This window comes from Ranitomeya imitator, chromosome 9, assembly GCF_032444005.1.
Source record: "Ranitomeya imitator isolate aRanImi1 chromosome 9, aRanImi1.pri, whole genome shotgun sequence".
Classification (NCBI taxonomy): domain Eukaryota; kingdom Metazoa; phylum Chordata; class Amphibia; order Anura; family Dendrobatidae; genus Ranitomeya; species Ranitomeya imitator.
In genome coordinates this window covers 10372092-10444180 of record NC_091290.1, presented here as the reverse complement: position 1 = coordinate 10444180, position 72089 = coordinate 10372092, and the positions used below count along the sequence as shown (strand labels likewise).

At 44.9% G+C, this 72089-nt stretch overlaps 1 protein-coding gene and 2 long non-coding RNA genes across 3 annotated transcripts; all 3 read right to left on the bottom strand.

Annotated features, from left to right (window-relative positions):
* Positions 1-4743: 4743 nt before the first annotated feature.
* On the bottom strand, positions 4744-5256 carry LOC138649517 (pre-mRNA-splicing factor 38B-like). Its single transcript, XM_069739989.1, has one exon. It carries the CDS (start codon positions 5254-5256, stop codon positions 4744-4746), a length of 513 nt encoding a protein of 170 aa, XP_069596090.1.
* A 14356-nt stretch (positions 5257-19612) lies between these two features.
* LOC138649541 (uncharacterized) lies at positions 19613-56260 on the bottom strand. Its single transcript, XR_011315321.1, has 3 exons — positions 55991-56260; positions 53670-53775; positions 19613-19929 (listed from the first exon to the last, which is right to left on the bottom strand). It is a non-coding gene; the product is annotated as an uncharacterized lncRNA (long non-coding RNA).
* A 5677-nt stretch (positions 56261-61937) lies between these two features.
* Positions 61938-71778, bottom strand: LOC138649766 (uncharacterized). Its single transcript, XR_011315360.1, has 2 exons — positions 71726-71778; positions 61938-63782 (listed from the first exon to the last, which is right to left on the bottom strand). It is a non-coding gene; the product is annotated as an uncharacterized lncRNA (long non-coding RNA).
* Between the last annotated feature and the right edge of the window lie 311 nt (positions 71779-72089).

Here is a 72089-nt window from a genome sequence, read left to right as displayed (position 1 = left end):
TTGTGGGAATTCTCTAGTTTTCCTCCCGAGGAAACGACGAGATTCTTCTCATTCCTCCACAGAACTTTCCACATTGCTACAATATTTGATTCACAGTTCATCGTACGTGTTCATCAGGAGGAGGACGGCGGAGAGGAGGCCTCTGCACCCAACCATGGCCTTATTACATGGTCCTCTCAGGGAGGGTCAGCCGGGTTCTTTGCCAGGTTGCTGTTCTGGGAGAAGATCAAAGAGAATCCTGTGGTTTGTCCTGTAATCTTTATTTAGGAGCCGATTATCAAGGTCTTTTCTTCATTGTGCTCCATTCTGTGCCTTGTTGGCCTCCATGGTTTCCGCGGGTTTTGTTCGTCTTGTTCCTTATTTGCAGGGGGGTTGTTGCTTCTGCTTTTAGGTCTTCTCTGGTGCCAGCTGCTTCGTACATGTGCAGTCATGAAGGTCATTCTGGGAGATCACTGCACATTCACAACTTTCACTTTTTTGAAACTTTCTGATCTTGGTCTTGGGAATTTTATTTCAGATCCCTGCCAGGAATTTCCCTCATTATCTTTTTAGGATGTCACTAGTGTCCCTGCGGCCAGAACCGTTCACGGCAGCCTGCAAGAAGCTTGTACTAAAAGTTTATATATAGATACAAAGGGAAGAATACAAGATGTCTGCAAACACTGAATGTCTGGGAATTAGACGGCATCACCGCTATATACTTATCACATGAAGGCACTTAGCACACAAATTGGAGCCCACCGGCCACGACAAGGCGGTCGCTCTCTGTCCATAGGTTTCATTCCTTCTCTCTTTCTTTTGCGCTATTTCTTTCATTCCTTTTTCTTTCTTCATTTTATTGATCATAATTTACTTTCTTCATTATTTCTCTTGCTTTTCTATTCTTTTTCTTTTTTTCCTTCCTTCTTTCTTTTTATTTTCTCTCTGTTTCCTTCTTTCTCCCTTTTCTTCTTTTTCTTTCTTTCTTTTTTCTTTCTTCTTTCTCTTCCTTTCTTTCTCTCTCATTTCTTCTTTCCATTCTTTCTTTCTCTCTATTTTTTATTTTTCTCTTTATTTTCTTTCTCTCTCTCTTTCCTTGTTCTTTCGCTTTTCTTCTTTCTTTCCTTCTGTTTTTCCTTCTTTCTTTCCTTCTTTCTTTCCTTCTGTTTTTCTTTTTCTTTCTTCATTCATTTCTTTCTTTTTTTCCCTTTCTTTCTTTAACTCATCTTCTTTCTTGTTTTCTTTATCTTTCTTTTTTCTTTCCTTCTTTTTGTTCCTTTCTGTCTTTCCCTTTTTGTTTTTTTTTCTCTTTTTCTGTATCTTTATTCACTCATCTTCTTTCTTGTGTGCTTTGTTTCGTTTTAAACAATCTATCTACTATCTATCTATTATCTATATATCTATCTATTATCTATCCACCCATTCATCCGTCTGTCTGCCTAGTTTACAATAAAATAACTTCTGTCCAATTATGCGGCCATTATTGCTGCTGTTCACAGCTCCTGTGCAGATTTATGTGTCTCCGTGGTTACCGACTGCAGAGTCTGTGTGTCGATTCCTGCAGTAAGTAACATTTGCCGCCAGGATCAGACTACACACAGGGTTTGTTTGTAGTCTGTAACCATGGAGACCAATAAATCTGCATAGAAGCTGCACCCACAACAGTAGGAGATTTTTATTGAAGACAATTTAATTGTTTTTCTCTTCTTGATACAATTATGTCCTGCGCGCGTGCGTATCCTTCATAAACGGTGGACGGCGTGGTGGTCCGATAATTCTTTGTCAATGACAGTTTCAATGTCCTGCAGACTTACAGCTTATCTCACTCAGATGACTTGGCCCGGCAGTGAACAGGCATGAGAGCTGTATACGCAAAACGAGAGGAGATTTTTAACAAAGACTATTTGCAAAGTTATTTTTTTTTTTATGTAAACGAGCAACATAAAAAGGCATTGCAAAAGTCTACACGCCCTTTAATACACTGATGACAATGGTTGTGTTACAGTAGAATAGGAAGATTCTACAGTAGAAGCGGAAATTGCAGATTTTGATAAAGCAAGTGGCCATTTTTATGGTAGAAAAATGTCTTCCTGCAATCTGGTTTCCTGATAGGATGCAGCTGACAAAAGCAGGAACCCCTGAGAGTGCGGGGGACCCTCGGGGGCCGCTCCCAGCGTTCCCCATCACAGGGCAGGCAGATTTGGGGTGACCTCTGACCCAACAGGTCCTTACAGTAAAGCGAAAATAAAAAGGGAAGCCGCTTCAGAGGACATGAGAACAATGATGGTTTGGGCAGCTGTCCTTGGTGCTGTAATGGATGGGGCGTCACATCTCATGTAGTTCTATGGAGAAGGAAGCCTGGGAGGAACCGAGAAAGTGCAAACTGGCCCGAAAGCAGAAAATAAAGGACATCGGAGGCTGCAACATAAAAAACCCCAAAGGAGTCATACAGGATGGGGTCCTCGCAAATATGGGGGTAACATGTGCAAAAAGCCGAGAAAGGATCCAAAAAAAAGTAAGAAAGTGTCAGCGCCGAGCTGGGGTCAAGTAAGGTAAAAAATGACTCGGTGACGCGATTCTGTCGGTTGTAGCGAGACCAAACGTATAAGGATTCGTTAAGATTTTAGCTGTTCCAAAAATTCTAAACTTTGTTACAAAGAGTTTGTGTCGCCATTTCTTCGTTACTTTGTTATTTTTGTCGTTAGATCTGTGTTGAGGCTCGTTTTTTTTTTTTTTTCATGTCGAGATATAGTTTTTATCCATACTATTTTGGGGTAGATTTGACATTTAGATAACTTTATATTGCATTTAAGTGAAGGGAGCAGAGTGACCAAAAACTCAGACGCCGGATAAGATTCCTATATTGATTCAAACTCCAGACAAAGACCCCTATAAATACTTTACATCAAGGCTTCTAAATAAAGTCAGACTGCACAAGATTCAGTCATCTTCCCCCCAAATCTTTTCAGAACTCAAACCTGCCCCAATTTGCTCGCCGCCCATTGCTGTGGCCCATACCGGAGGCCCATTAGTAGGATAACCCCTTCTGTGATATCCTAATAAGATGATCCCTTTAATTGGAAAATATGATAGAACGGTGGTTACTTTCCTGGCGAATCTCTTATTTGTAGGAAAGTTCCATAAAGTTTACTGGAGAGAGATAACTTCTGGGTGAGTCACTGGTGCCGCCATCGCCCATAACAATGGCACAAAGTGAAATAGTTTACATATTACCGGGCAGCTGCTCCTACCTGAGCCAACCTGCCCCGCTGTGATAGAGCACAAGTCACACATGAAACATCCTGGAGAAGATTTCCAGGTCCAGATTTCCTCAAATAGTTTGTAATTAATTGGGTCAATCTGTAACTAGTGGGGTTTTCCAAACATTCCTAGATACAAAAATGTCCATCCTGCCCTGCGGCATAGAGAAAAAGTAGCGGAATGAATGTTTGCATAGAACACTGCGTGTAAGTGATGGAGAATATCTGCAGAATGGATACATTGTATCTGCAGAGTGTTCTGTATCCAGTAAGGCTGTAATAATGGAGAATATCTGCAGACTAGATACATTGTATCTGCAGGTGAGAACTGAAATCTTTGTATTTTATAGGCTTCACTGCACCTTTAATTCCCGGACTGCCCCTTTAAGTTATACAGTAGCAGAATATAACAGTAACGAGTGAAATGAGTCAGTCACTGGGTATCACCCCCTGAGGACCGGGCTGATGAGGAATGTGCTGTGAATGCCAATTAATATAAAACGTCTTATCTCATTGTCATGTGTTAGTCAGCAGAGGACAAAGCAGCCGATCTGCCTGCAGAGTTCCTCCCCTCCGATCCGGGAAACAAGGGACCAAGGTCCAATGTGTGAATGGAGCGGTAGTGAGTGTGTGTGACCACCTCCTATAGACAGTGAATGGAGCGATAGTGAGCATGTGCGACCACCTCCTATAGACAGTGAATGGAGTGGTAGTGAGTGTGTGCGACCACCTCCTATAGACAGTGAATGGAGTGGTAGTGAGTGTGTGTGACCACCTCCTATAGACAGTGAATGGAGCGGTAGTGAGCGTGTGTGACCACCTCCTATAGACAGTGAACAGAGCGGTAGTGAGCGTGTGCGACCTCCTATAGACGGTGAATGGAGGGTAGTGAACGTGTGCGACCACCTCCTATAGATGGTGAATGGAGCGGTAGTGAGCGTGTGCGACCACCTCCTATAGACGGTGACTGGAGCAGTAGTGAGTGTGTGCAACCACCTCCTATAGACAGTGAATAGAGCGGTAGTGAGTGTGTGCAACCACCTCTTATAGACGGTGACTGGAGCAGTAGTGAGCGTGTGCGTCCACCTCCTATAGACAGTGAATGGAGCGGTAGTGAGTGTGTGCAACCACCTCTTATAGACGGTGACTGGAGCAGTAGTGAGCGTGTGCGACCACCTCCTATAGACGGTGAATGGAGCGTTAGTGAGCGTGTGCGACCACCTCTTATAGACAGTGACTGGAGCAGTAGTGAGCGTGTGCGACCACCTCCTATAGACAGTGAATGGAGCAGTAGTGAGTGTGTGCAACCACCACTACTATGGCTCAATACAGAAAACGCTGCTCCAGAACAGATATAATATGGGAGTTACAAGTATTTAAATATAAAGTAACAAAGTGACGACTTCATGTTTCTGCCTATATAATAGGAGATAGGAGCTGAAATTAAACTCTCTTCCCCAGTTCTTCTGCATTCCTTCCTCATTCCTTCCCCAGTTCTTTTCCATTACTTCCCCAGTTCTTCTCCGTTTGTTCCCCAGTTCCTTTCCGTTCCTTCCTTGTTCCTTCCCCAGTTCTTCTCCGTTACTTCCCTGTTTCTTTCCCAGTTCTTCTCCTTTCCTTCCTCTTTCCTTCCCCAGTTCTTCTCCATTCCTTCCCCAGTTTTTCTCCATTCCTTCTTTGTTCCTTCACCAGTTTTTCTCTGTTCCTTCCTAAGTTCATCTCCATTACTTCCCAAGTTCTTCTCCATTCCTTCCCCAGTTCTTCTCCATTCTTCCCCAGTTCTTCTCCGTTCCTTCCCAAGTTCTTCTCTGTTCCTTCCCCAGTTCTTCTCCTTTCCTTCCTCGTTCCTTCCCCAGTTCTTCTCTGTTCCTTCCCAAGTTCTTCTCCATTCCTTCTGAAGTTTTTCTCTGTTCCTTCCCCAGTTCTTCTCTACCCCTTCTCTGTTATTCCTGTTGTGAATTCTGTTTTCGAACTCCCTCCTGTGGTCATGAATGGTACTTCGGCGAGTTCTGTTCATGGACTCCCTCAGGTGGCTGTGAGTGGAGCTGCTGCTTCTGAGGTTCCTTCCACAGGTGACGTAGTCTATTCTTTGGCTGGCTGTTCTATTTAACTCCACTCAGATCGTTACTCCATGCCAGCTGTCAATGTTCTTGTACTGGTTCAGTTCGCTCTTGGATCTTTCTGGTGACCTGTCTACTCCAGCAGAAGCTAAGTCCCTGCTAGTTATTATTTGTTCATTGTTTCCTTGTCCAGTTGGCTATCATGATTTTGTCTTGCTAGCTGGAAGCTCTGGGATGCAGAGTGGCACCTCGGCACCGTGAGTCGGTGCGGAGGTCTTTTTGCACACTCTGCGTGGTCTTTTGTAGTTTTTTGTGCTGACCGCAAAGATACCTTTTTTATCCTCAGTCTGTTTAGTAAGTCTGGCCTCCCTTTGCTGAAACCTGTTTCATTTCTGTGTTTGTGACTTTCATCTTAACTCACAGTCAATATATGTGGGGGGCTGCCTTTTCCTTTGGGGAATTTCTCTGAGGCAAGGTAGGCTTTATTTTCTATCTTCAGGGCTAGTTAGCTCTTAGGCTGTGAAGAGGCGTCTAGGTCATGTTAGGCACGCTCCACGGCTATTTCTAGTTGTGTGATAGGATTAGGGGTTGCGGTCAGCAGAGCTCCCACTTCCCAGAGCTTGTCCTGTGGTAGTTTAACCATCAGGTCATTCCGGGTGCTCCTAACCACCAGGTCCATAACATATTCCCCCCAGTTCTTCTTCATTCCTTCCTCGTTCCTTCCCCAGTTCTTTTCAGTTCCTTCCCAAGTTCTTCTCCATTACTTCCTAAGTTCTTCTCCGTTCCTTCCCCAGTTCTTCTCCGTTGCTTCCCCAGTTCTTCTCCGTTGCTTCCCCAGTTCTTCTCCGTTCCTTCCCCAGTTCTTCTCCGTTCCTTCCCCAGTTCTTCTCCGTTCCTTCCCCAATTCTTCTCTGTTCCTTCCCCAGTTCTTCTCCGTTCCTTCCCCAGTTCTTCTCCGTTCCTTCCCCAGTTCTTCTCCGTTCCTTCCCCAGTTCTTCTCCGTTCCTTCCCCAGTTCTTCTCCATTCCTTCCCCAGTTCTTCTCTGTTCCTTCCCAAGTTCTTCTCCGTTCCTTCCCAAGTTCTTCTCCATTCCTTCTGAAGTTTTTCTCTGTTCCTTCCCCAGTTCTTCTCTACCCCTTCTCTGTTATTCCTGTTGTAAATTCTGTTTTCGAACTCCCTCCTGTGGTCATGAATGGTACTTCGGCGAGTTCTGTTCATGGACTCCCTCAGGTGGCTGTGAGTGGAGCTGCTGCTTCTGAGGTTCCTTCCACAGGTGACGTAGTCTATTCTTTGGCTGGCTGTTCTATTTATCTCCACTCAGATCGTTACTCCATGCCAGCTGTCAATGTTCTTGTACTGGTTCAGTTCGCTCTTGGATCTTTCTGGTGACCTGTCTACTCCAGCAGAAGCCAAGTCCCTGCTAGTTATTATTTGTTCATTGTTTCCTTGTCCAGTTGGCTATCATGATTTTGTCTTGCTAGCTGGAAGCTCTGGGATGCAGAGTGGCACCTCGGCACCGTGAGTCGGTGCGGAGGTCTTTTTGCACACTCTGCGTGGTCTTTTGTAGTTTTTTGTGCTGACCGCAAAGATACCTTTCCTATCCTCAGTCTGTTTAGTAAGTCTGGCCTCCCTTTGCTGAAACCTGTTTCATTTCTGTGTTTGTGACTTTCATCTTAACTCACAGTCAATATATGTGGGGGTCTGCCTTTTCCTTTGGGGAATTTCTCTGAGGCAAGGTAGGCTTTATTTTCTATCTTCAGGGCTAGTTAGCTCTTAGGCTGTGAAGAGGCGTCTAGGTCATGTTAGGCATGCTCCACGGCTATTTCTAGTTGTGTGATAGGATTAGGGGTTGCGGTCAGCAGAGCTCCCACTTCCCAGAGCTTGTCCTGTGGTAGTTTAACCATCAGGTCATTCTGGGTGCTCCTAACCACCAGGTCCATAACATATTCCCCCCAGTTCTTCTTCATTCCTTCCTCGTTCCTTCCCCAGTTCTTTTCTGTTCCTTCCCAAGTTCTTCTCCATTACTTCCTAAGTTCTTCTCCGTTCCTTCCCCAGTTCTTCTCCGTTGCTTCCCCAGTTCTTCTCCGTTCCTTCCCCAGTTCTTCTCTGTTCCTTCCCCAGTTCTTCTCCGTTCCTTCCGAAGTTCTTCTCCATTCCTTCCGAAGTTCTTCTCCATTCCTTCCTAAGTTCTTTTCCGTTCCTTCCCAAGTTCTTCTCCGTTCCTTTCTGAAGTTCTTCTCCGTTGCTTCCCCAGTTCTTCTCCGTTGCTTCCCCAGTTCTTCTCCGTTTCTTCCCCAGTTCTTCTCCGTTGCTTCCCCAGTTCTTCTCCGTTCCTTCCCCAGTTCTTCTCCGTTCCTTCCCCAGTTCTTCTCAGTTCCTTCCCCAGTTCTTCTCTGTTCCTTCCCCAGTTCTTCTCCGTTCCTTCCGAAGTTCTTCTCCATTCCTTCCGAAGTTCTTCTCCATTCCTTCCGAAGTTCTTCTCCATTCCTTCCGAAGTTCTTTTCCGTTCCTTCCCAAGTTCTTCTCCGTTCCTTTCTGAAGTTCTTCTCCGTTGCTTCCCCAGTTCTTCTCCGTTGCTTCCCCAGTTCTTCTCCGTTTCTTCCCCAGTTCTTCTCCGTTGCTTCCCCAGTTCTTCTCCGTTCCTTCCCCAGTTCTTCTCCGTTCCTTCCCCAGTTCTTCTCCGTTCCTTCCCCAGTTCTTCTCTGTTCCTTCCCCAGTTCTTCTCCGTTCCTTCCGAAGTTCTTCTCCATTCCTTCCGAAGTTCTTCTCCATTCCTTCCGAAGTTCTTTTCCGTTCCTTCCCAAGTTCTTCTCCGTTCCTTTCTGAAGTTCTTCTCCGTTGCTTCCCCAGTTCTTCTCCGTTGCTTCCCCAGTTCTTCTCCGTTTCTTCCCCGTTGCTTCCCCAGTTCTTCTCCGTTCCTTCCCCAGTTCTTCTCCGTTCCTTCCCCAGTTCTTCTCCGTTCCTTCCCCAGTTCTTCTCTGTTCCTTCCCCAGTTCTTCTCCGTTCCTTCCGAAGTTCTTCTCCATTCCTTCCGAAGTTCTTCTCCATTCCTTCCGAAGTTCTTCTCCATTCCTTCCCAAGTTCTTTTCCGTTCCTTCCCAAGTTCTTCTCCGTTCCTTTCTGAAGTTCTTCTCCATTCCTTCCCCATTTCTTCTCCGTTGCTTCCCCAGTTCTTCTCCGTTTCTTCCCCAGTTCTTCTCCGTTCCTTCCCCAGTTATTCTTCGTTTCTTTCCGTTCCTTCCCCAGTTCTTCTCCATTCCTTTGCCGTTCCTTCCCCAGTTCTTCTCCGTTCCTTCCCCAGTTCTTCTCCGTTCCTTCCCCAGTTCTTCTCCTTTCCTTCCCCAGTTCTTCTCCGTTCCTTCCCCAGTTCTTCTCCGTTCCTTCCCAAGTTCTTCTCTGCTCCTTCCAAAGTTCTTCTCCATTCTTCTGAATTTTTTCTCCATTCCTTCCCAAGTTCTTCTCCGTTCCTTTCTGAAGTTCTTCTCTATTCCTTCCCCAGTTCTTCTCTGTTCCTTCCCCAGTTCTTCTCTGTTCCTTCCCCAGTTCTTCTCTGTTCCTTCCCAAGTTTTTCTCCGTTCCTTCCCCAGTTTTTCTCCGTTCCTTCCCCAGTTTTTCTCCGTTCCTTCCCCAGTTTTTCTCCGTTCCTTCCCAAGTTCTTCTCCATTCATTCCGAAGTTTTTCTCTGTTCCTTCCCCAGTTCTTCTCCGTTTGTTCCCAAGTTCTTCTTCTCCATTCATTCCAGTTCTTTTCCGTTCCTTCCTTGTTCCTTCCCCAGTTATTCTTTTTCTTTCCGTTCCTTCCCCAGTTCTTCTCCATTCCTTTGCCGTTCCTTCCCCAGTTCTTCTCCGTTCCTTCCCCAGTTCTTCTCCGTTCCTTCCCTGTTTCTTTCCCAGTTCTTCTGCATTCCTTCCTCATTCCTTCCCCAGTTTTTCTCCGTTCCCCAGTTCTTTTCCGTTCCTTCCTTGTTCCTTCCCCAGTTATTCTCTGTTCCTTCCCCAGTTCTTCTCTACCCCTTCTCGGTTTCTCCCCCAGTTCTTTTACGTTCCTTCCCTGTTCCGTCCCCAGTTCTTCTCCGTTCCTTTCCCAGTTCCTCTCCATTTCTTCTGCGTTCCTTCCCCAGTTCTCCATTCCTTCCTAATTCTTCCCTGTTCCTCTCCAAGTTCTTCTCCATTCCTTCCAAAGTTCTTCTCCATTCTTCCAAAGTTCTCCTCCATTCCTTCCTCAGTTCTTCTCCGTTCCTTCCCCAGTTCTTCTCGGTTCCTTCACCAGTACTTCTCCGTTCCTTCCCCAGTTCTTCTTCGTTTCTTCCCAGTTCTTCTCTGTTCCTTCCCCAGTTCTTCTCCGTTCCTTCCCCAGTTCTTCTCCTTTCCTTCCCCAGTTCTTCTCCGTTCCTTCCCCAGTTCTTCTCCGTTCCTTCCCAAGTTCTTCTCTGCTCCTTCCAAAGTTCTTCTCCATTCTTCTGAATTTTTTCTCCATTCCTTCCCAAGTTCTTCTCCGTTCCTTTCTGAAGTTCTTCTCTATTCCTTCCCCAGTTCTTCTCTGTTCCTTCCCCAGTTCTTCTCTGTTCCTTCCCCAGTTCTTCTCTGTTCCTTCCCAAGTTTTTCTCCGTTCCTTCCCCAGTTTTTCTCCGTTCCTTCCCCAGTTTTTCTCCGTTCCTTCCCCAGTTTTTCTCCGTTCCTTCCCAAGTTCTTCTCCATTCATTCCGAAGTTTTTCTCTGTTCCTTCCCCAGTTCTTCTCCGTTTGTTCCCAAGTTCTTCTTCTCCATTCATTCCAGTTCTTTTCCGTTCCTTCCTTGTTCCTTCCCCAGTTATTCTTTTTCTTTCCGTTCCTTCCCCAGTTCTTCTCCATTCCTTTGCCGTTCCTTCCCCAGTTCTTCTCCGTTCCTTCCCCAGTTCTTCTCCGTTCCTTCCCTGTTTCTTTCCCAGTTCTTCTGCATTCCTTCCTCATTCCTTCCCCAGTTTTTCTCCGTTCCCCAGTTCTTTTCCGTTCCTTCCTTGTTCCTTCCCCAGTTATTCTCTGTTCCTTCCCCAGTTCTTCTCTACCCCTTCTCGGTTTCTCCCCCAGTTCTTTTACGTTCCTTCCCTGTTCCGTCCCCAGTTCTTCTCCGTTCCTTTCCCAGTTCCTCTCCATTTCTTCTGCGTTCCTTCCCCAGTTCTCCATTCCTTCCTAATTCTTCCCTGTTCCTCTCCAAGTTCTTCTCCATTCCTTCCAAAGTTCTTCTCCATTCTTCCAAAGTTCTCCTCCATTCCTTCCTCAGTTCTTCTCCGTTCCTTCCCCAGTTCTTCTCGGTTCCTTCACCAGTACTTCTCCGTTCCTTCCCCAGTTCTTCTTCGTTTCTTCCCAGTTCTTCTCTGTTCCTTCCCCAGTTCTTCTCCGTTCCTTCCCCAGTTCTTCTCCGTTCCTTCCCAAGTTCTTCTCCGCTCCTTCCCCAGTTCTTCTCCGTTCCTTCCCCAGTTCTTCTCCGTTCCTTCCCCAGTCCTTCTCCATTCCTTCCCCAGTTCTTCTCCGTTCCTTCCTTGTTCCTTCCCCAGTTCTTCTCCGTTCCTTTCCCAGTTCTTCTCCCTTCTTTCCCCAGTTCTTCTCCGTTCCTTCCTTGGTCCTTCCCCAGTTCTTCTCCATTCCTTCCCCAGTTCTTCTCCGTTCCTTCCCCAGTTCTTCTCCGTTCCTTCCCCAGTTCTTCTCCGTTCCGTCCCCAGTTCTTCTCCGTTCCTTCCCCAGTTCTTCTCCGTTCCTTCCCTGTTCACTTCTCCATTTCTTCCCCAGTTCTTCTCCGTTCCTTCCCCAGTTCTTCTCCGTTCCTTCCCCAGTTCTTCTCCGTTCCTTCCCCAGTTCTTCTCCGTTCCTTCCCCAGTTCTTCTCCATTGCTTCCCCAGTGCTTCTCCGTTCCTTCCCCAGTTCTTCTCTGTTCCTTCCCCAGTTCTTCTCTGTTCCTTCCCAAGTTCTTCTCCGCTCCTTCCAAAGTTCTTCTCCATTCTTCTGAATTTCTTCTCCATTCCTTCTGAAGTTCTTCTCCGTTCCTTCCCAAGGTCTTCTCCGTTCCTTTCTGAAGTTCTTCTCCGTTGCTTCCCCAGTTCTTCTCCGTTGCTTCCCCAGTTCTTCTCCGTTGCTTCCCCAGTTCTTCTCCGTTCCTTCCCCAGTTCTTCTCCGTTCCTTCCCCAGTTCTTCTCCGTTCCTTTCCCAGTTCTTCTTCGTTCTTTCCCCAGTTCTTCTCCATTCCTTCCTCGTTCCTTCCCCAGTCATTCTCCGTTCCTTCCCCAGTTCTTCTCCGTTCCTTCCCCAGTTCTCCTCCGTTCCTTCCCCAGTTCTTCTCCGTTCCTTCCTCTTTCCTACCCCAGTTCTCCTCCATTCCTTCCCCATTCTTGGCACTGTGCCCACTACAGGAGTTCCGCCATTTCTCAGCTTGTTGGTGAGAATCCAGGGACTGGTTTTCTCAATGAGACAGGAGCTTCCGGCTTTCTGTGGTTTTTTCTTTGCTTCACTTACTACAAGTTATTGCATCTCCCAGGTACAGACAATGAGCTGCATGAGAATGAAGCTGCTGAGGAATGTGACAGGCGTACTTTACAGTAATCTTGTAAAACACTGGGCTCTTTTCTCTGTGATTTAGTAATTTTTTAATGCAGCACGGGGCTGTTAATGTTTAATGGCACAGCGTCCATTCAGCGCAATCTCGCTGCACTTTCTCGGTAGCATTAGATGTACAAAAAAAGGGAAGAAAATCCTGAAAAACCAAAGTGCTATAAAAAGATGATAAAAAACATGAAGGAGACTTAAAGGGGTTGTCCGGTGATAATTTACTGATCCTTGGGGGTCTGACTGACCCCTGGGACCGTCACCGATGGGCAGATTGGGGCACTCTTATTTGTGCACATGGCCGACCGCCGCTGCATGGAAAAAGCCGAGCACAGCGCTCAGCAGACCTATAGAAAATGTATGGAGCCGCTGTCAAGCATGTGCTCTGCTCCGTGTGGATCTCTATTTTTGGGATCACGGTGATCAGAAGTGATGTTTGGGAAAACCCTTTATTGGGAGTGGGGACTACTCTTTGCAGCAGCTCTCCTCTCCATGACCTTATGGTGCATGCAGCTTCTCTTTCTTCTGTGTCTCCATCCTGTGACTGCAGAGAAGGATCAAAGCGAGGAGCCTTCAGGTTAGACAGTAGGTAGAAGTATCAGTGCGGAATAACGGCTGGAGCAGCAATGGACTACACGTACCATCCATACCTGGTGCGGGGGATGCAGCTGCAGCTTCTCTTCTTCTGTGACTACTTGCTGTGAGAGGGGAGAAGAGGAAGAAGAAGTGAGGAGTAACGAGTAACAGCTCAGCGCTTCTCTGGGGGCAAATAACCTCTTCTTCCAGGAGTCTGGGAAAGTCAGTTACAGTCTCTATCGATTGGTCAAGTAGCCAATGAAATAAAAAGTCACATTTCCTTGCAAATATTCAGACTGACTGATGTATCCGGGAATGTTTTCCCCGATGTCAGACACACTGTAACGTGTCCTAGCCGAAAGCAGAGAACATCGCGGCTCGTGTCTGGGACCCTCAGATGCTCCGTCTGTGATGCAGTCAGGGGGTAACATCCTCCTTGAGTCACCAAACCCAGCCTCCTCCATCAGACACAGATGGAGAAGTGCGATCCGTCACTGCACCGAACACGTCTCCTCCAGAGTCCAGTGGTGGCGGCTTTACACCACTCCATCCGACGCGTGGCATTGTGCTTGGTGATGTACGGCTGTGTGCATGGATTGGTATTTGGGCACTGCATTATTATTTTTGCCCTATACGCCATATATGACCACACACATATTTAAATTCAATGTTTCAGAGTCTTCTCAGTAATAAATCATCCCGCAGATATGTGTTGGCTCAATATTCGGTAAATGCATTTCGTGGGGATCTTGGCCGTCACTCAGATGCACAGGAAAAATTTTGCAAAAGTCCAAAACCAAAGCGAAGATAGAAAAGCGACAGACGATTGTGCTGGTGGTGGAGGAGCCCGTATGATAGAAAAGACGTCTGCGTGAGAACGACCTTTGTGTATGAAGCGTCCTTCTCTCCAGATTTCCCAGCACAGAGGCCAATGTGTCCTGAGCGCTGATCGCTCTCCGCACCGCGACACCTGGTTACGATTCCTCCACAATTAAATCAATGTGTTGATAAACAATTACATTGACTACAATCGTCATCATCGCGGCCCATGAAAGCGTTCTCAGAAAGGCACATTCCCATATGGAGCTGCCGTTTGTGATGCATTTCCTGCTATAAATGGCCGGATAACAGATTATTCATTCCCACCTACAGGAGAATCAATGACGGCAAATCCATCACCCCCCGACGAACCTCCTGTGTACAAACAGTAACTGTACGGCTGCCACAACCCCCCAGATGTGCACCGCTATAAGACGACAGCCACAGGCGCAAGTGGGGTCCCGTGTAAGCCCCCGATCAGACTACAGCATGCAGAGATTTATTATGTTTCACCATAGACCACACAATGTCGTATTATAGCGATGTTCTGGGGGAGAACGGAAAATATGGCATCTGGGGAGAGAATACTGCTCCACAGAAAAGAGTCCGGGAATCAGAGTTACTCCATACAAGTATTCTATCGCCTCACTCTAAAGATTATATAATGACTATATCCACCCTCACCCCTGCACCTTACATCCTGTATTGTACTCAAGAGCTGCACTCACTATTCTGCTGGTGCAGTCACTGTGTACATACATGACATTACTGATCCTGAGTTACATCCTGTATTATACCCCAGAGCTGCACTCACTATTCTGCTGGTGCAGTCACTGTGTACATACATTACATTACTGATCCTGAGTTACATCCTGTATTATACCCCAGAGCTGCACTCACTATTCTGCTGGTGCAGTCACTGTGTACATACATGACATTACTGATCCTGAGTTACATCCTGTATTATACCCCAGAGCTGCACTCACTATTCTGCTGGTGCAGTCACTGTGTACATACATTACATTACTGATCCTGAGTTACATCCTGTATTATACCCCAGAGCTGCACTCACTATTCTGCTGGTGCAGTCACTGTGTACATACATTACATTACTGATCCTGAATTACCTCCTGTATTATACTCCAGAGCTGCACTCACTATTCTGCTGGTGCAGTCACTGTGTACATACATTACATTACTGATCCTGAGTTACATCCTGTATTATACTCCAGAGCTGCACTCACTATTCTGCTGGTGCAGTCACTGTGTACATACATTACTGATCCTGAGTTTCATCCTGCATTATACTCCAGAGCTGCACTCACTATTCTGCTGGTGCAGTCACTGTGTACATACATTACATTACTGATCCTGAGTTACATCCTGTGTTATACCCCAGAGCTGCACTCACTATTCTGCTGGTGGAGTCACTGTGTACATACATTACATTACTGATCCTGAGTTACATCCTGTAGTATACTCCAGAGCTGCACTCACTATTCTGCTGGTGCAGTCACTGTGTACATACATTACATTACTGATCCTGAGTTACCTCCTGTATTATACTCCAGAGCTGCACTCACTATTCTGCTGGTGCAGTCACTGTGTACATACATTACATTACTGATCCTGAGTTACATCCTGTATTATACTCCAGATCTGCACTCACTATTCTGCTGGTGCAGTCACTGTGTACATACATTACATTACTGATCCTGAGTTACCTCCTGTATTATACTCCAGAACTGCACTCTCTATTCTGCTGGTGCAGTCACTGTGTACATACATTACATTACTGATCCTGAGTTACACCCTGTATTATACTCCAGAGCTGCACTCACTATTCTGCTGGTGCAGTCACTGTGTACATACATTACATTACTGATCCCGAGTTACATCGTGTATTATACCCCAGAGCTGCACTCACTATTCTGCTGGTGCAGTCACTGTGTACATACATTACATTACTGATCCTGAGTTACATCCTGTATTATACCCCAGAGCTGCACTCACTATTCTGCTGGTGCAGTCACTGTGTACATACATTACATTACTGATCCTGAGTTACATCCTGTATTATACCCCAGAGCTGCACTCACTATTCTGCTGGTGCAGTCACTGTGTACATACATGACATTACTGATCCTGAGTTACATCCTGTATTATACCCCAGAGCTGCACTCACTATTCTGCTGGTGCAGTCACTGTGTACATACATTACATTACTGATCCTGAGTTACATCCTGTATTATACCCCAGAGCTGCACTCACTATTCTGCTGGTGCAGTCACTGTGTACATACATTACATTACTGATCCTGAATTACCTCCTGTATTATACTCCAGAGCTGCACTCACTATTCTGCTGGTGCAGTCACTGTGTACATACATTACATTACTGATCCTGAGTTAAATCCTGTATTATACTCCAGAGCTGCACTCACTATTCTGCTGGTGCAGTCACTGTGTACATACATTACATTACTGATCCTGAGTTACCTCCTGTATTATACTCCAGAGCTGCACTCACTATTCTGCTGGTGCAGTCACTGTGTACATACATTACATTACTGATCCTGAGTTACCTCCTGTATTATACTCCAGAGCTGCACTCACTATTCTGCTGGTGCAGTCACTGTGTACATACATTACATTACTGATCCTGAGTTACATCCTGTATTATACTCCAGAGCTGCACTCACTATTCTGCTGGTGCAGTCACTGTGTACATACATTACTGATCCTGAGTTTCATCCTGCATTATACTCCAGAGCTGCACTCACTATTCTGCTGGTGCAGTCACTGTGTACATACATTACATTACTGATCCTGAGTTACATCCTGTGTTATACCCCAGAGCTGCACTCACTATTCTGCTGGTGGAGTCACTGTGTACATACATTACATTACTGATCCTGAGTTACATCCTGTAGTATACTCCAGAGCTGCACTCACTATTCTGCTGGTGCAGTCACTGTGTACATACATTACATTACTGATCCTGAGTTACCTCCTGTATTATACTCCAGAGCTGCACTCACTATTCTGCTGGTGCAGTCACTGTGTACATACATTACATTACTGATCCTGAGTTACATCCTGTATTATACTCCAGATCTGCACTCACTATTCTGCTGGTGCAGTCACTGTGTACATACATTACATTACTGATCCTGAGTTGCCTCCTGTATTATACTCCAGAACTGCACTCTCTATTCTGCTGGTGCAGTCACTGTGTACATACATTACATTACTGATCCTGAGTTACACCCTGTATTATACTCCAGAGCTGCACTCACTATTCTGCTGGTGCAGTCACTGTGTACATACATTACATTACTGATCCCGAGTTACATCGTGTATTATACCCCAGAGCTGCACTCACTATTCTGCTGGTGCAGTCACTGTGTACATACATTACATTACTGATCCTGAGTTACATCCTGTATTATACTCCAGAGCTGCACTCACTATTCTGCTGGTGCAGTCACTGTGTACATACATTACATTACTGATCCTGTGTTACATCCTGTATTATACTCCAGAGCTGCACTCACTATTCTGCTGGTGCAGTCACTGTGTACATACATTACATTACTGATCCTGAGTTACATCCTGTATTATACCCCAGAGCTGCACTCACTATTCTGCTGGTGCAGTCACTGTGTACATACATTACATTACTGATCCTGAGTTACATCCTGTGTTATACCCCAGAGCTGCACTCACTATTCTGCTGGTGGAGTCACTGTGTACATACATTACATTACTGATCCTGAGTTACATCCTGTAGTATACTCCAGAGCTGCACTCACTATTCTGCTGGTGCAGTCACTGTGTACATACATTACATTACTGATCCTGAGTTACATCCTGTATTATACTCCAGATCTGCACTCACTATTCTGCTGGTGCAGTCACTGTGTACATACATTACATTACTGATCCTGAGTTACCTCCTGTATTATACTCCAGAACTGCACTCTCTATTCTGCTGGTGCAGTCACTGTGTACATACATTACATTACTGATCCTGAGTTACACCCTGTATTATACTCCAGAGCTGCACTCACTATTCTGCTGGTGCAGTCACTGTGTACATACATTACATTACTGATCCCGAGTTACATCGTGTATTATACCCCAGAGCTGCACTCACTATTCTGCTGGTGCAGTCACTGTGTACATACATTACATTACTGATCCTGAGTTACATCCTGTATTATACCCCAGAGCTGCACTCACTATTCTGCTGGTGCAGTCACTGTGTACATACATTACATTACTGATCCTGAGTTACATCCTGTATTATACTCCAGAGCTGCACTCACTATTCTGCTGGTGCAGTCACTGTGTACATACATTACTGATCCTGAGTTACCTCCTGTATTATACTCCGGAGCTGCACTCACTATTCTGCTGGTGCAGTCACTGTGTACATACATTACATTACTGATCCTGAGTTACACCCTGTATTATACTCCAGAGCTGCACTCACTATTCTGCTGGTGCAGTCACTGTGTACATACATTACATTACTGATCCTGTGTTACATCCTGTATTATACTCCAGAGCTGCACTCACTATTCTGCTGGTGCAGTCACTGTGTACATACATTACATTACTGATCCTGAGTTACATCCTGTATTATACCCCAGAGCTGCACTCACTATTCTGCTGGTGCAGTCACTGTGTACATACATTACATTACTGATCCTGAGTTACCTCCTGTATTATACTCCAGAGCTGCACTCACTATTCTGCTGGTGCAGTCACTGTGTACATACATTATATTACTGATCCTGAGTTATATCCTGTATTATACTCCAGAGCTGCACTCACTATTCTGCTGGTGCAGTCACTGTGTACATACATTATATTACTGATCCTGAGTTATATCCTGTATTATACTCCAGAGCTGCACTCACTATTCTGTTGGTGCAGTCACTGTGTACATACATCACATTACTGATCCTGAGTTACATCCTGTATTATACCCCAGAGCTGTACTCACTATTCTGCTGGTGCAGTCACTGTGTACATACATTACTGATCCTGAATTGTATCTTGTATTATACTCCGGAGCTGTACTCACTATTCTGCTGGTGCAGTCACTGTGTACATACATTACATTACTGATCCTGAGTTACATCCTGTATTATACTCCAGAGCTGCACTCATTATTCTGCTGGTGCAGTCACTGTGTACATACATTACTGATCCTGAATTGTATCTTGTATTATACTCCAGAGCTGCACTCACTATTCTGCTGGTGCAGTCCCTGTGTACATACATTACATTACTGATCCTGTATTATCTGCGATCGTTGTACGGTAAAGCGCTTCGGAATATGTTGGCGCTATATAAGAACATAATCCGTAAATATTCCTACTTGAGAGCAGAATCCTCACTAAATATAACTTTACTGTAATTCATAGACATGATGTCATTTGACAGACTTGTTTTTGGAGGTTGTGGTCTTAACAAGTCTGAAATTTCTTGCCAAGTCTCTGAGAAATGGGGTCCTTCCTCTACACGGTTCCTCATATTATAATGTAGTGGCAGAGGGGGAGAATACAGAAAAACAATCCACCTCTGGATTCTCAGACTTGTAAGGCAATGTTCACACTTTGCGGATTTTGCTGCGGATCCGCAGCGGATTTGACCGCTGCGGATCCGCAGCAGTTTCCCATGAGTTTACAGTACAATGTAAACCTATGGGAAACAAAAAAACACTGTGCACATGCTGCGGAAAAAATGCACGGAAACACAGCGGATTACATTCCGCAGCATGTCACTTCTTTTCTGCGGATTTTCACCTGCTCCAATAGGAAACTGCAGATGAAAATCTGCAGAAGAAACCGCAGTAAAAACCGCGACAGGTTTTCACTGCGGATTTTGGAATTCTGCTGCGGAAAAATCCGCAGTGGAATCCGCAAAGTGTGAACATAGCCTAAGAGATCAATTCTATAGAAGTTGAGCATCCGTCGCTCTGCTCCATTCATTGTCTATGTGACTACTGGAGTAAAACAAACGAAAGAATGAAAATCAGAATAAAAAGTGCAGAATATGCAAAAAACATAATAAATCTTTAAAATAGACTACATATAAACAGTTGAAACAAGAAGTTTCCATCCACTATATAAAAAGACACATCTGCAGGTTTTTCTCAACATCTGACATGAAATCCGAAGAAACCTTTCCCATTTTAGATCAATTAGGATTACCATAATTATTAATATTTGCCAAATGCCAGAATAATGAGAGAGAGAATATTTTACGGTAATTTTATTACTTACTGCAAAGTCAGAAGTTTCCATACACTAAGATTACTGTGCCTTTAAACAATTCTGGACTGCCGAGACACACCTGTGGATGTATTTTAATGCACACCTGAAACACACTGCTTCTTTGTGTAGCATCATGGGAACGTCTAAAGAAATCAGCCAAGATGTCTTGAAGAGAATTGTGGATTTGCACAAATCTGGCTCATCCTTGGGTACAATTTCGAGATACCTGAAGTTGCCTCTTTCATCTGTACAAACAATTATACGCAAGTACAAACAAGATGGGAATGTCCAGCCATCATACCGCTCAGGGAGGAGATGGGTTCCGTGTCCCAGAGATGAACGTACTTTGGTTTGACATGTGCAGATCAACCCTAGGACAAAAACAAAAGACCTTGTGAAGATGATGGCGGAAGCTGGTAAGATTGTGTCAGTATCCACAGTGAAACAAGTACTGTATCAACATGGGCTTAAAGGCCACTCTGCCAGGAAGAAGCCATTACTCCAAAACAAAAAAAAAACATAAAAAGCCAGATTAATGTTTGCAAATGCACACAGGAACAAAGATCTTAATTTTTGGAGACATGTCCTGTGCTCTGATGAAAGTAAAATTGAACTTTTGGGGCATAATGACCATCGCTACGTTTGGAGGAAAAAGGGAGAAGCTTGGAAGCCTAAGAACACCATCCCAACTGTGAAACATGGTGGAGGCAGCATCATGTTGTGGGGTTATTTCATGCAGGAGGGACTGGTGCACTTCACAAAATAGATGGCATCGTGAGAAAAGAAGATTATGTGGCAATACTGAAGCAACATCTCAAGAAATCAGCCAGGAAGTTAAAGCTTGGGCGGACATGGGTCTTCCAAATGGACAATGACCAGAAGCATACTGCCAAAATGGCAACAAAGTTGAAGCGTTCCAGTGCTATAACCTCATTAAGTGACAGTGGTCAGAATTGGAAAAATTGGCCCAGTCATTATTATTAGCAGGAGTTATCCACTATATAATTGTCTAAAGGTCACTTCAGTCTTTCTGTCCTTCTGTCTTTCTGTCACGGATATTCATTGGTCGCGGCCTCTGTCTATCATGGAAATACAAGTCGCTGATTGGTTGCAGCAAAATAGCCACGACCAATCAGCGACGGGCACAGTCCGGAAGAAAATGGCCGCTCCTTCCTCCCCGCAGTCACTGCCCGGCGCCCGCATACTCCCCTCCAGCCACCGCTAACACAGGGTTAATGCCGGCGGCAACGGACCACGTTATGCCGCGGGTAACGCACTCCGTTAACGCCACTATTAACCCTGTGTGTCCCCAACTTTTTACTATTGATGCTGCCTATGCGGCATCATTAGTAAAAAATGTAATGTTAAAAATAATAATAATAAAAAAAAACCTGCTATACTCACCCTCCGTAGTCCGCCGAGCCGGCCGCCATCTTCCGCTTTCGGGATGCATTGCGAAATTACCCAGAAGACTTAGCAGCCTCACGAGACCGCTAAGTCATCTGGGTAATTTCGCAATGCATCCTGGGAACGGAAGATGGCGGCAGCCGCGCGCTACAAGGGGCCCTTGGATCAGATGAGTATGTTTATTTTTTATTTTGTAACCTGTGACATACGTGGCTGGGCAATATACTATGTGACTGGGCAATATACTATGTGACTGGGCAATATACTACGTGGCTGGGCAATATACTACGTGGCTGGGCAATATACTACGTGACTGGGCAATATACTACGTGACTGGGCAATATGCTACGTGGCTGGGCAATATACTATGTGGCTGGGCAATATACTACGTGACTGGGCAATATACTACGTGACTGGGCAATATACTACGTGGCTGGGCAATATACTACGTGGCTGGGCAATATACTACGTGACTGGGCAATATACTACGTGACTGGGCAATATACTACGTGGCTGGGCAATATACTACGTGGCTGGGCAATATACTACGTGGCTGGGCAATATACTACGTGGCTGGGCAATATACTACGTGACTGGGCAATATACTACGTGACTGGGCAATATACTACGTGGCTGGGCAATATACTACGTGGCTGGGCAATATACTACGTGGCTGGGCAATATACTACGTGGCTGGGCAATATACTACGTGACTGGGCAATATACTACGTGGCTGGGCAATATACTACGTGGCTGGGCAATATACTACGTGACTGGGCAATATACTACGTGGCTGGGCAATATACTACGTGGCTGGGCAATATACTACGTGACTGGGCAATATACTACGTGACTGGGCAATATACTACGTGGCTGGGCAATATACTACGTGGCTGGGCAATATACTACGTGGCTGGGCAATATACTACGTGGCTGGGCAATATACTACGTGACTGGGCAATATACTATGTGGCTGGGCAATATACTACGTGGCTGGGCAATATACTACGTGGCTGGGCAATATACTACGTGGCTGGGCAATATACTACGTGACTGGGCAATATACTATGTGGCTGGGCAATATACTACGTGGCTGGGCAATATACTACGTGGCTGGGCAATATACTACGTGACTGGGCAATATACTACGTGGCTGGGCAATATACTACGTGGCTGGGCAATATACTACGTGGCTGGGCAATATACTACGTGGCTGGGCAATATACTACGTGGCTGGGCAATATACTATGTGGGCGATTTTTTTTCTCAGCTGAAATAGGACTGAGAAAAAAAAATCCATCTACTATATAATTGTCTAAGGGTCATTTCCGTCTTTCTGTCCCGGATATTCATTGGTCGCGGCCTCTGTCTGTCATGGAATCCAAGTCGCTGATTGGTCGTGGCAAAACGCCCACGACCATTGTCACGACCAATCAACGACGGGCGCAGTCCGGCGGCAACATGGCCGCTCCTTCCTCCCCGCAGTCAGTGCCCGCTCAGTACTCCCCTCCAGTCAGCGCTCACAGGGTTAATGGCAGCACTAATGGACCGCGTTATGCCGCGGTGTAACGCACTCCATTAACGCTGCTATAGTACAGTAGCCACGTAGTATATTGCCCAGCCACGTAGTAAATTGCACAGCGATGTAGTATATTGCCCAGCCACGTAGTAAATTGCCCAGTCACGTAGTATATTGCCCAGCCACGTAGTATATTGCACAGCGATGTAGTATATTGCCCAGTCACGTAGTATATTGCCCAGCCACGTAGTATATTGCACAGCGATGTAGTATATTGCCCAGCCACGTAGTATATTGCCCAGCCACGTAGTATATTGCCCAGCCACGTAGTATATTGCCCAGCCACGTAGTATATTGCCCAGCCACGTAGTATATTGCCCAGCCACGTAGTATATTGCCCAGCCACGTAGTATATTGCCCAGCCAATATATTGCCCAGCCCAATATATTGCCCAGCCACGTAGTATATTGCCCAGCCACGTAGTATATTGCCCAGTCACGTAGTATATTGCCCAGCCACGCAGTATATTGCTCAGCCACGTAGTATATTGCCCAGTCACGTAGTATATTGCTCAGCCACGTAGTATATTGCCCAGCCACGTAGTATATTGCCCAGCCACGCAGTATATTGCCGAGTTACGTAGTATATTGCTCAGCCACATAGTATATTGCCCAGCGACGGAGTATACAGCACAGAGCCATGTAGTATACAGACGTAAAATAAACATATACTCCCCCTCTGTTGATGTCCTGGCCCTGTGTGCGGTGCAGGCGGCAACTTCCGGTCCCAGGGTTGGTATGGGCGCAGGACCTGTGATGACGTCGCGGTCACATGACCGCGACGTCATGGCAGGTCCTTGTCGCATACCATCCTTGCCACCGGAACCTGCCACTTGCATGGAGCGGTCACTGGAGCGTAGCGAGGAGCAGGAAAGGCGCCGGAATGTGAGTATATGATGATTTTTTTTTATTATTATTTTTAACATTAGATATTTTTACTATTGATGCTGCATACGCAGTTGGTCACACAGGGTTAATAGCAGCGTTAATGAAGTGCGTTACACCGCGGCATAACGCGGTCCATTAGTGCTGCCATTAACCCTGTGAGCGCTGACTGGAGGGGAGTACTGAGCGGGCACTGACTGCGGGGAGGAAGGAGCGGCCATGTTGCAGCCGGACTGCGCCCGTCATTGATTGGTCGTGGCAATGGTCGTGGGCGTTTTGCCACGACCAATCAGCGACTTGGATTCCATGACAGACAGAGGCCGCGACCAATGAATATCCGGGACAGAAAGACGGAAATGACCCTTAGACAATTATATAGTAGATGGAGCATCATGTGTGGCCATTATACAGTATGGAGCACTGTGTGGCCATTATACAGTATTGAGCATCATGTGTGGCCATTATACAGTATTGAGCATCATGTGTGGCCATTATACAGTATGGAGCACTGTGTGGCCATTATACAGTATGGAGCACTGTGTGGCCATTATACAGTATTGAGCATCATGTGTGGCCATTATACAGTATTGAGCATCATGTGTGGCCATTATACAGTATGGAGCACTGTGAGGCCATTATACAGTATGGAGCACTGTGTGGCCATTATACAGTATTGAGCATCATGTGTGGCCATTATACAGTATTGAGCATCATGTGTGGCCATTATACAGTATGGAGCACTGTGTGGCCATTATACAGTATGGAGCACTGTGTGGCCATTATACAGTATTGAGCATCATGTGTGGCCATTATACAGTATTGAGCATCATGTGTGGCCATTATACAGTATGGAGCACTGTGTGGCCATTATACAGTATGGAGCATTATGTGTGGCCATTATACTGTATGGAACACTGTGTGGTCATTATACAGTATGGAGCATCATGTGGGGCCATTATACAGTATGGAGCATCATGTGGGGCCATTATACAGTATGGAGCATCTTGTGCGGTCATTATACAGTATGGAGCATCATGTGGGGCCATTATACAGTATGGAGCATCTTGTGTGGCCATTATACAGTATGGAGCATCATATGTGGCCATTATACAGTATGGAGAACTGTGTGGCCATGATACAGTATGGAGCATCATGTGGGGCTCCTTTTACTGTATGGAGCAATGTATGGGGCTCATTATTATGTGTGGAGCACTGTGGTGCCCAGAATACTGTATGGAGGACTATACTGTCTGATTTATGACCAATTGTAGAATGTACAATAGTTATCACTCATGTAATGTATGGGGGGACTGTATATGTGATGGGAGCCCTATAGGGGGGCTGCACTGTATATGTGTTTGGGGGGCGCCGTTTTGAAGTTCGCCTCAGGCAGCAGTGTGGCCAGGTTCACCCCTGATCCCACTAGATGCACAGTCCTGTCCGTAGTCCTGTACCTCACCGCTAACGTATCTTAATGGTATTTGGAGTAACTGTGACATTAAGGAGCCGCGCTGTTCGGCTGATGGTGCTATTGTGGTTACTTCTATCTGCACCGTCCATCTAAACCGCGCTTCTAAGAACGTGAATGAAGTCCAGCTGATAACAGAGCTGCGCTCACTGTACGGGTCGGACAATTACTTAATTATCGTTCTGCACAAGAAGTAATGGAGCAGGGGGGAAACAGATTCATGATGGAAGTGGAAGTGGCCGGGAGGGGAGGAAGTGTTTTCACCACAACTGTTATTTCTGCTTGTGTTAACTGTACCGGCCGCCAAACCACAAAGATCCTTCTTTAACAGCTTCTAATCATAGGCGCCCCATTCACAAAAACAAGCAGTTGGGAGCAAAAACAACCTGGGTATTATCATTCGTTACATTGTATCCGCGGAGAACTCATACGTTATATTGTATCAGCGGAGATCTCATTCGTTACATTGTATCCATGGGGACATCATTTGGTACATTGTATCCGCGGAGAACTCATACGTTATATTGTATCCGCAGAGAACGCATACGTTACATTGTATCCGCGGAGAACTCATACGTTACATTGTATCCGCAGAGAACGCATACGTTACATTGTATCCGCGGAGAACTCATACGTTACATTGTATCCGCAGAGAACGCATACGTTACATTGTATCCGCGGAGAACTCATACGTTACATTGTATCCGCAGAGAACGCATAAGTTACATTGTATCCACAGAGAACTCGTACGTTACATTGTATCCACAGAGAACTCATACGTTACATTGTAACCGCAGAGAACTCATACGTTACATTGTATCCGCGGGAGAACTCATACGTTACATTGTATCCGCAGAGAACGCATACGTTACATTGTATCCGCGGAGAACTCATACGTTACATTGTATCCGCAGAGAACGCATACGTTACATTGTATCCGCGGAGAACTCATACGTTACATTGTATCCGCAGAGAACTCATACGTTACATTGTATCCGCGGAGAACGCATACGTTACATTGTATCCGCAGAGAACTCATACGTTACATTGTATCCGCAGAGAACTCATACGTTACATTGTATCCACAGAGAACTCATACGTTACATTGTATCCGCGGAGAACTCGTATGTTAAATTGTATCCGCAGAGAACTCATACGTTACATTGTATCCGCAGAGAACGCATACGTTACATTGTATCCGCGGAGAACTCATACGTTACATTGTATCCGCAGAGAACGCATAAGTTACATTGTATCCGCGGAGAACTCATACGTTACATTGTATCCGCAGAGAACGCATACGTTACATTGTATCCGCGGAGAACTCATACGTTACATTGTATCCGCAGAGAACGCATACGTTACATTGTATCCGCAGAGAACTCGTATGTTAAATTGTATCCGCAGAGAACTCATACGTTACATTGTATCCGCAGAGAACGCATACGTTACATTGTATCTGCGGAGAACTCATACGTTACATTGTATCCGCAGAGAACGCATAAGTTACATTGTATCCACAGAGAACTCATACATAGTAACATAGTAACATAGTAACATAGTTAGTAAGGCCGAAAAAAGACATTTGTCCATCCAGTTCAGCCTATATTCCATCATAATAAATACCCAGATCTACGTCCTTCTACAGAACCTAATAATTGTATGATACAATATTGTTCTGCTCCAGGAAGACATCCAGGCCTCTCTTGAACCCCTCGACTGAGTTCGCCATCACCACCTCCTCAGGCAAGCAATTCCAGATTCTCACTGCCCTAACAGTAAAGAATCCTCTTCTATGTTGGTGGAAAAACCTTCTCTCCTCCAGACGCAAAGAATGCCCCCTTGTGCCCGTCACCTTCCTTGGTATAAACAGATCCTCAGCGAGATATTTGTATTGTCCCCTTATATACTTATACATGGTTATTAGATCGCCCCTCAGTCGTCTTTTTTCTAGACTAAATAATCCTAATTTCGCTAATCTATCTGGGTATTGTAGTTCTCCCATCCCCTTTATTAATTTTGTTGCCCTCCTTTGTACTCTCTCTAGTTCCATTATATCCTTCCTGAGCACCGGTGCCCAAAACTGGACACAGTACTCCATGTGCGGTCTAACTAGGGATTTGTACAGAGGCAGTATAATGCTCTCATCATGTGTATCCAGACCTCTTTTAATGCACCCCATGATCCTGTTTGCCTTGGCAGCTGCTGCCTGGCACTGGCTGCTCCAGGTAAGTTTATCATTAACTAGGATCCCCAAGTCCTTCTCCCTGTCAGATTTACCCAGTGGTTTCCCGTTCAGTGTGTAATGGTGATATTGATTCCCTCTTCCCATGTGTATAACCTTACATTTATCATTGTTAAACCTCATCTGCCACCTTTCAGCCCAAGTTTCCAACTTATCCAGATCCATCTGTAGCAGAATACTATCTTCTCTTGTATTAACTGCTTTACATAGTTTTGTATCATCTGCAAATATCGATATTTTACTGTGTAAACCTTCTACCAGATCATTAATGAATATGTTGAAGAGAACAGGTCCCAATACTGACCCCTGCGGTACCCCACTGGTCACAGCGACCCAGTTAGAGACTATACCATTTATAACCACCCTCTGCTTTCTATCACTAAGCCAGTTACTAACCCATTTACACACATTTTCCCCCAGACCAAGCATTCTCATTTTGTGTACCAACCTCTTGTGCGGCACGGTATCAAACGCTTTGGAAAAATACGTTACGTTGTATCCGCGGAGAACTCGTATGTTAAATTGTATCCGCAGAGAACTCATACGTTACATTGTATCTGCAGAGAACGCATACTTTACATTGTATCCGCGGAGAACGCATACGTTACATTGTATCCACAGAGAACTTCAAGAGACATTTGGGGAAAATTGTACAACAAAAATGCTGTCACCTTGTGACCAGAGATTCCATTGGAGCTTCCATCATTCCTTACAGTTTTGGTAAGAATAGATTTTGAGTCAATTTTTCAGAACCACAACAAACCCCAGTAAAGTTATTGGGATCCACCAGAATTTGCAAATGAATGAGGAATAGCATAACCGAAAGCCTCAATGCTAAGTGGTAATGTGAACCGAGCCGGTTGGGAGGGTTCATAATGTGGTGCAACATTTCTGCAGCAAATCCCCAAAATTTCACAGTGGCAAAACCAAATCACACAGATTCTGGTGAAAATAAAGCCACTGTTCTCATCCTTCCAGGAGCTTTGGTGGCTTTCTTGCCGATCTTTGTACTTCCATGGCTCCTGCTTTAAGATCTCGTCTCACGTATCTGCTGACGATAGCGGAGGGATAAATAAAGGAGCCAAGAGAAGGAGGTGAAGGCAGGGAATCTGCTTCTAAATCTTTAACAATAATTTATATTACGGATTTACTGCAAATTTTGGCAAAAATTTTAGACTAATTTGTTATTGGCATTCTCAGTATCTGCTACAGGTGGCACCAAGACGGAAAAGTGAATGCTACCACCTACAGATATGCCCTGGTACCAATAGGCTAGGGCGGATTATAAACCAACCTGTTGACTACTGTTCTCTGACAGATGTCCTAGGAATGATCCTCAAGCTTCCATAGACCTTAAGTGTAGACTGTTGGAGGATCCAGGCGTGGAAATCCCAGCAGATATTCATAGTCTATGGCTACCTTCACTCCGAGAGTCAACACCCAGATTGTCCACCGTAATGCATGACAGATGGCCACCTGGCCACCGATCACGGAGCGTCGTCTCCAGGAGCGGTGGGTGAAGTCAGGAGATATGTATCTGACTTCAGTGTTTGGCTTTAGATAAGTCTTTTTGGATCATTGTCTACATTTCCAATCCTAGTTCCATTTTGAATTAATTTGCAGATTGTTCCGGATTTCCGATTAACCTTCTTATCTCTGCGGCCGGAGCAGGTGTTAAAGTTTTGGTGCCACGAGAAAATTTGCATGAGTTCCTGAGAATTATGCAAAAGTTGAGTAAATATTGACCTCCATGAGTCAGCATATGACATTTCTTAACCCTAAAACTGGAGTAAAAAAAAGAATGGAAAAAACGGAGCCATAGGCGTAATAAACCAGGACTCGACGTTGTAGGTCAGCTATAGGGTCAATGATTTACTTTACGGAGAATTGAGGGTATGGGATTAAATGTTCCAGGGGTGGGACCATAAAAGTGCCAGCAATGCTGGAGTCAAGTCATTTGTAAAAAAAATAAAAAAGCAATGCCATCTTAACTTTTTTGAAAATCAGCTCCATAAATGACACATGACGGCCACATCTTTGGTACGTCCACTATGGACCCGTTCCCAAAGCTGTAACATTGCACCACCATTTAAACTTTGCAAGCCGTGACCTTGGGGTGTCCGTGCAGAGAACAGCAAATGTCAAGGGAAAAAAAAGGATTTTTTTATCGTCAAACCCAATGTGTATGTGTCAAGATGAATAGTTTTTGACTGAATGAATGGAATATTTGGCAGAAATGACAGATGAAGATGATGCTTTATAGTGAGCTGTTGTATAATGCCTTTGGAGTGTTTTAGCTCACTTCAGAGCTAGATTCACAGCTACACTGTTCAGGCTGCTGCATAACGATACTGCTGTTTTTTTTTAGTATTTTTTTAATCTCACCTCAGTGCTGGATTCACATCTGCATTGCTCAGTAGTGCCATACAATATACTCCATGGTACGGATTTCTAGTAAGTGTTTACCTCATTCCCAAGCTGCATTCATGGCTACACTGCTCAGTACTTATATACAATGTTCTTCATTGCACTGATTTCTAGTAAGTGTTTATGTCACACCCAAGCTGCTTTCACAACTGCACCGCTCAGGTCTGCTTATAATGGCCTCCATACTACTGATTTATAGTAAGTGTTTATCTCATCCCCAAGCTGCTTTCCCAGTTGCACTGCTCAGGTCTGCTGTATTATGTTCCCCATGCTACTGGTTTCTAGTAAGTGTTTATCTCATCCCCAAGCTGTTTTCACAGCTGCACTGCTCAGGGCTGATGAATAATGGCTTTCATACTACTGATTTATAGTAAGTGTTTATCTCATCCCACAGCTGCTTTCACAGCTGCACTGCTCAGGTCTGCTGTATAATGGCCTACATACTACTGGTTTCTAGTAAGTGTTTATCTCATCTTCAAGCTGCTTTCACAGTTGCACTGCTCAGGTCTGCTGTATAATGGCCTACATACTATTGATTTCTAGTAAGTGTTTATTTCATCCCCAAGCTGCTTTCATAGTTACACTTCTCAGCACTGCTATATAATGAAGTCCATTCTTCTGCTACTTCTGAACATGTGCTACGTAGAGACAGGGGAGCAGAAATCCCTCATGTCTGTGTGTGCTGTGTATGGGAGACATCATAGCAACTACGCTCCACCCACTAGCTCAGAGACAACTCAAAATTAGAGGTAGCGCCTACAGAGGGGAAAACTGGTGTTGATGTAGGATGCAAGGCATATAATGGTCACATAGTGTAGTGACAAGTTTTCTTTATGTTCCATCACATAGGGAATAGTACAGTTTGGTGAAAATAAGAATTAGTAAGATGCGAGATGCATAATACTGGAGCTCCACTGACTCTAACGTTCATCACAAGCCTCTGATTAGCCCAAGTGTGTCCATGCATCAGTGTCGTGGATAGGAATGACGGCTCCTGCTGGATGTGTTAGAAATTGGAGTGAACTTTTACCTTCTGGACCAAATCATACACATAAAAGCACGATGTTTAGCGAAGGTTCAGAAGTCAGACACTGGGTGCCCTTTCTTGCAGAATTTCCATGTCATTTACACATTTAGGCTATGGAAATTCCAAATGAAACAGAGCGGCTTTTTGCAGGTCATCAATAGGTTGCTCTGTAGGCCACTTTATTACCGTCCCTTCAGTCATTCAGAGGAGTCTTGGAAGACGTGTGATCAGAAGGAGTTTTGTGGCTTCACGGCAATTGCAGTAGAGAGGTAAACACAGAGACAACTGGGCTCAGCCGAGACATAAATCGTCAGTCTGTGTGGTGGACCTGAGGCCGCAGAACCCATTGATGCAGAAATACATGACGTCCTTAGAGCCATTAGTTACAGTCACTCACTTAAGTATGAGAAATGAATGCTGCCTCCAGAGCTGCATGCCTATAGACCATGTCCTTCTATGATGTTACTCCAAGGACTTCTACCACCACTCGATAATTGCCAAAGGGCCAACCAGACATTCCCTAATCCAGTCCTTAGAAATTATCCAAGAAAGTCTACAATGGCCGGGTATTGTAAATGAGATGTGAATGCCATACTTGCACCCGGGCCTCTCTGCCCACAATTACCGTTTACCAGTAGAAATTACTGTATGCAGGGAGTACTCAGAGTATTGGTTGTGGCAAGAGCTGGCCTCTCTTAGAGCCAACGTGGTTCCAGTTGGGGGGCCCGTGCCACAGCTCAGTTTCAGGGGTCTACATACAAGCCTGTGGAGAACGCCTTGTAATGGCTATGTATTGGCCAAAAAAAAAGGGAAGAAGCCAGCACTGCTTATGGTCAGAACGCAATAACTGAAGTGCAATTGCACATAAATTCTAACTGTATTTCAAATATGAGACATTTAGCAAACAATTGATCAATTCTTTGAGCTACCCCGCCACTTCACGGCAATCTCATAATGGGGCAGTCCTAATCTTCGTATTTTATTTACGTTGTGCCATTATGGCTTCCTGAATGTATAAAAAAAAAAAAAAAAAGGACCACATTAAATGCGAACTGTACCTGGAGCATATTCAGAATCACTCCCTTGGTGCCAGGAAAGGCAAGCGCAGGTAAAGGCCGATCAGGTCCAGTGCGGACATATCAGATCTGGCTTCCACACTGCCAAACCCGCACCAAAGATGAAGGGTGAGACAGGCTGAGACACAGGTGCACAATTAACTTGAGCCTGAGGCAGGGCAGGGCTGCTGTGTGTGTGCACAGCAGCCTATCAATCACAGTGAACACAGAAAGAATGGCGCACATAACCCAGCGTGCGCGGCAACAGTGGTGGTCAGCCACATACCAATGCAAAGCAAAAAAAAAAAGGGAAGAAGCCAGCACTGCTTATGGTCAGAACGCAATAACTGAAGTGCAATTGCACATAAATTCTAACTGTATTTCAAATATGAGACATTTAGCAAACAATTGATCAATTCTTTGAGCTACCCCGCCACTTCACGGCAATCTCATAATGGGGCAGTCCTAATCTTCGTATTTTAATTTACGTTGTGCCATTATGGCTTCCTGAATGTATAAAAAAAAAAAAAGGACCACATTAAATGCGAACTGTACCTGGAGCATATTCAGAATCACTCCCTTGGTGCCAGGAAAGGCAAGCGCAGGTAAAGGCCGATCAGGTCCAGTGCGGACATATCAGATCTGGCTTCCACACTGCCAAACCCGCACCAAAGATGAAGGGTGAGACAGGCTGAGACACAGGTGCACAATTAACTTGAGCCTGAGGCAGGGCAGGGCTGCTGTGTGTGTGCACAGCAGCCTATCAATCACAGTGAACACAGAAAGAATGGCGCACATAACCCAGCGTGCGCGGCAACAGTGGTGGTCAGCCACATACCAATGCAAAGCAAAAAAAAAAAGGGAAGAAGCCAGCACTGCTTATGGTCAGAACGCAATAACTGAAGTGCAATTGCACATAAATTCTAACTGTATTTCAATACACTGGACCTGATCGGCCTTTACCTGCGCTTGCCTTTCCTGGCACCAAGGGAGTGATTCTGAAAATGCTCCAGGTACAGTTCGCATTTAATGTGGTCCTTTTTTTTTTATACATTCAGGAAGCCATAATGGCACAACGTAAATAAAATACGAAGATTAGGACTGCCCCATTATGAGATTGCCGTGAAGTGGCGGGGTAGCTCAAAGAATTGATCAATTGTTTGCTAAATGTCTCATATTTGAAATACAGTTAGAATTTATGTGCAATTGCACTTCAGTTATTGCGTTCTGACCATAAGCAGTGCTGGCTTCTTCCCTTTTTTTTTGCTTTGCATTGATATGTGGCTGACCACCACTGTTGCCGCGCACGCTGGGTTATGTGCGCCATTCTTTCTGTGTTCACTGTGATTGATAGGCTGCTGTGCACACACACAGCAGCCCTGCCCCGCCTCAGGCTCAAGTTAATTGTGCACCTGTGTCTCAGCCTGTCTCACCCTTCATCTTTGGTGCGGGTTTGGCAGTGTGGAAGCCAGATCTGAAATGTCCGCACTGGACCTGATCGGCCTTTACCTGCGCTTGCCTTTCCTGGCACCAAGGGAGTGATTCTGAAAATGCTCCAGGTACAGTTCGCATTTAATGTGGTCCTTTTTTTTATACATTCAGGAAGCCATAATGGCACAACGTAAATAAAATACGAAGATTAGGACTGCCCCATTATGAGATTGCCGTGAAGTGGCGGGGTAGCTCAAAGAATTGATCAATTGTTTGCTAAATGTCTCATATTTGAAATACAGTTAGAATTTATGTGCAATTGCACTTCAGTTATTGCGTTCTGACCATAAGCAGTGCTGGCTTCTTCCCTTTTTTTTTGCTATGTATTGGCCAACCTTGAGTGCCGAGACTCATCTTACCTCTGCCTGCGTATTGCAACATCAGTCTTTAGCCCCACATGGTCTCAAGTCTATCTGCTGCATCTGCACCTAGCTTATCCAAAACTGACATTCTCTTTCTCCACTCGCATCTCTCAGCTGTTAACTGAGTCTCAACTCTGCAATTCACCTGTATACCAGCTGCTTCTCCTCTACAAGCCACCTCAGGAGCTCTCCTCTGCAGGCTGTCTCTCTCCTCTACCGGCTACCTCAGGAGCTCTCCTCTGCAGGCTGTCCCTCTCCTCTACCGGCGACCTCAGAAGCTCTCCTCTGCAAGCCGTCTCTCTCTTCTACCAGCGACCTCAGAAGCTCTCCTCTGCAAGCCGTCTCTCTCTTCTACCAGCGACCTCAGAAGCTCTCCTCTGCAAGCCGTCTCTATCCTCTACCGGCGACTTCAGAAGCTCTCCTCTGCAGGCTGTCTCTCTCCTCTACCGGCGACCTCAGAAGCTCTCCTCTACAGGCCGTCTGTCTCCTCTACCGGCGACCTCAGAAGCTCTCCTCTGCAGGCCGTCTGTCTCCTCTACCGGCGACTTCAGAAGCTCTCCTCTGCAGGCTGTCTCTCTCCTCTACCGGTGACTTCAGAAGCTCTCCTCTGCAGGTCGTCCCTCTCTTCTACCGGCGACCTCAGAAGCTCTCCTCTGCAGGCTGTGTCTCTCTCCTCCTACAGGCCACCTCAGGAGCTCTCCTCTGCAGGCCATCTCTTTCCCCTACAGACAACTTTAGGGGCTCTCCTCTGCAGGCCGTCTCTCTCTACAGGCAACCTCAGGGGCTTTCCTCTGCAGGCTGTCTCTCTCCTCTACCGGTGACCTCAAGAGCTCTCCTCTGCAGGCCGTCTCTCTCTCCTCCTACAGGCCACCTCAGGGGCTCTCCTCTGCAGACCATCTCTCTCCTCCTACAGAAGACTTCTGGTGCTCTCCTCTGCAGGCCATCTCTCTCTCCTCCTACAGACAACCTCAAGGGCTCTTCTCTTCAGTCCATGTTTCTCTTCTACAGGCAACCTCAGGGGCTCTCCTCTGCAAGCTGTCTCCTCTACCGGTGACCTCAGAAGCTCTCCTCTGCAAGCTGTCTCTCTCCTCTACTGGTGACCTCAAGAGCTCTCCTCTGCAGGCTGCCTCTCTCTCCTCCTACAGGCCACCTCAGGAGCTCTCCTCTGCAGGCCATCTCTCTCCCCTACAGACAACTTCAGGGGCTCTCCTCTGCAGGCTCTCTCTCTCTACAGGCGACCTCAGGGGCTCTCCTCTGCAAACCATCTCTCTCCTCCTACAGAAGACCAATGGTGCTCTCCTCTGCAGGCGGTCTCTCCTCCTAGAGACAACCTCAAGGGCTCTTCTCTTCAGTCCATGTTTCTCTTCTACAGGCAACCTCAGGGGCTCTACTCTGCAGGCTGTCTCTCTCCTCTACAGGCAACCTCAGGAGCTCTCCTCTGCAGTCTACAGGCAACTTCAGGGGTTCTGCTCTGTAGGCCATGTTTCTCCTCTACAGGCAACCTCAGGGGCTCTCCTCTGCAGGCTGTCTATCTCCTCTACAGGCAACCTCAGGAGCTCTCCTCTGCAGGCCTTCTCTCTCCTCCTACATGTGACCTCCGGGGCTCTCCTTTGCAGGCTGTCGCTCTTCTGTACAGACCACCTCAGGGGCTGTTGTCTGCAGGCCATATCGGTGGCTCTCCTCTAGAGGTCGTTTCTATCCTCTACAGTCCACCTCAGTGGCTCTCCTCTGAAGTCTATCTCTACCTTGTACAGGCGACATCATTGGATCTCCTCTGCAGGTCATTTCGATTCTATACAGGCAACCTCAGGTGCTCTCCACTGCAGGATTTCTCTCTTCTCTAAAATTGACTTCAGGGGCTATCCTGTGTTGACCATCTCTCTCCTCTGCAGACCATCTCTCTCCTCTGCAGACCATCTCTCTCATCTTCAGGCCATCTCTCTCCTCTACAGGTCATTTCAGTGACTCTTCTCTGCAGACCAGTTCTCTCGTCGGCAGGCTGTCTCAGTAGGTCTTCCCTACAGGCCTTCCCTATCCTGTATTATGGGAGATGATGCAAGAGTTACTTCTCACCATGAAGCCAGTATATAACTGCTGGGTGGTCCGTCCGTGGTGTACAGAATAGGTGATTAATCCACCCCTGTGACATAACCCCAAGTGATAGACCTTACCCTCTGCACCACTCTAGGTTCCCCTCATGTCTTGAAGGCACCATTCAACAAATCTCCGAAACCTTTCCTATCCAAACTCGATAAATCCTGACCTTCACATGGGCATAAAAGTCATCGAAAATAATTCTATTTATTAATTTGATGAATTGTCCTCCTACAGGAAAGTCACTTTTCTTTTGAGAAAACAAACATCTCTTTTCAAGCCTTGACGTTGATGAATAGACCTCATTAGGACACACTTATGAATGTGTGACTTAGGAAGACCTGCAGCCTAACAATCCTCGCTAAATAAAATCACGGTGTTTGTTTTCTTCGGTTCCTGAATGGGTGGCCGACCCCCGCATTCTCCAGTATTCTGCCTTTGGTTTCTTTGAACATTTGTTTGTTGATCTTCTATAGAGATGCATCAATAACTCATGGGTAATACCGAGATTTGTATGGTGGCAATTGCTCCACCAGACCCATGCTGGCCATGTGTCTGCTCCATCCTAGAAGAACGTGGACCATAGAAATACTAAGTGTCAGCAGCCTGAGGGCCAAATCTGCTAACGACTGGGCTCCTGTGCCTGAGAGAGGACCTCTAGGATTCCATGCGGCACAACATCTTCCATTATGGAATCAAGTGATCGCTTCCATGTCGGCATAGATCTCATTTTGCATCATGGGAAGTTTTTTTTGTTTGTTTTTTTCAGCTACTAAAATTTGCCAAAATTAAGTGCATCCCCTGAAGTAAAGGTCCTTAGAGTTAGGGTAACCAAAGGTCAACAGGTCCTTATGACAACCAGCAGAATTGTGAATGCAGCTCTGGGGTATATTCCAGGTGTTCATATGTAAAAGGCCGTGTTCCCACATAGTATAAATGCCGCAGTTTTTGTGTGCAAAAAAACCTGATGTTTGATGAAGAGTGGAATTGATATCATGAAAATCGTTGCCACTGTGTTTTTAAAGATGCTGTAGAACTGTGCGTTTTTGGGGGTGAATTTTTTCCCTATAGCTGAGAAAGAAAAAAAAAGTGCAAAAAAAATAAATCAATTGCATTTTTAAGCACAGAATCCTAGCTTTAAAAAAAGGGGGAAAAGGTAGAAAAAAGAAAAGCATTTAGAACACAATAATTAGGCCACGTTGTTATTGTATATCTTTGTGTGGTCACATATAGAAAAGAAAAAAGCTGCAGAAAAAAATGCAGCACTTCTGCATGTGTGAACGTGGCCTGAGAGTTGCGGTGACTAATAATAACACGTCACATGGACAGCCAATGATTGGAGAATTATCTCCAGAGTCATGGGGTACTTTTCATGGCTTTTACTGGAGAAGTTGACCCCCTCTCAATCAACGGAGTTCCCTTAATTAATCACTGGTGACAAATCCCTGCAGATCCACATTCCAAATACTCCCAGCATCTGCGGTGGGCGACAGAAAGCAGCTCCAGGGCCTGATGTGGCCCCATCACTGGAATAGGGCTGTGCTCCTTTAATATAACTTAGGTTTGAATTGTTCACCATTTTCAGGATACTTGTTGCTGTCAGTGAATGAGAACTCTGTTGTTTCCACTCACAGACAGCAAACCAGTGCCTGGCTCCAAAATGAGAAATGGAAGCAATGGTATTCCGCGTACACAGAGATGAGTGGATCAGTGCGTGGGACCCAGGTTCGTTGTACCGGAATCCTGTCCTGTGAATGGATCCACACACCTCTGATAACACGCCAGCAGCAGCGGCACAAATCACTGCCCTCATTCACTGACAGCAAGCGGAGAGCTTGAAAATGGTGACGACCTGAAACACAAAGGGGGATTAGAGGGGGGTCTTATTCCTTCTAGGATAGTTTTCTGGTGTCAGGATACTGCAAAATTTAGTGCAAGGTCCATGTGCACAAAAAATGTGACTATTTGAGTTTGCCATTAACCCCTCAGTGTATTCGCATGGGGGCTGGTTTATCAGACCATAGCCATACTTCCCAACTGCCCTGGATTAGTTAGGACAGTACCTAATTTAGGGAGCAGTTTTGGGAGCTCTGGAGTGTGTCCTCACTTCAGGTGACCCCAGGAAACAGATACATGATAATACAAGGATGGAGCAATGAACCATCACATCTATGTAGAGGCTGAAGGAACTCATAGCTCACATCACTGGTCAGCAGATTCCCGCTCAGTCATAAGAGATGGGTGTGACGGGACACATGGGTACATGGGATGCTGGTGTGGGGGCATTATAACAATGTACCGGGGTCTGTGGGGACATTTTACTAGGTGGGGATCACACCTTATGTGAGGGAAGTGAAGACATCATACTATAAGTGGGGTTGTGGAGGCATTAAACAGTGTATGGGGGGCTGTGAGGGATATCATGCTGTGTGGGGGCATCATACTGTGTGGGGGGGCTGAGGGATATCATACTGTGTGGGGGCATCATACTGTGTGTGGGGGCTGTGAGGGACATCATACAGTGTGGGGGCATCATACTGTGTGGGGGCTGTGAGGGATATCATGCTGTGTGGGGGCATCATACAATGTGTTTGGGCTGTGAGGGATATAATAGTGTGTGGGGGTAGTGGGGGCATCATACTGTGTGGGGGGGGCTGTGAGGAATATCATACTCTGTGGGGGCATCATACTGTGTGTGAGGGACATCATACAATGTGGGGGCATCATACTGTGTGTGGGGGTTGTGAGGGATATAATACTGTGTGGGGGCATCATACTGTATGTGGGGGCTGTGAGGGATATCATACTGTGTGGGGGCAGTGGGGGCATCATACTGTGTGTGAGGGACTGTGAGGGATATCATACTGTGTGGGGGCAGTGGGGGCATCATACTGTGTGTGGGGGCTGTGAGGGATATCATACTGTGTGGGGGCATCATACTGTGTGTGGGGGCTGTGAGGGACATCATACTGTGTGGGGGCATCATACTGTGTGAGGGGCTGTGAGGGATATCATACTGTGTGGGGGCAGGGGGGATCATACTGTGTGTGTGAGGGGCTGTGAGGGATATCATACTGTATGGGGGCATTATACTGTGTGGGCATCACACTTTGTGTGAGGGACCGTGATAATATCATACTAAAAGTGGGCTTGTGGGCGCATCATACTGTGTATGGGTGCATGACACTGTGTATGGGGGCATCATACTGCATATGGGTGACCGTGAGGGATATCACACTGTGTGGGGGCAGTGTGGACGTCATACTGTGTGGGACTGTGAGGGTATCATACTGTGTGTAGAGCTATGGGGATATTATACTGTGTGGGCATCACACCTTGTGTGAGGGACTGTGAAAACACCATACTAAAAGTGGGATTGTGGAGGCATCATACTCTGTATAGGGGGCAGTAAGGGATATCATACTGTGTGGGGCAGTGGGGACATCCTACTGTGTGGAGGGCTTTGGGGGCATCATTCTGTTTATATCATAATGTGTGGGGCAGTCGGGACATCATACTGTTTGGGGGGTTTTGGGGGCATCATACTGTGTATGGCAGTCTGTGAGGACATTATACTATCTGGGCATTACACCTTGTGTGAGGGACTGGGAAGACATCATACTAAAAGTGGAATTGTGAGGGCATTGTACTGTGTATGGGGTGCTGTGAGGGACATCATACTGTGTGGGGAAGTGAGGACATCATACTGTGTGTGGGGTTCTGTGAGGGTATTATGCTGTGTGTACAGCTGTGGGGACATCATATTATGTTCAGGGGCTGTAGGGACTTTGGAGCGCCCCCACATCAGGGCAATGGGGTACTCGGTACCGGGTCCTTAGATTCGGGAGATGTCACGGTGGCCCGGCCCGTGGCCCTTTGAGGGGCGTCCAATAAAAGGAAGAGTGTTTACAGGAATTATAGTGTTCGTGACGCCACCTGTGGTATTCGGTCAGGGTGACCGACGCTGCTTAGGGGTCCACTGGGGCGATGTTACAGCAGCCAGATGGTATACCTTCCCACAGGTGAAGTATATCCCCAGGGCTTCCCAGAGATGTAGATGGTGGATGATGTAAGGCGCAGTGAATAACGAGGACACAAGGTTGCAGTCGCTTTACCTTTACTGAAGGCTTCAGCGTCCACAGTCCAGGGTAGGGACCACAGGGTAGGCAGAGTCCGGCCGGTCTGAAGGCAAATCCAGAGTCCTCTTATCCAGGTGGAAACCAGTAGCCTTCCTCTAGCGCCTGGGCGTTGTAGTACCTCCCTGCTGAGCAACTCGGTAAGGTCCTCACAAGTGTTGGAGATGTTATGTCTCTTTCTCTCTGTCCCCCTGATGGATAGGATAGGACAAAACCGTATGACTTGTGGCCTGAGGCTTTTTGTAGGGACCCTAGAGACGCCCCGGCCCCCACAAGTTGCCACCGTGCCTCCTGGGTATATGGTCGGGCAGCCAACGTGGAATCAACTGTCCTGCCAGTCTCTGAAGTAAAACGTAGAGATCCCCACTCCCTCGGTGTTCTGGCTACCGGGATTCTTTGCGCCTCAGAAGGAGGCAGCCTTTTACAGGACAGAACTCATTCCTCTCCTTTTGCTATGACTTCGTTTCTCACTCACTACAACACAATTCCCTTTAATGTCTCTTTCTTTGGATGCTGCCGCACGTGGGGCAGGCGCAGCTTTGTGTACCCTCGTCCTCCGCAGACTGCAGTCTGGATCTGGCTGGAACCCACTCCAGCCAGCTTCTGCCAAACTCCGTCGGGTTCTGACTAACTTCCTGTCCAGACTACCAGTTTTACCTATATGTAAGGAGTGCCCTAATAGATAGAAGCTTAGCTCCCCCTGGCGGACTGGAGTGTGAAGTGTGTTGTGTGGTTGTGATACCTGGACAGAAGATCTCCTTTATTGCCCTCAGACGTAACATCACTCCCCCGGTGGAAGAATAACATTACTGCAACGACCAGGACTCTGGGGCTCTGCAACTTCATTTTATGGGGGGGGTTTGGAGACATGATACTGTGCTGGTGAGGGGGAATCACACTAAGTATGGGGTCTGCAGGGGCATTATACTTGGTGGGGGCGCTATGAGAGATATTGTACTGTGTTTACGGTTGTAGGGACTTCGTACATTTTTGTGGGGGCCAATGTGGACATCATATTGTGTGGTGGGCACTTTGGGACATGAAAAGGGTATTGGATTGTGTGGGATGACTAATGGTCTGCCATAAGTGTGATATTTCCATGTTGGTGCATATAAAGGTCTGTGCAAGGTTATGGAAGTGGCTTAGTGGAAAACCAAAATTGTGCACTATCCACGCTGCAGTATGTGCCCCTCTGGCTCTATGCACGCTGCAGTATCAGTCCCTCTGGCTCTATGCACGCTGTAGTATCAGTCCCTCTGGCTCTACTCATGCTGCAATATGTGTCCCTCTGCCTCTACGCACGCTGCAATATGTGTCCCTCTGCCTCTACGCATGCTGCAATATGTGTCCCTCTGCCTCTACGCACGCTGCAGTATCAGTCCCTCTGGCTCTACGCACGCTGCAGTATCAGTCCCTCTGCCTCTATGCACGCTGCAGTATGTGTCCCTCTGGCTCTACGCATGCTGCAATATGTGTCCCTCTGCCTCTACGCACACTGCAGTATCAGTCCTTCTGGCTTTACGCACGCTGCAATATCAGTCCCTCTGGCTCTACGCACGCTGCAGTATGTGTCCATCTGGCTCTGCGCATGCTGCAGTATCAGTCCCTCTAGCTCTACGCATGCTGCAGTATCAGTCCCTCTGGCTCTACGCATGCTGCAATATGTGTCCCTCTGGCTCTGCGCATGCAGCAATATGTGTCCCTCTGCCTCTACGCACGCTGCAGTATCAGTCCCTCTGGCTCTACGCATGCTGCAATATGTGTCCCTCTGGCTCTGCGCATGCTGCAATATGTGTCCCTCTGCCTCTACGCACGCTGCAGTATCAGTCCCTCTGGCTCTACGCACGCTGCAGTATCAGTCCCTCTGCCTCTATGCACGCTGCAGTATGTGTCCCTCTGGCTCTACGCATGCTGCAGTATCAGTCCCTCTGGCTCTACGCATGCTGCAATATGTGTCCCTCTGCCTCTACGCACACTGCAGTATCAGTCCCTCTAGCTCTACGCACGCTGCAGTATCAGTCCCTCTGGCTCTACGCATGCTGAAATGTGTCCCTCTGGCTCTGCGCATGCTGCAATATGTGTCCCTCTGCCTCTACGCACGCTGCAGTATCAGTCCCTCTGGCTCTACGCATGCTGCAATATGTGTCCCTCTGGCTCTGCGCATGCTGCAATATGTGTCCCTCTGCCTCTACGCACGCTGCAGTATCAGTCCCTCTGGCTCTACGCATGCTGCAATATGTGTCCCTCTGCCTCTACGCGCGCTGCAATATGTGTCCCTCTGCCTCTACGCACGCTGCAGTATCAGTCCCTTTGGCTCTACGCACGCTGCAGTATCAGTCCCTCTGGCTCTACGCACGCTGCAGTATCAGTCCCTCTGGCTCTACGCATGCTGCAATATGCGTCCCTCTGCCTCTACGCACACTGCAGTATCAGTCCCTCTGGCTTTACGCACGCTGCAGTATCAGTCCCTCTGGCTCTGGCAAGCTGCAGTATCAGTCCCTCTGCCTCTACGCACGCTGCAGTATCAGTCCCTCTGGCTCTACGCATTCTGCAATATGTGTCCCTCTGGCTCTGCGCATGCTGCAATATGTGTCCCTCTGCCTCTACTCACGCTGCAGTATCAGTCCCTCTGGCTCTACGCATGCTGCAATATGTGTCCCTCTGCGCGCGCTGCAATATGTGTCCCTCTGCCTCTACGCACGCTGCAGTATCAGTCCCTTTGGCTCTACGCATGCTGCAGTATGTGTCCCTCTGGCTCTACGCACGCTGCAGTATCAGTCCCTCTTTCTCTATGCACGCTGCAGTATCAGTCCCTCTGGCTCTACGCACGCTGCAATATGTGTCCCTCTGGCTCTACGCACGCTGCAGTATCATTCCCTCTGGCTCTACGCACGCTGCAATATGTGTCCCTCTGGCTCTACGCACGCTGCAGTATCAGTCCCTCTGGCTCTACGCATGCTGCAGTATCAGTCCCTCTGGCTCTATGCACGGTGCAGTATGTGTCCCTCATTCTATGTCTTTGCCCAATCGGAATTGATCATTAATAGGAAAAACACCTGATCATTACCAAGATGAGGAATAGAATTTACTTAGGAATCTTGTCAATTACGCTTTTCTTTGTAAGTGAGGCGGAACGTGACATGGCCTATTACTATGCAAATATTCCTTATTTGCCCATTGATCTCATTATATTAAATATGCAAATTGTCATTAGCCGGAGCAGCTGGACGCCAGGTCACAATCCTAACCCCATTGAGGCTTCCTATAGATGGATTTCTATGTACTATTCTTGCTATAATCCTCCTTCCTTGGGGTGTGCAGGCTGCATTCCTACATAGGAAGGTGGGGGGAGATAATTAGCAAGCGCCTCGCCCCCTTTCATCTTGCATCTACCAGAGATGGAGATTAGAAGGGAAGAAAGACAGAGGTGTTTTTGTGAATGGGACCTGAAGGAGCCAATAGGATCCGTCCCTGCAGGGCGACTATTGGCTGCTCGGCCCCATTCATATCCTTTGTGAAGTTCTGGTGAATGGAAAGTTCTGGGCTCTTCCGGGTGAATATCACTTACAAAGTAAACTTATAAAAATCCCTGTACAGAGGGGAGCGGACACGTTGTATGATCGTCGTATGTATTCGTCCACTGTCCTATAAAAGAGGGACAGCAAAAAATATATTGTGGCACCGTGCAAACCACAAAATGGATCTAAGGTCATTGATACTCAGCTTTCCAGGGCTCCTGAACAGCAAGGCTGACAATTATATGTGCCCTGCACCCCAGCAGCCCCACATGAGCTGTATCTATAGTGACCATACTTAGAATGTATTATTATTATTATTATTATTATTATTATAATATAAAACATAATACAAAATAATTAACACTTTGGGGAATATCCACATTGTGCAGGGAGGGTTACAGGCAGTGCTTTATGGGAAGATATTATGCAAATTGTTGTGCATATCTAGTATCTGCTCTCATACCGGCATGCCTGTGTGTCAGTCTCTACTGCTGCTCTTGCATTCTACTCATGAAAATCTGTATGTGCACGTTATGGTGGATTTGTTTAAATTTATTGTGAATTTATATGTGAACTGTATGGTGGGTTTATATGTGCACTGTATGGTGGGTTTATGTGTGCACTCTATGATGGGTTTATATGTGAACTGTATGGTGGGTTTATATGTGCACTCTATGGTGGGTTTATGTGTGCACTCTATGATGGGTTTATATGTGCACTGTATGGTGGGTTTATGTGTGCACTCTATGATGGGTTTATATGTGCACTGTATGGTGGGTTTATATGTGCACTGTATGGTGGGTTTATATGTGCACTGTATGGTGGATTTATATATGCACTGTATGGTGGGTTCATATATGCACTGTATGATGAGTTTATGTGTGTACTGTATGGTGGGTTTATATGTGCACTGTATGGTGGGTTTATATGTGCACTGTATGGTGGGTTTATATGTGCACTGTATGGTGGGTTTGCATGTGCACTGTATGGTGGGTTTATATGTGCACTGTATGGTGGGTTTGCATGTGCACTGTATGGTGGGTTTATATGTGCAATGTATGGTGGGTTTATATGTGCACTGTATGGTGGGTTTATATGTGCACTGTATGGTGGGTTTATATGTGCACTGTATGGTGGGTTTGCATGTGCACTGTATGGTGGGTTTATATGTGCAATGTATGGTGGGTTTATATGTGCACTGTATGGTGGGTTTATATGTGCAATGTATGGTGGGTTTATATGTGCACTGTATGGTGGGTTTATATGTGCACTGTATGGTGGGTTTATATGTGCAATGTATGGTGGGTTTATATGTGCAATGTATGGTGGGTTTGCATGTGCACAGTATGGTGGGTTTATATGTGCACTGTATGGTGGGTTTGCATGTGCAATGTATGATGGGTTTATATGTGCAATGTATAATGGGTTTGCATGTGCAATGTATGGTGGGTTTATATGTGCACTGTATGATGGGTTTGCATGTGCAATGTATGGTGGGTTTATATGTGCAATGTATGATGGGTTTGCATGTGCAATGTATGATGGGTTTATATGTGCACTGTATGGTGGGTTTGCATGTGCACAGTATGGTGGGTTTATATGTGCAATGTATGGTAAGTTTATATGTGCGCTGTATGGTGGGTTTATATGTGCACTGTATGGTGGGTTTATATGTGCACTGTATGGTGGGTTTATATGTGCACTGTATGGTGGGTTTATATGTGCACTGTATGGTGGGTTTGCATGTGCACAGTATGGTGGGTTTATATGTGCAATGTATGGTGGGTTTTATGTGCACTGTATGGTGGGTTTATATGCGCACTGTATGGTGGGTTTATATGTGCACTGTATGGTGGGTTTATATGTGCACTGTATGGTGGGTTTATATGTGCACTGTATGGTGGGATTATATGTGCACAGTATGGTGGGTTTATATGTGCACTGTATGGTGGGTTTATATGTGCACTGTATGGTGGATTTATGTGTGTACTGTATGGTGGGTTTATATGTGCACTGTATGGTGGGTTTATATGTGCACTGTATGGTGGATTTATGTGTGTACTGTATGGTGGGTTTATATGTGTACTGTATGGTGGGTTTATATGTGCACTGTATGGTGGGTTTATCTGTGCACTGTATGGTGGGTTTATAGATTTGAGCTATACTGTGCAGAGTGCAGAGGTCTTGTGCAAAATGTCACTAATCAAATAAGAACAGCCACATTATTGCTAAAAGCAGAAGTATGAAGGGATAATATCATAACTGCACAAAAGTATTAGATTAAATCTCTAAATGTCAGTAGGTCATTGAGCTTAGCACCAATGCCAATAATATGAGCTCCTCCATACAAATGTGTATGATCACAGTGGTCTTCCCTGGACAATACATCCAGTGCAGCATGGTACATACAATGCCAGGGCCCAGGACTGAGAAAGGCACAATGCTGCCACCTACAGGGAGACATGAAGCGCACATGGCACAATCCCTGCAAATCTGCAGAGAAACATTATTCATACCCACTGAGCCAACATGATGACTTGCAGGGAACCTGTCAGCAAAAAAAGAAAAAAAACCTATTTACCTGCAGCCACAGTTCTAATCTGCAGGTAAATAGAACTTTAACCACTTCAGGACCAGAGCGTTCCCCCATTGATGACCAGGCACATTTTCGTTTTCTTTCGTACACGCGGTGTTAAATGATCTGAAACATTTTCTCATTCAAATACGTTTTGCATCTTTATTTATGTCATCTTTATATTATATTTGTTTTCTCGACGATATTTAATTGAAATTTGTTTCTAAAAAAAAAAAAAAAATATGACCACAAAAATACTATGTATTCCGTTTCCATAAAAATATGGCGGCCGTCACTAAGGGGTTAATAGATTGCTCATTAAGCCGTTCTCTAGATAGTAAATCATTGCTAAAAAGTTAAGTAAAAATTTTGATTACTTTTTTTTTTTTTACTGGAAACCTTACATACCAAAGTAATACAGCATCTATATACCCTTGTACTTTGCCTGTCCGTATAACACCTGTCGGGCGCGGTTTGGGCGTGCGCCATTGTCGCTGACACCTCCTCTTTATGGCCCCTTATTAACCCGCGTGGCTCAGGATCCCCTTCGTCTTTATGAGTCAGTTCTCTCGTCCAAGCAAATATTTGAAGTCACAGCCCCCATAAAAATGGCGATTCCTTTCCTTATTTTTTTTTTTTGCGTTCCTTTTTTCGTATTTCCACCTACGCACACGTTCACCTGACTCGGGGCCGGGACCTGACGGCTCGTCCCTGGCGTAGCAGCTGCCATTGTTAATATTTATTTTTGCTGCTGATAAGGAGCGCTCCGTTCTTTTATAGTTCATTGCGCCGTTTCCTGTCCGACCTATTAAAGCGATAATCCTGGCGGCGCACACTGGCGGGCATTGTCGTGGACTTTGTATCAGGTTCAGTCTGCTGGATTGCTGTAGGCCAAGGAACGAAGAATGTGGGAACCTTTCTACGCATCTGACAATGTGACCTTTACATTAAGTAGACTGACGCCCGATCCGACTCAATTTAACCCTCTCGTGGCTGCATTAATTTACAGGCATTTATGTATCGCCCTCATAGCTGTGGCGCTGCATCATAATCCTTCACGTCAACCCTAATAGTCGTATTGCTAATTAATTACTGTATCATCTGTGAGCCAAAGCATACAGCGGCTACAAAAAACGTCTTTGAATAGGAACAGTGTAATACTTCATTTTACCTGCGGAGGCGCTGCAGGGAAATTGAGCACTTGGTTTTTCTTGACGTTTACCTATGATTGCCGCAAATCCTGTGATTCACCCTATTATGAAGTAAACGTTAAGTAGAATTTGGCAACCCCTGGAAGCTATCATTGAGTGGAAAGTTCCTGAAGCGTGACTGTTCAGCGTGGAGAGGCAGTGCAATGTATAGCTGATCTCAATGGTGTAATGATGGGGGGGGGGGGCACAGGGGTGAAAAATACTTAGGGGTAGAAAATGTAAAAATGCAAAAAAAAGAAAGTATCAGTTGCATAGCAAGGCTCAGACTTGTAGTCGGATGCCCCGGATTTCCTGGCAACTGTATGGGAGACTTCTTCCCTCACCGCTCTCCGCTCTCTTGGCCGTAGGCGGTGCAATGGCTTCTGTATGCCGGCCTGCTCTGCGCAAGGAAGAAGAGGACTCGGTTGCTTGGATTACGAGAGCATAAACTTAATTTTTTTACAGTGGGCTTCACAAAGTGGGCGTAATTAATTTTGGATGTGGCACTCAGGGGGCGTCATTATTTAGAGGGCTTTTATTGAATACTGTTTTATTAAATCTAACATCAAATAGTCGCTAACTATCTGTCTGTTCTACCCGGCGCCGTCCTTGACCGCTCCTGCCGGAGATTCAGCTACTTTACATCAACAGAGCAGCTCTTCCTCTTCCGCTCTGCTCTGTTGATGGGACGTGACTACCAGCGTCATGCTCTCGGGAGCCATCTGTCAATCAACATGACATCGGAATTCACGTCCCGTCAACAGAACAGAGCGGAAGAGAAGCCGTTGCTCTGCAGACGTGACGTCAGCCGCTGAATCGCCGGCAGGAGCGGTCTGGGCACAGCAGGCAGATAAGTAGCAACTACCGGCCTGTTAGTCCTTAGACCCATAGTAACCCCTTTAAAAAGGCATTAATACTTTCTAAAGAGGGCATTATTTGTTTTAAGGGGGCACTATTACTGGTTAGTGGGTGCAATACTTGTTTTGCCCTTCGCGCTGGCACCTCACCCTACGTGACTTGTTTGGTCTCCCCAGAAATTATAAGTAAAATAAACCTAAATTGAGTAGTGTAATTAATTGGTTTGGGTGATGGCCAGCGATGCCTTTTCCCCTGGTGCTAGGTGCAGTATGGCCTCCAACAAGCCGCTCTGCCCTGTCCCGGCTACTTATGGGCCCCTTTGGGAAATCCTGGCTGCCATCTAATATGATCCTCTCCCTTCCTTGCGGTCCGTGTTTTGCATTCAGATGCAGTATTAACCACACGATGAATTTCCATGACCCCCAAACCTGGTATTACCCTCTATGACTGATATATATAATCTCCTCGAACCCAAGGGGATCTTCGCCAACTGCACTCCCCATCAATCTGCGTGTGAGTGCTATTTAATATTTTAACCGGTCAATTAGCGCAATTAGTGTCCTCCCATCCCAGGCTTCAGCTGGATGTTTTTTCGGCTCCCAATATGCTGGCCTTTGCATCTGATATCGACGCCAGATGTAAGTAGGAGGGGAGGACGGTGAAAGCAGCACCCGGCTTCTTCTACTTTTTTTTTTTTCCTCCATGTTTTCTGCAGTCGGGAAGAGTTGTGCCTCCTTTTGTGCTTTGGCGAGTTTTCCACTTGGACTAATTCATTCATAGCGCGCTCGCTGGCAGCTGTCTGAAATCCATTTGTCAGCTCCATTGGCTGCAGGTTGCATTTGATCCTCCAGGTTAAGCAGTAGTTATGGGATAGAGAGCTAAGTAGGGGGACATGTGATATGCACTACTTACAGGAACAAAGAGGATGACATGTAGATGCAGACGGTGAGAACATAATGAGCCGGAGAATTATATTATACAATATATAATAACTCGGGAGCTGAATACCTAATACGGGAGAGGAGGGTGTACAACAAAAATAAAATATCAGCTCGGTCCGGAAAAAATGCCACTTATATATCTAATAAAACTGAAACTATGGCTGGTGTCTGGCAGACTGGACATGGCACCAGACTAGGTACAGATATTTTCCCACCATAGAAGTTTCAGTCTTTGGTGGTCTTATATTCAAAACATGGGCACTAATGAGAGGCCTTTTAATGATATAACAGTAGAATAAGTGGCATATTAAGGGGTTGTCTCAGCATGGACTTTGGTGGCACGCCGCTAGGATCAATGTGACATCAGCCAATTGCTATATGAAAAGTGCAGCTCCATTTCATCCCCTGTACAGTATTTACATGTGGAAAAATATTTGGTCTCTGATCCTACACTCAATCCATAACAGCCCCACTTCAACCTAAAAAGTGCTGTTTGTAATACTTGTCCCTTCGCGGGTGGCAGAGGAGCCCATGGCGGTGCCATCTTGGCATCCCCTAATTCTAGTCCTTTTGCATTCACTAATATGTACATATTTATTTGTGTTCATTAAGAGCTTTAGAAAAGCTGTGCGACAACTTCTGTGGGGTCCAATTTTGCACTGATATTGGTTGTCACCAAGTTCACTAGAACCAGCGAGCCGCAGGTTGCAGTCCACCGCCGTAAGGTAAGAGTTGCTTTGAGTAAATAACATTGCCTTTGCTTGTTGTCCCTATTCTTCTCACTCCCACACTTTCTTCTAATGTCTTTTTTATCTTGCTTTTATCTTATGTTCCTTTATTTCCAGTGTTTATCTACGTGATGTTCTAATGTTTCTTTACCCATGAGAATGTGAGTGTCTTGGTGAAAGAATTGCACATACAGGACTGTGTGTATGTACTGACTTGTACGCTGCAACTTCAATAGCGGAAATATTCGCTTTTTTAGAGGGGTACATCTATCAAGACATCCTTCATATAGCATAGAACTCCTTGAAGATGTCCCATTGGCACACTTCTCTAAAGGTAAAGATGCTCATGAAAAGGCAGAAGAGTATTCCAGAAGCCACTCAAAAACTATTGGAAAGTGTGGCTCCCCAACTATTTCCAAGACATTATTAAGAGCATTATTCAGGGGTGAGACCAGGATTTGGATGGGGTGTAACCTGCAGCCATAACTCTTCAGATAGGTTCAAAATGGTTCACCCAAAAACTTTTGTCTGTAACCCTCACCATACCAAAAACGGAGGCCATCAGGCCTTTTTCCTGCCGGAGAAGTGGCCTCTCCACTCATTAAATCATCCATCTTATCTGGGCCTGGAACAGACTTTTACGGCATGATCAGCCCATAAACCATAAGATTTTAAGTGATGAGGAAGGATGAAATTCTCTTTTTGGAGCTTCATGTATGATCCCTCACCTCGAAGTCCTCCATCTGTAGCTGAAGCTGAGACACTCTGGAAGCTAGGTTGTCCTGACAGGCCGGAAATGACTCATGAGTCACTTTGGGTTCTGGGCCTGGGGTTTAGAAAGCATCTTTGTGCCAGACCCTCATTGCAGCTTCCATAACACGAGATTATTCCTAACCCCGCCACCACCACCACCACCACCACCACCGTAGAGTACAATTGAATTTTTAGGAAGCGCAGTTGATTGCAGGTAACTTTGGTTGCATAGATATCTCATAGGAAAATTAGTCCTTTTCAAACCTTATACACACATATGTTTCCCACAATGGAGAGGAAGCTTTCCATTAGGTTATTGACTTTCAGTGTTAGAAATCACATGAGTTTGTTTTGCATTTGTAACTGGTTTTATTCCCAAAGGTTAAATGAATTGTCAGTTATCATTCTGAGGCTTGTTTACCTAGTAAATGTTTCCGTCCCTTTAAGACATCATATTTGCTTCATGTTATGAGCAGCCTTCAAGGTATACTTGAAAAATCAATTGAGCGTGTAAAAGGAAATTAATATTTTATTCTATTGCAAAAAAAGAATTAAGAAATATATGAAATGGTATCAGAAGTAGGACACGTTATTATAAGCAGGGTCAGATTTACCTATAGGCACATTGGACCAAATGTCTAGCCAAGAAAACTCTGAGACTCTATTGAGAATTAAATGTTATGCCAAATATATCCTTATCACCCAAGTTATCCTATAATATAGTTAATACTTGCACCAATTGGGGCATAGTGTCTCCGACATATTCCATTATTTCCCATGGTCAATAAGCAAACAGGATTGTGAGTCCCATTTGAGTCGGAGGGCAATTTGAGTTAATTAAAATGATATAATTAAGAAATGTCTAAGGGCCATTTCTTGGACATTTTCATGAAGGGGACTAACATGGGTTCTTTAAACAGTCCATATACTTCCTGATAACTTTTGTGGCATTGCTCAACAGCACTAATATGCATAGAAGGAGCTCTACCACTTTCCTTACATATCTACTGTTTGGAGAAAGATATATCTGACATGTTGGTTTTGTGTTCAAGCTTGTATCTATAAAAAAGTTATCATTTAGTATTTAAACAGATAAAGGGATTTTGTTGGAGCCCATAGCGGTGCCCTGTAGCTACAACCAACACCTAAATAATTCTCAATATTGGTTTATACATAAACTAGTCCTATTGTGTTTTCAATATTGATAACATATTCCATCCAACTTTAGGCATGTATTAAGGTCTAAAATAAGGGATATTCATGTCAATAAAAGGGCTCAAGTTCTCCTACACATCTGCTGTGATAGAAAAGAAAGATCTATCATGTTTGATATGAGTCCTAATCTATATCATAAGAGCTATAATAACATTCGGCATATACCTATAAAAAGGCTATGTAGGAGCCAATGATGGTGCCCCCAACTGCAGATCCTAAAACAATCAATATTTTTTTCTAAAAGATACCCCTACTGTTTTGAAATATATATTCTGGCTAACATAGTCAATCAAACCTTAATAATTTATTTTGGTGTAAAATGAAGACATGAATGTGTATGGAAGGAGCTTGGGTTCACATGTTACAGTAAAGAATGATCTGACATGTTGCATTTATGTCCAAACCTAAGTCATATGAACCTGATTAACACTTAATAGCTAATGTTACAGGGCTGTATGTAAACCCATGGCGGTGCCCTTTACTTATATATTTAAAAAACATAATTATATATTTTTTTTAAACCTGAAATTTATTGTGTTTACACCAAAAACCACTTTGTAAAGACCATAAAAAGTACCCCAGTGAGAGCCATATCCCTAAACCACATGTCTCAATATCAATCATGAAAAATACCACCACAAACTAATGGAATCCTCACCCCAGAACTCTGTAGATTTCCCCAAGGTCGATGGTAAATGCAGCCGCCAGAATATTTAGCTTATATCATAACATGATTACTTACGCGGAAGCAGCTGACCAGAGCTGCATTTCATTCATAGGTGGAGTTCTTCAGATGCCTATCAAGGTAATGTTGATAGGCAAAACTACACACCCAGGTTGCAATAAAAAGTAATGTAGTAAGTAGAAAACTCATTTGTTGCTCTGCATTTTTCTAGTTTCCAATACCCAATTTCGATGATTTATAGGATCTCATATTTATAGGATGTCATAAAAATGTTTGAATCCCCACGGATCCATGTCTCACGGCTCTTCGACAGCCGCAACACATGCAGGGATTGTCCGTTTGTTCGGCAATCTCTGCATGTGTTGTGGCTGTCGAACAGCCGTGAGATATGGAGTCCGTGGCGACTCGAACATATTTTGGAGGGCGCCAAAAATACTCAATTAGTACTCGAGCATGCTTCGGTAACACCTTATCCGAGTACGCTCACTCATCACTTAATGGGAGAAAAACATTCTATGCACACAGAACGATCATTAATATGATCGTTCTGTGCACATAGGACATGTTATCTGCAGGACATGCTCTGTTTATACCGGAGAATGTTCTGCCAAGAATGATGTTTTTTTTTTAGCCTGCTTAATAATCATTACACCCAATGAACTAGTGCTTTTCTCGTTTGTTAGATATTTGTCAGCTTGTTTAGATAAGCCTAGAGCCGGGATTAAGCATTCCCCAGCAAATCGGTGTTCTCCCTGCAGGGGCGCTATCATGAAATGGAACACTTGATGCCGGATTCCCCCACTTACTGGGAATGTCAGCAATTGTTGGTGAACTTTTATAACAAAAGGGAGAGACTCCTCGCCCCAATTCAAAGTTTTACCCAGGAACCTTTACAACATCTGGTCATGGCATCTAGCATTATTATTATTAACGGCTTTCGAGTGATGGCGATGTGAAGGATGAACGCTTTGTAGGAAGATTGTGCCGCCTAGAAAGGTCCACCAGGGTCATTTCTTGTGTTTCATTACATAGCATAGAATTGTATGAAATATCACTGCCCAATATAAGAATCTGCTTATACAGCAGGGCCGTCCCCTCCAGGTAGAATGCGTGCAATGGAACTTCAGCATTTCTGGCATGTTTTTTATTTAACCTTTCCTTGCAGAAGCAGTGTGACGGGAAAACACAAAACCTCCATTTTTGTGATTTCTTTATTTTTAGCTGCTTGGATAGAAGCCAGAGAGACACCTTTACCTGTCATACAGGATGCCAGGGTCATTCAGACAGACTTATTTAACCCTTAATTTAAAAAAAATGGGTTTGCTTCATTTTTTTTAACAGTGCTACATGTCTTTGGGTTGTAGCCCTGATAAAAAGTATACATACCTTTTGCACATATTTGTTTTAATTACATTGGATGTACTATTAAAAATGAAAGATATTTGTAACTGGTTTTCATTAAAAATGTCTTACCGTTTGTCTTCTACAGGTTGCATATATGAGAACACAATGCAAGCTGCTCAATGCTATTCAGTACTCGTCCTTGCAGGTTCAGATTTCAGCTCCTTTCATTTGATATCTAATAAAATTAAACCAAAGAAATACCTTAAATAAGATCAGATGTGAGCTTAGATGAGTATTCAGATTAGAGAAAGGGTCTGGAAACTAAACCAACATAGAGCATGGAATGAGCACTGAACAGCACTGAGCAGCCCGCTTCGCCCCGGAACACATGCAGGCTGTCGAAAATAATCAGTAGAAAATTATTAGGTTAAACCAATTGTTAATATGTTTTATTTCTAAAAGTACATAAAATACATTAAAAAAAAATTATTAAAATTATTGCAACTTCCACATACCCTTTAGAGGCTTATAGAGCAGCTTGCAGCTCCCCCAGCCGCACCACCCAAGCTCCTGTGGAATATCCAAGAAGGCTCCAGGACTGAGGATGGACCTCCAGGAGGAGCGAGTAGAAACCGTCGCTTATGGAAAGTGTTCTTTGCATTACACCTGGATGTTTTTGTATGGCAGACGGAGCCCTGGTGTCAGGGGGACAGTAAATGGGGAATAGAAGGAGCATTTATGCTAGAAAATGTTGCTAACTTCTTCTAAAAGCATGCTAGATGCATGGTTATGGGGGATTTATGGGCAGCTCCTGCACCACAGAAGTGTCTCCAAATAAAAAGCAACCATGGTAGGTGAGTCGCCCTGTTGCATACTTTGCATTCTGGAATTTTAATGAACACCTCTGCAGACCATCCAAACCGTATGTCCCAAGGATTTCCATTCCTGGCAACGATCGTAGGGGAAAACCATGGCCATCTAGGAGAGTTCGAAGACGGACTCGCAGCAATCACCTGTGTTAGGCTAGTTTCACATTTGCGTTTAAAAACGCAGCGTTTAAAACGCATCCGCAGGTGGTGAAAAAAATGTAAACGCATACAAACGCTGCGTTTTTTAGACGCATGCGTTTTCGTATGCGGTTAAAAAACGCAGCGTTTTTACGCGTTTACATGCGTTTTTTACCGCGTTTGCGTTTTTTAAAAGCATGATGAGAAATTTCGCAACAGAAAAATCAAGATCCAGACACCGCCAATGGGACTACAGAGGGCGTGTGACATGACTCTCTGGACCAAAATCTGGAAAAATTGTAGCTCTCAAAATCTGGTAACGCAAAAAATATTTTTTGGAATAAAAAGCGTCTTTAGTGTGTGACAGCTGCCAATCATAAAAATCCACTAGAAAACCCACTATAAATAGAAAGGGTTAGGGTTTGGATCCCTAGGGTTAGGGTTAGGGTTTGGATCCCTAGGGTTAGGGTTAGGGTTTGGATCCCTAGGGTTAGGGTTAGGGTTTGGATCCCTAGGGTTAGGGTTTGAATCCCTAGGGTTAGGGTTAGGGTTTGGATCCCTTTATCACCTTGATGGGTTAGGGCTAGGGTTAGGGCTAGGGTTAGGGTTTGGATTCCTAGGGTTAGGGTTTGGATCCCTAGGGTTTGGGTTAGGGTTAGGGTTTGGATCCCTAGGGTTAGGGTTAGGGTTTGGATCCCTAGGGCTAGGGTTAGGGTTTGGATCCCTTTATCACCTTGATGGTGGGGGGGTGGCTTATCAGTGTGTAAACTTGCTTTTCTCTATAGAAACGCATGCGTTTAAAAACGCAACCAAACGCATGTGCTTAAAAACGCATGCGCTTACATAGACAGCAATTCGTTTTTTTGCCGCAAAAAAACGCATGCGTTTCTTTGCGGCAAAAAAACACCTCTAGAAATTACTACATGTAGCATTTCCGCAACAAAACACAAGCATAGAAACGACGCGTCGTCAAACGCGGCAAAACGCATACACAAAAAAACGCATGCGTTTTTAATGTTAAATATAGGGAAAAGCGCATGCGTTTTTATGCGTTAAAACGCAGCAGCAAAAAACGCAAATGTGAAACCAGCCTAAATCTAAAAAAATATATTAATATTTAAAACAAATAGGGATGAGTTGCAATATCAGTCACAGCCTGAAGGCAACGGTGGCGCTGTTTTAGGAAAAATAAATAAACCTAGGACTTTGCTTTAAAGCCAAATCAGAAGCAGCAAACACCAGACGACCACTAGGAATACTTCTGCCTGCTGACGTCACAGCTTCTTCCTTCAGATGGCCAGCAACGAAGGTGTCAACCAAGAGGTTTGCCGAACGTCAACAGTCGGCGCACTGTTCCCTTCCCCACATTACAGCGCATTTGTTGAAAGATATCCAGAGTCCTGTCATTTTCCCATGGGAAGACAAAGAAACAATAGCGCTTACCTTCGCATCCAACTCATCTCGTAGCCAAAGAGTAAACATTGCAAACATGAGACGGTTTAAAAGAAAAGGGAGAGATAAAAAAATAAAAATGACAGCGGCAGAGAGTTACGTTACATAACTAGTTTAATTGCGTCTCTCTGAAAAACTCCGAATTATGGAGAAAGTGAGATATGCGGCTTTCAGGCGGCCGCCATCAGTGCAGTATTGTTCAGCGCATCCACCTCGCTCCTGGGGAAATCACTTTCCGCAGCTATAAAAACATATTCCGGAGTAGGGATCGGTCCCTAAAATAACTCTGTAAATAATCACTCATTGACTTAAAAGAATCCCGAGCAGGTCTGTGTACTCGCCGCATTCCCAGAACCTGCCGCAGGCACTTTCTTCATAGCAATTAAGGGATGGGCAGCAGTTGGCATGTTACCCGTATTGTCATGCCAATTGATTTGTCAGTGGGAAAAGAATGCGTGGCGAGGAGCAGTAATCTGTACGGATCGGTGCCGGGCCAGGCCCTGCAGCTAGTGTCCCATGCCTTCATGTGAGGGGTGAGGGGGTTCTCTACTCGCCATTATAGTCTGTGCCACTATGAACAATCAATTTCCACTGCAAATCGGGCACCACTGACCTGTGCGACATGGAGTAGGTTAAATGTAGCGTGGCGCAACAGCACTGATTCATGGAGCCAAGGGCGTAAGTATAATAGGTGCAGGGGCTGCCATTGCACCCAAGCCCTTGGCTCCATTTGGCCCATATGACGAGACCATTGCTGTTAAAGATTTCCACTAGTTGGCGGTCCCGTTGGAACATTTGCATCGGGGACCGCAAACTTCAAATGACTCCACTTCATGGAGCGGTGTACTGTATTCATACATATTACAGATTGCGCACTGGGGTCCAGGAGCTTTCAAACTTTTGACATGTTATAATCACTTTATAAAACTTTTGACATGTTATAATCACACTGCAGAAGTTTTGATCTGTTATGTAAAGTCGGATCCTGTCTCTTAACCCTGCTGTTGTCTTCGGTCTGGGGAGACCGATTTTGAACTTTGGCATTTTTTGGGGTGTTCAAGATGCGGTTCTGAAACTTGTGGTCGATTGAGTTAAATGAGGATGGGTCGGTCGGCCACGGGTTTTCAGAGCCGCATCTTGAATATTTTATAGAATATTGAAGTTCAAGGTCGGTCGTTTTTGACCGAAGACAACAGCAGGGTTAAGTAAACTCCGCAGTCTCTTCTATCGATGTTACATGTGTTGTCGGTGCATCGGTGCTTTCTGCTGCAGATCCACACGTTTCTCTGACTTGTAGATTCAAATCATCGATCTCCAACTCTCAGACCCTCCAGGACTCGTTCCTCTCCACTAGCACTGGCAGCAAGTTTTGGCTGCTGTTAAGCTGAGCTTACTGCGTACGGACAGATTCGCTCAAATTTGGCCAAATATATTCTACATAATTCGAATCACCGTTTATTATGATCTGAAGTTTCTCCAAACCCCAGAACATAATAAAATAAAAATATAATACTCACCTCGCCCCTCTCCTGTTCGCAGCTCCCAGCCCGGTCCTCTGCTGGATCTTCCTATTTCTGGTTCCTTTCTTCTTCATTCTTCAGCCCTCACTAAACCTCACATGACATCATGACTTTATTTGCAGCCGAAGACACGGAAGAGAAGACTGGAGATGGATTTAGGGAAGAACTGCAGGACTGGTGAGAAACCAGGTGAGCATAATGTCTCATTATTAGTAGTATTTTAGTTTTATTTTTTGTATTATTATTTAACCCTTTCCTCGTTTTAAAAAAACAATAAAAAATAAATGTTATCTGGCGAATCAAATTTTTTTGCTGTGAAAATCAAAGTGAATTTAATTAGCCTTGAATCGCTCATCTCTAATTTATACAGATTTCCACAGGTCTCATTTGTAACTAACTGTATACATCTGTATACGATTTTCTCCCCCTAGTGGTGGTTGCATGCAATCAAAATTTTACAATCTATCAAGTTGGAATAATAAAGTTCCTGTTATACAGGGACAGAATATTATTAAATTACGAGTGCAGAATTTCGGGTCAATGATGGACATTAACTTTATTAAGGGTGTGGGACATTGGGCAGAGCCCTTATTTGGGATGAGTTTTTGCCATGGGGCCCACTATTTAGTGCGTTACTTGCCAGTACTTGCTGTACAATGTATACATTGGGTCACTGAGTGCATTTAGTTCTAGTTGTGGGTGAAGCTCGGTGAGTAATACAGTAACCAATTATACTCATGACTCACACCCTCTGTTCTGCTAGGATACAATAATTACGCACGGTGAAGGCTCAAGGGGATATGACAACCCCTCATTCCTATATTATTCAGTGGATGCCGCTATGGGCACCTTGGAAAGATGGGACTCAAAACTGGATGTCTCCATTCTTCGGAGGGAAGAGAACCTGTTCAGGACTCTCCTCCTTTGAGGGACAGTATTGCAAGTGGGGGCTGGGGACATGCCCCAAGGGTCATGGATGAGGTGTTGATGTGGACCCACTTATCAAGTGTTTCCACCCTATATAGAAAAAAGCTGACCCTGTATCGGTGGCCCTATTCCTTTACTTCTGGATGATGAGAACCTGAGCAGAATTCTCCTCCCCTGAGGATCTTCATTGTTAGTAGGGGGCGAGGACATTTCCCAAGATTCATGGTACGTGGAGTATGTAGACTTTATCTCTTCTGTCCGTTATGGCAAAACCTGATCCCATTCTAGAAGCCAGATTTAGATGTTTCCTTTGGGCCCCTATTCCTTCTACAGACTAAAATATAAAGAATTATATATAGCTACATGGGAAACTGACAACAGCAAAATTCTGTAGTTCGGGTGCAGTTACTTTTTTTTAACAGGAGGAGGTGAATTTCCCTTTTGGCTTCAAGGATCATCCAAGAAAAGAGCAAAATGAAGATGTGAGTCTGTTTTATTCTTCTGTATTTGACAATTCTGTACTTGCAATTACAGCACCCGAGGCAAGAAAACCAAGGGAAGACATAAGGAAACAAAGATAAATCAAGTCACAGATGTGTGGCCCCATCCGGTTTACTTTCCAGCGTTAAACATCCTGTTATAGTGGAACCGGTTAGTAGTTAGACCAGAAAGCCTTAGAAAACAAGACTAGGAAAGATCAAGACTGATACAAGAAGAGTAGCAAGTAGCCACCATTCGAGATCAGTGGTCGCCAACCTGTGGCTCCTCATCAGCTGTGAAATGTCGATTCCCGGTCTGCTGTGGTGGTCGTAGTGTTTCGTGGCATGTCGGAACCACAGGGTGGGAACTATTGTTATACGGCTACAATTGTATCCAGTGATCCATCCAATAGTGTAGAAAGATCTTTGACCTTCTGTGGCCAAAGCGTCCAATCTACGGTCACGGTGGTGGTTGGTCAACCATAATGTGTCCAGAGATCGTCAGTCATTGCATGTGGCATTAGATAACACATCACGATGGTGCGGGTACTGAGTTGACTGATGGCTTGAGAATACTGCTTGACTTCCAAATCAAGAGCGTTTCTGATTTTTCCCTGTACTTATTTGGCTTTTCCAGCTAATTTCGACCCAAAAAGTTTCTAGATTGCACCAACCGTCTTGAGCAGCTACAATTTGGTTATATAGTCATCGAGGATCGATAGAATTGCACAGTTCCTGCTGTCTCCACCTCTTCCATGGATCTTTCCTCTTTGGCTCACCTTCTGAGGTCCTCTGTGTCCTGTTCACACCTACCGCTCTTCTCCTGAACCTTTTGCTTCTGGTTCGTGCACATTAACCGTCTATTGCATCTTTTAAAGGACCAGTGTACGGCAATCGCCTCCGCCAATGGTGATGTGCCCCAGATCTATGTAGGGTGCTTAGCTTTGCATATATTTACATATGAAAATGCTGGCTTAGCAAGAAAAAATTATACTTTTTAATCCTAAATTTCTAAAGTTTCTCCCTCTTTTAAGATCTGATACAATATTGCATTTTTAATGAATATCCATTAGTATTTTTGATTGTTTTTTACTGTTTCTTTGTTTCTTTTTTTTTGCTTTTAGTGTAACACATCAGGGTTTTTGGAAGTCAACGAGCGTTTCCTTATTCATTGGATGATTATCAGCCTAAATATCGACAAATGAGCGTTCCTAGGGACTCACGAATTATAATCGGCCACTCTTAGGACTCATTCTGACGTTGGTGCAAAATGCTCCGAGCACGGACTGCTAAAGCACAGACGTGGCTGCGGGTCTCTCTACCCAAGAGGGACAGCTTCATGTATTTCTATAAGGGAGCGGACAGACGGCCATATTAACAGGTCCGAGATCGGAACGTAGTGCACGGACTGGCCGGCGGCTCTCCTGACCTGAGCTTGACAGTTGCATGTATCTCTATGAGGCTGTCGCGCTTGGGTGAGGATCGCCGGTGGCCAGTCTGGGCATTGGAGTTTGATCTCGCACGGATAACCTTATTCTTACTTAGTGACTTTATGGTATTGCAGTCTAGTCCTATCCACTTTTTGACCCCTTACGAGACTGCCAGACATATTTAATGGAGCGAACAGAACAAAAGCTGTAACTGTAGGTCCATAAAATAGTCCTTCTCCATCTACGTCTACATCTCGTGCAACTAATGGGTCTCAGTGGGTCAATATGAGGTCCGTTAGGTCCTGTTGCAGTCTCTGTCATCTTGATGGGAGAGATGAGCACATGATGCAGCCCTATTCTTCCCATCAAAACTGCCGAAATTCAGAATCCTTGAATATGCATAGACTTTAGCGCTCACTCTTTGTAGACGATGCCCAACGACTCTACTTCCGAAGCCTCAGACAAACATTCCTCTTCTTCTACAGAATGTGTCTCGTACTCCGTTCTGCATGTTTGTGTTTGGTCACCGCCCTTAAGGCTTCGTCGGAAGCAAACTGAATACTCAATTAATTGTATTTATATTTTCTTTACATTTTTTTTTTTTACCTTACTTAGATAATATAATGGGTGGTAGAAGCTCACCGCATACGTTTTGAAGCATTACCTTAACGTAAGGAATGTTCTAGGAATTTATTTAATGTGGGATTTGACACTATTCTACCAGTCTGAGCAATATATGGAATCCAAATACAAACAGACGGTGGATTCCACCTGAAAGGTGTCTGTGTTCACAATACCTGCAGGTGGGTGTTTGGACGCTGTAGGAAACATTCTTTGAAGAAGACATCAAAATGATGATCCACTCTCCAGGCAACGTTCTCATTAATCACTTGTAAGAAATTAATAAACAGAGCTTCAATAATTTAACAGTGTTCAAGACGACTGTTAGATGTTCCCGTTGGCAATCGACAGATTCAGAAAAAATCCCGAGAAATATGAGGCTCTGCCTATTTCATAAAAAAGATTTATATTTTCTCCCCAATAAAATAAAAAAAAACTAATTTTGAAAAAGGTGACAATTGACAATTTCCTATTGTTTTGTTTCAACTACTCCTATTTAAGCTATGCATCTCCATGGTAACAGACTACAAACACACATTGTGTAGTCAGATCCTACAATCGTTCTCCCTTTTATCTGTCCCCTATTTCTGGCAAACTTACTAAATGTATGGTGGCACAAACTTTGGGACACATAGAAAGAAGTATAAAACTGTCAGACACCATGATCAGACAATAAACATAAACATTTTTTTTACAACAGAGTATTTTTTACCTCACTGTGCTCTTTTCTGTCTTCAAGTTTCTTGGTGGTGTGTGAACAGGGTCCTACAGACTTGTTCAAAGTGCAAGTAGCCCATGTGTTCCTGGTTCTATACTGGTCAACAGCATTTTTGGTGCCAAAGATATTTAATCGAATTTAGGGTAACTTTGGGGTGCTGATTCTGAATATGTCATCAGTTTTGCCAGATTGGCTCAAGTTTTTGAGATTTTTCGTAAAATGTGTAAAAAAAAAAAGACGCAATTTGCTACACGCGCATTAACTTTATTGATATTGTCATGAATACAATAAATTTAACAAAGTAAATGTTGATTTTAGTTTATTTTAACTAGTTTTAGAAAGTAATCTTCAAAAATGAACAAGACATGAAAGATAGGAGACATTTAATCGCTGGAAAAGCGCTTTTTATATGATTTTCTTCTATGTGAGCTATTCGGGCAGTCACGCTGTAGATTCCAGCAGTAATCAGCCATCATATGTCTGTCCCATCTGCCTTGGTACCTTTCCTCCATCACCATAATATCCTGATGAAATCTCTCCCCTTGTTCTTCGCTAAAATCTCCAAGGTTTTCTGGAAATCTGTCCAAGTGACTGTGAAGATAATGCAATTTAATGCTCATGTGTACACCCAGATTTCTAAATCTCAATAGCATGTTTTGTACCAGTTCTTCATAATTGTCTGCCTTTTGATTTCCCAAGAAGTTCTTCACTACCAACACAAAACTACACCATGCAGCAGCTTCAATGTCATTCATTTCCTTAGGAAAATTTGAATCTTTAATGAGTTTCCGAATTTGAGGACCATCAAAGATTCCTGCCTTCAGTTTTTCGCTACTAAGACCAGGGAAAGATCTGCAGATGTACATGAAGCAATTACCATCTTTGTCTAATGCCTTGACGAACTGCTTCATTAATCCTAACTTTATGTGAAGTGGTGGTAGAATGATTTTTTTTCCTGTCCACCAAAGGTTCGTTCACTATGTTTGATGCTCCTACTGTCAAGGTGTCCCTTGAAGGCCAATTCAGTTTCTCCCAGTGCTGATGTTTTGCTCTACTATCCCACATGCAGATGAAGCAAGGATACTTTGTGTATCCCCTTTGCTGTCCAAGTAAAAAGTTGACCATTTTTAAATCAACACATATCAGCCACGAATGTTCATGGTAGCACAGTTTCTCCAAGACCATTTTGACATTTTTGTATTGTTCTGCAAGTTTAGTTGAGTGAGCTACTGGAAGAGATGCACACTGATTGCCATTGTTCAACAAAACACATTTCAAACTCCTTTTAGAACTATCTATGAAAAGCCTCCAGTCTTCAGGACGATATACTTTTAAACCCATTTGCAGCATCAGGCCAGGAATATCCTTACAATATACAAGTAGGTCATCTTCACAGAAAAATTGAAGAAGTGCTTCTTCTCTGGTCCTGTAAGATGTAATTTTAGTTCCAGGCGTCAGACAATTTTTTTCACTTAGCCTTGAAGCTAAAAGTTCGGATGCACTTTTTGAGAGGTTGAGGTCTCTTATTAGATCGTTGAGCTCTCCTTGGGTAAATTGCGTAGGTGTTCTGAAACTTCCTTCATATTCTAGTTCACTTCCAGAACTGATGTTTAGCTCCATACCCTGCATTTCATCATCATCAGGTGGGGGAAGGTCAGGTAACATGGTAAACACAGGTACAGGCACATCTTCACAATGAGGGACAGGCCTTCTTGCAGATTCCATGTTAGGATACTCCCATTTTCGTTTCTTATGCTTATTGAATCCTTGCACTTGCACTGCACAGAAATAACAGTCATCATGATGATTTTTTTGCTCTCTCCACACCATTGGAACACCAAATTTGAAGCTTTTTCTTTGTCCTTTGCTCCATTTTCGTAATAATTCGATACATGCTTTGCACACTATGTGTGGTGCCCAAAACTTGTCTTGGTCCCCAAGCATAACCCCAAAATAGGCAAAATACACTTTTTTTTACGAAGTCTGTTATGTTTCTTCTATGTTTTGGCAGTGTGTATTCACCACAAATGTAACAGAATGAGTCTGGATCGTTAAGACAACTTCTTCTTGATGAGTTCATGCTTTTCACTGGAAAACAGACAACAACATAAAGTTAGTGCAAAAATCAAGCTATGAACAAACTTTTAGAACACTAATTAACACAAAACTATATTGAGAACTGCTCAGTTCAAGTACTAATCCAAAGAAATTAATGAGATGATGCGTCGCATTTACCAACAAGTGCTATAAATAAGATGCCAAAAATCTCAAAAACTTGAGCCAATCTGGCAAAACTGATGACATATTCAGAATCAGCACCCCAAAAATACCCCAAATTCATTAAAATATTTTGGACACCAGAAAAAATTTTTTTTTTTGTTGACCTGAATTGTTCTCTTGTTTCTACAAGACTGGGGAGTCCATCACTCCTTATGGGTCATTTGCATCAAAGCTGTTCCATCCAGCATGTCCACATGGATATTCCCTCTCTGAACCCTGCTTATACAGGTACTATACAGATGATCAGGTTTTTAAATACATCAGATAGGGAATATATACATTAGTTAGGACTGCTCTATATGGGAATACTTTGACGATTGGTGGAGCAGCTTAGTATACATTTTTTGCAAAAAAAAAAGTATCAACTAAATACCCTGTTTTTTCCATCTTTTGACTAGCACTTGCTTATTACTGTGATTTTTTTTACAACAGAGTATTCTTTGACCTCACTGTGCTCTTTTGTGTCTTCATGATCAGACCTTGCCGAATGCGCTTGTTGTCTGTTTCCAACGTCTGTATAGGAGCTGTAAGTTTTAATTCTAGATCTTTAGACCTCATTAACACGTGTTTTATGAGCTTTTTTTCACAGATGGGCTTTAAAGTATGTCTGTTCTATGTGGCTGTTCACATGTTGGTGTTTTTTGTGGTCCGAGTGGTCTGAAAAAAAAATGTTTATTTTTGATCCATGGTTTCAGATCAAAATCACCGTATGATGAAGTCTATGATTTTGTGAAAATAAAGGACAATAGTCAGTTCATGCCCCCAGCTCTCCAGCCTTGTCTGTCTATGAAGTGCACATAGTACATCACCCAACTTTCCACACAGACTTTCCTCTGCTCCTAGCATTCACATGGTATGCCTTTCAGCTAACCCCAGCTTACCCTGTGTAATTTATGACCTTGCTTACTCAGGCTTGATTGCATGCATCTGGTCCACTCTTAATTCTCTGACCAAGATGAACAGAGACCTCTCCTCTCTGCTTCACACCTGAACGCACTTAGTTGTACATATATTGCAAAGCACAAGTCTGCATAGACTTCAGTCTGCAGTGTGATCCCTATAAGTGTGTCCTAAAAGTGTGGATTACAGAATTAAAACCTGAATTGGAACTGAAGGTAACTAGCCAGTCACTGTGAACAATGTTTCTGTTTGTCTTCACTTTCACCCCTATAATCCTTCACTTTCTGCTACCTCCCCCAATCCCCACACCAAGTAAGGAACTGTTCATCTCCTCTTCAATCCTCCCCATCCATCTCACCTCCTCCTCAGAACTGTTCCTTAACATACAATCTTCTGTCTCCAAGCACAGACAGCCCCCTCAAGCCCTCTCCTACTCCCACCTGCTAACACTTTCTCTGCTCCTTCTCACTGCTGGTGATATCTCTCCAAATCCTGGTCCTCTTCACCACATCCCCACAGTCATTTCTACCTCCCATCCACGCTCTATCACAAACTTCCGTAACCTCTCTAACCTTATATCCATTCGCCCAGCCCCCGCCTCCCCAGTCCCACTAACAGGAGCTTTGTGGAACGCTCGCTCTGTCTGCAACAAGCTTTCCTACATCCATGATCTTTTTATTACTACCAAACTTTCCTTCCTCGCCATCACCGAAACCTGGCTCACCCCTTCTGACACAGCCACCCTGCTGCACTCTCTTACGGTGGCTTCCACCTTTCTCACACACCCCGCCCCAGCAGCAAACATGGTGGAGGAGTTGGTTTTCTCCTGTCAGATAACTGCTCCTTCACCCCAATCCCACTGCCACCCTCTGTTACCCTCCCTTCCTTTGAGGTGCACTCTGTGCGCATCTATGCTCCCACCAACCTCCAACTGGCTGTCATTTACCGCCCCCCAGGGCCAGCCACCACCTTCTTTGACCACTTCACCACCTGGCTACTTCATTTCCTCTCTGCGGACATCCCCACTATCATCATGGGCGACTTCAACATCCCCATTGACACTTCCCTCTCAGCTGCCACTAAACTTTTATCTCTCACTTCCTCCTTCGGCACTATGAAAGGTCAGGGAGCGTGATGCTACAGGAGCATGGTGACCTGGTGCACAGAGGAGCAGGAGAAAGATGGAGAGCTCTGGATGCAGGAGATGTAACGCTGCTTCCAAAGCCCCAAACACTGGTGTCCAGCACAAAGACATGAATGGCTGAGATGGGAATAAGCCCACAACAGCTTGTAGTGATGGGACCTTTCTTGGTAAAAACAATGTCTTTCATGGCATTGAAGAAGGATGGATAAGGTAGGAGACACCTATCATCTTTATAATGGAGACACATACTTTTTTTCGCCACATATCTAAAACTCTGGTTTGCACTGAAATCGCTAAATCCATAAAATTGCTGCGTACTAGCCCCAGTCGCAGCATGGATTTCTTCAGAACGTGATAAGGGATGAACCACGGAGTCATCTCCCACCAATTAAGTCCCATCTCTCATCTCTTTCATTCAGGTGCCAGAGCCGTTGCAGCCTTAGGGCAATCATATGGCTCTTTATCATTTAATGGCTCGATTACAAAGCAGGTTCCTCGGCTAATGCTGTGATGTCTTGGAAACTGTCCCTTCTAAATGCAATGAGTGGGTGTGAGGCCGCTCATCCCCTGCTCTCAAATTAGATCTATGACAGACGTAGAAAAAATAGCTTCAAGTCGGTGTCTTGTCGTGGGAATCGCAACTGATTCCAAGCCGGTAAGAGCAACACAAAACCTTGTCTATTTTGCAAGGTATCCCAACGGGTGCTGCCCCTGATGCAGAATGAAGACCACCACATATTTAACATTTGCTGTAGAAATTACCCTTTTTTCTTTAATAAAGGCGCCATTCACCTATTCATTCTGTTGGACCCCTAAAACAGGAATATTATTAACCCTTGGATATCATAAAGGAGTTTAATATGATTATTAGTATGATTATATGGCCCTTTAAAATATCGATCCCTTTATGACCCCAAAGTGCTGATCCATGAGCGAGAAATTGTGTTTTGAAGTTCAGTCTGGAAGTGCATTGGGGCGTGACCACACACTTCCAGCTTCTCAGCCTCATGGTGTTTTCCCCGGACTAGCAGCACCCTCCCTTGGCTGATTGACAGGTCTTCTGCTCTAGTTCATGGCCGCTGTCCTAGCAGTCAATCACAGGAGGCTGCTGTAATGTAGAAAATGCAGTGTGAGGCTGAGAAGCTGTAAGGGTGTCGTCACGCCCCAATGCACTTCCAGACTGAACTTCAAAACAGGATTACTTGCTGCTGGAGAAGCACTTTAGGGTTATAAATGTATTGACTGGCTGACCTTGTAAAGGGTTATATAATTGTAATGGCTTTTGGCTCATTCTCCAGCCATGGCGACTTGATGGATGAACGCTCCATAGGAAGATCGATCTTGTGCAGCCTAGATAGGTCCACCAGGGTCTTCTCTGCTGTTATTTTGATTGTACCAAGCCATCAGGTTGCTGGTCTTGCTTTTCGCCTAGTTCCTTCCATTCTTCCGACCTTGATGTCCTTCACCAGTGATCGCTCTCTCCATATGATGTGACCAAGTCGTAGTTTGGTGATCCTTGCTTTCAGTGTCATGTCTGGCTTGATTTGTCCCAAGACTCATTTGTTTGTTCTTCTTGTCCTTCATGGTATTGATAAGGTCCTTCTCTAAAAGGTCTACACAATCACACACCATAAATGGTTTGGGGAAATAAGGTTCCTGACAGGTTCTCTTTAAAAGGTGGCCCAGTAATTACATATTTTAGACTGATTTGTTCCCCTCAACGTAGCCAAGAGGTCCTCCATCACCATCCCTTTATAAACCTTAGAAAGCAACGTGCACCATGGGCTTGATTGACTCCAACTTGCCGAGATACAAACCCAAGGAACATGAAAGGGATTGTCCCAATTGCCTATCGATGGAATATGTGATAACGTTCAGATTACTGGGGGTCTGAAAACTTGGTCCCCCATTGAGTGGTGGCTGCTTAGGTGTGCCACCGCTCCATTGAGCTCCTTGAGAACGCCATGAGTTGTACCACCACTCCTTTCTATAGGACATTTCAGAGCCCCATTGTCAGGGTCAATGTAACTTTTAGGCATCTTTTGGACAAACTGGTTGATAGCTTTGAGTGCTTCTCCACTTATGGTGAACGTAACACAAAACGCTTAATAATTTCCTTATATACAGGTCCCCTAATAATCCCTAAATATTTCATAGTTCATTCTCAGGGCCTATCACTAAATATAGAAATCGTTTTCTATGGACCGGGCCTAAATTACACAAACTTCCTGAGGGTCCACCGAAAACAATTCTCAAATCTTCTACATCTACACCCTCATCTGCCGGGATGATACGCTTCTGTACATACCCAAGTGAAAGGAAGCGAGAAAGAATCAAATAACAATTTAGCCTTTGCAGGATCTCGCCCCGATGACCTATTAGACCATATCTACTATGATAAATACAAAGTTTTACATTGTTCAAAAAGTTCAATCAGATCAGAGGAAAGATCCTGTATGGAGAAAGAACAAATGGTCGGAGAGATGTGTTTACTTACAGAATAAACCCTTGAAGACACAATGAGGGTATTATGACAGTAACGTAAGAAAACAAAAGCTCGGAGGAACAAAGTCGGATTCGCTTCTGCATGAGTTCATAGTCTAAATATCAGCATCTGAAAGCATCGGTTGCCTGTACAACCCTTCCTGTGCACACAAATGTCAGTGATACCTGGTTCATCCAACACGTAGGCCATGCTTGACAGGGAACCTGCACCTCGCAGCAAGGGGCTACTAATACCCTAATCTGCAGGGTGAAACCGCTGGGGCACCATTGTAGATGTGTCGTGAATATGTCCTGGACCCCTCTTCTGCAAATGCAGATGTGCCATGAATCCATCTTGGACCCCTCTTCTGCAAAGGCAGTTGTGCCATGAATCCATCTTGGACCCCTCTTCTTCAAAGGCAGATGTGCCATGAATCCATCTTGGACCCCTCTTCTGCAAAGGCAGAGGTGCCATGAATCCATCTTGGACCCCTCTTCTGCAAAGACAGATGTGCCATGAATCCATCTTGGACCCCTCTTCTGCAAAGGCAGATGTGCCATGAATCCATCTTGGACCCCTCTTCTGCAAATGCAGATGTGCCATGAATCCATCTTGGACCCCTCTTCTGCAAATGCAGATGTGCCATGAATCCATCTTGGACCCCTCTTCTGCAAAGGCAGATGTGCCATGAATCCATCTTGGACCCCTCTTCTGCAAAGGCAGTTGTGCCGTGAATCCATCTTGGACCCCTCTTCTGCAAAGGCAGTTGTGCCGTGAATCCATCTTGGACCCCTCTTCTGCAAAGGCAGTTGTGCTGTGAATCCATCTTGGACCCCTCTTCTGCAAAGGCAGTTGTGCTGTGAATCCATCTTGGACCCCTCTTCTGGAAAGGCAGTTGTGCCTTGAATCCATCTTGGACCCCTCTTCTGCAAACGCAGTTGTGCCGTGAATCCATCTTGGACCCCTCTTCTGCAAAGGCAGATGTGCAGTGAATCCATCTTGGACCCCTCTTCTGCAAAGGCAGTTGTGCCATGAATCCATCTTGGACCCCTCTTCTGCAATCGCAGTTGTGCCATGAATGTGGAATCCTGAATCTGTCCGCTACGAACTTCCACCTGCCCCAAAGACTGGCGAAGAGTCAATCAGTGGAAGTGCCGGGTGTCAGACCTCCACCAACATGAAACCGATGACCTATCCTATCACAATAGTGAACTCCTGGACAACCCCATTAATATAGAAGATTTCTGTCCAAAAATAAGATTTGTGAAGGAGAGCCGAGTCATCAGTCAGCGCTTGGTTGTTGTTTTGTTTTTATCCACATCACAACGTTGGCGCGTCCATTTGCTTGTACTTTCCTCTTTGTTCCCTACGTGTTGCATGCGTGATTATCGCACATTTGTAATGTTCGTCGCGGTGTTATATGACACAGAATGAAATCAGATCCCGTACACTAATGGCCTCACACCCAGGAAGATTAACGGATTAGAGAATTTCCAGTGGCTTCTCGAACTCAAAGAACAATGAAGCTTGTGGCCCGCGGAGATAAAAAAAAAAATAAAAAATGGATAATTATATATATTTCTTCCAAATGGATTTATGATCCCTTTAGGAATCTTTAGGGAAAATGATCAAGTCAACAGCTGAAAGTTTACAGGGCGTCTACATATGATGTATCACTAGCTGGTATGTTATATTGCAGGCAAATTTCTACAAGGGTCCAATCAATGGTGGAGGAATAGGGGGCACAGGTGCTGCAGTCCCACCCAAGTAATCGAAGAAGCACAATGACCTCTCTACTGATAGCCCACCACTGCGAGAGGCGGCAGGTGACGGTTGGGTGATGTGACGTTGGTTCTCTGGCTTGGCTATGTCAAAGATGAGCCGGCCATCTTACACAATTTTAATAAAAGTAAGGAATATAAGGGCCAAGAGCAAAAACTGTGAAGGCCCAAAACATTTTATGCCTCCATGCACATTAGATATAAAAAAAAAACAAATGATGGGGCAAATCTAGCACACGTGTGGGGAGGAAAGAATGAGCCGATAGGTATCTAAAGTGCATGGGCATCTATGGTGGGGCAGGATGGCTAACGGCCACCAAGAAGGGATTTTGTGCATTGGTTGGAAGACATAGACCTGGACTTGATCCAGAGACTTGAGAAGATGTCAACAAAAAGCAAAATAATACTTAAAAATGAACAATCTGTCTCGCTGTGGCTGCATTAGGTACTCTCCACAAGGCACGTACGAGATCCTCACACTCCCGGCATCAGTCTCCCAGCTGTTTCTGGAAGATGAACATTTGCGCAGTCGGGAGAAAGTCTTCTCTGTGGTAGCAATTCTTGGCTTCTCTCAGTAATGGATGTGGGCTATGCTCCTTCACTAACTGCAGTACAGGCCCTTCTCGCTTACTATGCCTATAGCTAGAGCATATTAATGACAAGTGTTACTCACACCCACTTACTAGCCATCTATGATGTAGGTGTCTCGTCTGTCCAGCACAGTTTCCCCTTCCTTGCCTGTCTAAATGTGTCTGACCCCTTCTAGAAGGAAAGATGGACATTAATGCTCTCTGTGCTTATGGAGCTGACTGCACAGGTCGCCCCCTATCCCCGGCCCAGCCAGGCCCAGCACAAGCCACTCACTCCCAATAAGTGCACCTTAATAACAAGTGTTACTCACACCCACTTACTAGCCATCTATGATGTAGGTGTCTCCTCTATCCAGCACAGTTTCCCCTTCCTTGCCTGTCTGCATGTATCTGACCTCTTCTAGCAGGAAAGAAGGACTTTAATGCTCTCTTTGCTTATTATCACAATTTTCACCAGTTCTGCACACTGCACTCAGCATTTCTTGGCCTTGTATGAATCTGCCATATATACATTGGTTACCATATACCCATATTTGCTGCATTTATTTTCAGGGGGGAACTACCCAGGACCCACGGCAGCTGTAATAACGCACTTACACTACAGAGTACTGACTACACCCTGATTAACCAATCATTAGTGTACTGACATGCGTTCCCGCTGCCACCTGTGCATTCTATCACTGGGACGTTGGCCCGTTCAGCTCTTTTATAGCCACTGATGCTTTATTACCTTCCAGGAATGACTTTTCTCCTAATGGATCTGCATTTCTCTTCAATCAGATTACCATATGGACCCTCGAAATCCAATTGACAAGCAGGAAAACACTATTAACACATATCATACTGTTTACCCAGCTGCCCTGATTGCTGCATGCACCTGCCTCCGCCGCCGCTGATCCTCCGCCATTGCCGGAAGATATTTACAAAGTCCAAATCTCGCTATCAGCTTCTTTATCAGCGCTATTAACCTCGCAGGTCGTCTGCTGATGCACTTACACCGAGGCTCAAGCTCATCCGTCTTTACGACCTGTCACTTAGATGATTTTATGTCACAGTCAGGGATTTATAGACGAGCGATGGAAATCGTATCAACGATAATACAGTGGGACCATAATGGTGGCGGTAGGCACCCAGTGCTGTAATGGTGGCAGTAGGCACCCGGTGCTGTAATGGTGGCGGTAGGCACCCGGTGCTGTAATGGTGGCGGTAGGCACC

Bases quoted from the DNA above. Each gene is read 5' to 3' on its own strand.
- LOC138649517 (XM_069739989.1), bottom strand. From the start codon at position 5,256: ATGAACAGAACTCGCCGAAGTACCATTCATGACCACAGGAGGGAGTTC.